A 72,089-nucleotide genomic window follows, 5' to 3' on the forward strand; every position below is an offset into this window, starting at 1 on the left:
AATGTGTATTAGTTAACTAATCCCTTCGTTCAACTTCCATTGATTAAAGCATTCATACATATTAAACAATCTATCTTTTAGCATTAATTAATAATAAAATTGATTGTATTAACTTTAATTTGTTCATTGGGTAGCAACTTGTATGCAAATTATGGAGGGGTTAGGATTTCCTCACAGATTCACACAATGGGTAGCAGCCTGTATGCAAAGTGTGATTAATGGTGAATTGGCTTAACCTTTTCCTACTGTAAAGGGGCTCAGACAGAGTGACCCAATGTCACCATTCTTGTTCGCTCTAGCTATGGAATATCTAAGTAGGCTGCTTGCAGATTTGAAGAATAATAATTAATTCAACTTTCATCCCAAGTGCAAGAAGCTAGGCATCACTCATTTGAGTTTTGCTGACGACCTACTTGTTATAATCCATGTTTTTGTACCTGAAAGTACGTCGTGAGTCACTTGATGTAAGCTCTAAAAGGATGAAATCCTTCTACAAGAATAAGAAAGGTTTGTCGAAGTGTTAAGCAAGTTAAGATGAATATAAGACTTGTTAATCATGATTTAAATGAGTTTAAAGCCATTATATGACTATATATGATGTTTGTATATGAAGTATAAAGTTTGAGAAAAATCAGATTTAAGTTGCGGAAAAACCGACTAAGGATTTGCCTTGTAATAGAGCTTATTAAGTAATAAATTTCGTGTACTATATGAGGTCTTTTTAGGACATATTATATACCAAATTGAAGATCTTAGAATGTAGTTTCCAACGCTCTTAACCATTTGCTCATACGATATCCGGATAAAAAGATATAAGTATTTGAAAAAGGGCCAATGAGATGGTGCCAAGTAGCACCTTTTGACTTTTCAACAAAATGGAGACTATCTCCTTTTTCTCATCTCTTTCTGCATGTTTCCAGAGAGCTCGACCAAATAAGACCCCTAACCTCACCCTTAAGCTATCCCCAAGGTTATCCAATAAGATTATCGTCCGAGGCACGAAATTACGAAGCAATAACACTAGAACGATCCCCTCGACGTAAGTATTGCTATATAGCCTGTCTTTTTCTTTGTAGTTTGAGTTTTGGAAGGTATTTTGAAGTTAATAAAAATTCCTAATTTCTGGTTTCAAGCTCTTAAACATCAAGGAAGATTGATTAATTTATTTCATAATAGTTAGAACTCACAGGACGGTGATCGGAAGTTGTGAGTTCGAGTTATTTGATTTGTAATGGACTATTTTGTGGGATGTTTCATGTAACTTTTGGGATGTATATTTTGCTGCTATTTAATGGAGTTTTTGGAAGATAAATTGTGTGGAGAAACACCACTTAATGGCGAAATGATGGATTAGTCAATCTTTGTAATATTTTTGGGGTGTTGGACACTACTATAGTCGTCGTTTTTGGTATGAATTGATTGGGGTATGTTGGGCTATTGTAAGCTAAATATAATATGGATTTCGACTTGAATCTACTGTAGGAGGTAATTATATTGTGTTCCTACAGGAGCTTAAGGTTATCTTGGCATTGTTTAAGTTAAATGGATGAACTAGACATGAACTAGTGAATAACGTTGCTCATTAAGAATAATTGGAGTTGTGGATCATTTTCTTTGTTATGGATATATGGTATAAGGCTGGAATTATTGATGAATGAATTCATTATTATGTTAATGATACTATTAAGTTAAAGTAAAAAGTCTATAAGGGATGATATGGGGTATACGAATTCCAATTGGAGCTTGTCGCTCGTCGTAAAATAGTTATGACTTGTTGTTGTTTTATGGTGTCTTGTTATTGATAATTATGTATTGCTGGATTTCTCTGGAAATTGTTGTTTGTATATGGTATTGGAGGAGGCTCTTGTTTTAGGGGAGATGCTACCCGAATTTATATAAACGAACTACAAGTTTAAGTTGTAGACTTAGCCTTTATTCAATATTGATTTTGAATCTCGTTATGCAATGGTAGATTGAGTTGAGTTGTTTGAAGAGTAGCTTGGAAGGTATTAAGGACTCACCATGGTTAAGGTATGTTAAGGCACTTCCCTCTTTCTTTTGGCATGATCTAAAGTGAAATGAATACGGTATTTCATAACTGATCTACTCCTAGCAACTAAGGTTGCCCATGTTGTTCTTTCCTTATAAAGTTATTCTAAGCAAGTATGTATGATCCTTGAATCCTATAGAATCTCATATTGATGGTATGATGTCCATAATGTTAATCGAACATGAAAGGACCTTAAGTCACTCCAAAAGGTTTAAAACGTGATTTCATGAGTCTAGTATGCATTATATATAGTATATATTTTACTCTACCAAGTTGTGCTATAGTAGGCCGGGTACGACACCTATTGTGCAACCACTGATCAGTTGGATTTATCGAGCTCCACGTGGCCAGGTATGATTCTACTGAGCCTTATGATGGTTGGGTACGTTTTTACCGAGTTCTCTTTGAGGTCGGGTACGATATGATGATGATGATGATGCCTATAGAGGCGTAAGTTTTTAAAAGTTTATATATATATATGTATTATGCATTTCATGTCAGTAGCCCCCAAAGGCACGAAGATGTTACAGGTTGTATCTCTTCTATCTCTCTTTATATTACTGTTCTTGTTTATGCTTTCCTGCCTTACATACTCGATACTTTATTAGTACTGATGTCCCTTTTGCCTGGGGATGCTACGTTTCATGCTCGCAGGTCCCAATTAATGGGTTGACATTCCTCTGAGTAGGCTATCAGCTCAGCGAAGGTGTTGGTGCACTCCACTTGCTCCGGAGTTGCCTATTTGGTCAGTATGCTTTGGATATGTATTGATTGGTATGGCGGGGCTGTATCCCGACCTTTATGATTTTATGTACTCTTAGAGGTTTGTAGACATATGTTAGGTTTATGGATACTTGTATGGCCTTGTTGGCCTATGTATTGAGTTTACAAATGGTTATGTCAGCCTTATAGGCCCTTATGTCACATGTATAAGTTTGTATATCATGTTGGGTCGTCATATGTTGAGTATTCCCTTATGTTTTATTCTTGTTATCTTATGGATGGTTTCTGGCTCATTTATTCAAGATAGTATAATAAGAAAGATATGTTATGTTGGTACTCGGTTAAGTAAGGCACCGGGTACCCGTCGCGGCCCTTCGGTTTGGGTTGTGACAGAAGTGGTATCAGAGCAGTTCTGTCCTAGGGAGTCTACAAGCCGTGTCTAGTAAAGTCTTGTTTATGGGTGTGTTGTGCACCACACTTATAAGTAGGAGGCTACAGGGCATTTAGGACCGTCACTTTTTCTTCTTGCTCTAGATCGTGTTGTAGAGCTCAATTGTAAGAATTCAAACTTCTAAATTCTATTAAATTCGTAATACAACGATACCTCATCCAAATAAACAGTTGGTATGAGATTGAATGTGGTTGTGGAAGAGTTGAGTCAGAGGAACTCGATTTTGCATCATGCTTATGATGAGCAAATGTGGGGTCTTCAGCAGATCATGTGTGTTCTAAGAAGTGTAAGCTTCTTGATAAGGAGCCCTACGACAAGAATATCTATCCACACGTATGGTAAAAAGGAATAAGTGAATCGGAAAGTAGACACAAGTTTCATCAAGTAAAACAAGCAAGATGACGAAGGGTAAGAGGTACCTAGTTAATGAAGAATATCAGTATTTACAATTCAAGCAGAGAAATGTAAGTATTGGTGTTACCTTCAATATTAATGGTGATATATACAATTGACCACACCCATCTCAGTTATACCTTATGGGAGATTACAAATATAGTTTAAGAGAAGAATGTGATATCAAGATTCAGTTCGGGTTTGAGTAACCCAAAAATTGTGGATGGATTGTTATCATTAACTAATGTATCCGAAGGATGGTGCAAATGTGGTAATAGATCTTTTTGTGAGACACCTAGATGGTGAACTTTAGAATAGTACAATCAGATATGAATACTAAAATATTCAGAAATTTTAGAAGATAGGTAGTGGAATCCTAGAAGGGAAAAATATTTCCCTTAGTATGACTCCAGCCCCGAGTAAAAAAAAAGGGAAGAATGTTAGGCATTTTGAAGATCCAGCGAGATAAAATAAGGGGAGCTAAAAGTGAAAGAATATTTTGTTCAAGTTTCAGAATAAAGTGATAGATAAAGATATTATCCAGAGAATAAGAAGAGAGTAAATGAAGCATCCTGAATATGATGTAATATATGGGTGATAACATTAAATCAAAATATGACACGATGACAGAGTCTATAGTCAAGTGAAGGAAAAATACAATAGGTGACATATCTTGAGGCAATAAAAGAGTATAAGCCATAAAGTCATATCCTTATTTCGAGAAATGAGTTGGTGACTTCAACGTGATTACTAGAAGGAAAGGTTAGACCCCAGAATAATAAAAATCAGTATGGGCTGGTGAACAAGATAAACTAAACATGAATTAGGGACTGAAGAATTTTATAATGGTTGATATCATGAGAATTTCAGAGATAACGTTCCGACAATAATAGAATGAACAAAAGAATAACCTTTAAGGTTCATTTAGGAAGATGCTTCCCTAAAGAAATCACATCGAGCAGAGTTAAGCTTAAGAGACTAAGTGTGCCAGTTATACTAAGTGTTACCCTTGTGCGTAATAAATTCGATTATCCCTGGTATAGAGAGGGTATCGCAAGGCGTAAGATGTTAGTGAAAATGTGGAAAAAAATGGCAAGAGGAAGAGGTAACTATGGAATAATAAAGTAGGAATGCGGTAAAACGGTGAAAGAAATGAGATAGCATCTTGTAATACCCCCAATATTTTAAATGAGGTCATATGGGGTATTTAGTAAATAATTTAAGTTTTCTTTTAAAAAAAGAAAGAAAAAAATCAACTAACTAAAAAAGGTTAAGAATTTAAACCAAAGGGCCGAAGCCCATTGGCACATCTTCCAATAAAAGGTGAAAAGGGTTTAGAAGCAAATTGCTTCTGAAGGAAACAAAGCAGAACAAAAAAAATACAAAATGCGCACACAAAAAAAACGAACAGAGAAAGGAAAAAGGGGGAAAAGAGAAGAAGAAGAAAGATTTGGGCAAATGCCTTAAGAAGAATTGGGAGTTGAAATTGAAAGTATTAAAGCTCTCCTTCGACTCAAGAGGTTAACCTTCTTTCCCTCACTTGTTAAACTATTTCACCGCATCTATGCAATTTCATGTAGTACAAAAGAATTCAATATCAACTTTCTCTTATATATATAAAGAAATATACAATTACTATAGAGATAATGAGGTTATAAAGGTTTGGTTTAAGCACTGATAGGTCTAGGTTTAGAGGAATAAATTATACTAAATAGTTTGAAATTGATAGAATTATGGACTAGTTCTATGATTAAATACAAATCCACAAACTAAGACTCAAACATGAACCTCGATGATTGGTTATTCTAAATTAGTGAAAGATTTAGCCTAAATGAGGCGATTAACACGATATCAATGTTATGAAATTATAGATTAATTGGAGGAATTTGTACGAGTTGCTTGAGGTGAAGCAGTTGGTATTTCAGCACGAGTACTGTGAGTAGTAAGCTTATCGCACTTTGTGTTTTCATAACTTGCATGATTTACATATGATTTTTAATGTGAATATGTCCCGATTATTTTGAGTTGCATGTGGGACAAGTCTTTTACTCGATATGATACCGAAATAGTTATTTGAGATGAATACCGTGGTTTTAAATATTTTCGTGTCACTAGATCTGTTTGACCGTTACTTGAATTTACTGTTATCGAAAGGAAATTATATGATTTGATAAGAACCGAAATGCCTTATATTGTTTTAAAATAGTTTCTATGAGTATATACGGATTACAGAGACAAGTATAAATGGGATTAGACATTGAAGGATCTCGTAGCTAACGGCGGGTTTGTTAGACCCGGTGCACCTTGTAATTACAGATTACCGATATAGCCCTCCCTAGTGGGAAGGTAGAACTAGCATATCGTTACTGATTTTCCTCGAGTAGGGACTACCGTTAGATTTGACTTCTTGCGAAAAAGTCCACAGTTATACCGATTACATGATCCGTTCATTGAAACCTCCCAAATGTGAATACTAAAATTGTACAGTGGTTACCGAGCTCATTACTAAATTATTATTTGTATTATATTACAAGAAGAACATGATGAGACTGAAAATTATTTATTGTTTTTGAAAGGGCATTTATATGTTATCTTCTGTTTTAGATACTAGCATGTTTTCTGACTTGTCCCCAATAAAAAACGATTGTGATTAAGTGTTATTACTCACTGAGCTAGCGACTCATTCCCCGCCAATCTTTTTCAGAGACAGCAGTTGACGCAAGCGAGGATTTCGTTAATTAGAGCACACATATTGATATTTCTCGGTGAGCCTCGCACTTGTTCGCGTGGGCAAAGATTTTATTTATTGTTATGGTCTTTTCTTTGAACTCTTAGAGTCGCTCCATAGTCATTATTTTAGTGTCCCGAGTATTCTTTTGTTATTATAGTCTTATGTTGAGTATCGTTCTCATTTATCAAAGTTGGAGATAAATTAGTATTTCTAGTGGTTAGTTGGTGGTTTAGTCATGGTGGAGACTTGTATTAGTTAATTGACATGTTATCAATTGTTTGGTATTATATTAGGATGTTTGGTTGTTGATTTGAGACAGAATTTTTTTTGGGATGGTCCAAAAACGGGGGAAACTCTGCTCGATTTTCTGTAAAATTTCCGATAAGGCTTACTTGCTCCTAAGTGCCGGTCACAATCGTAAATTGGGTCGTGACAAAGTTGGTATCAGAGCTTAGGATTTAAGTCTCGAGTCATGGAGCAATGTTTAGTAGAGTCTTGTTCATGGGTATGTAGGCGCCCATATCTCGAGGCTACTGAACATTTAGGAATGTTTTCCCTTCTTTCATTCTTTGATCGTGTGTTGAGATAACTTGAGATTAACTTTGGAATATTTATTTCGCAGATGGCTAGGACACGTACACCCTCATCTGCTGGACGTGGTGCTACCTGGGGTGGCGGTCAAGTTGGGGTTCATCAAACTAGAAGACAGACTGCCCCTCAACCTCAAGTTGGGAACATGGGTCAAACCCAAGATGTTATGCCATATCAAGTGCAAGAGCAGGGAGTTCAGAATGCTCCACCACCAGTGCCAACTGTTGTACCTACTGTTGCCTTACCTGCAGATGTAGTGGCAAGGTTATTGAATATGTTAGAGGCATTAATGCCTACTCAGGGCGGAAGTTCAGCCCCTCAGGCTACTTTACAGACACAAACACCTACACACACTCAGCCTTTTGGGAATAAGGAAGTGTCCCTACACGAGTTCCTAAAATTGAAATCACCAAAATTCACAGGTTTCGATAATTCAGTAGATCCTCAAAGTTTCTTGGATGGGACACTCAAGGCATTACGTGCTCTTGGATGTTCTAGTGAGAGAGCCGTGGAGCTTCCAGCATACAAACTAGAGGATATGGCCAACACATGGTATGAAATGGTATTTCTAGGAAGGCCAGCAGGAGCACCACCACTGACATGGGACAAGTTCACTAAGTTGTTCAAGAATCATTTTCTTCCAGACAGTCTGATGCAACAATATGCTAGAGACTTTGAGAGATTGATTCAGACTCTAGATATGGATGTGTCAACATATAACACTAAGTTCTATAAGCTGGCTATATATGCTCCTCACTTAGTGCCTACTGAAGAAGCTCGAGTTCAGAGGTTTGTTGATGGATTGGTTGGTCGTCTATACACTGCAGTAGCCCCACAGATGAATACTTTATACTACCATGATGTAGTCGACCTTGCTAGAAAGATTGAAAACAAAGGACGTGAGGAGCGTGCAGCTAGTGATTTACGTAATAAGGCCAAGACAAGATGGGCTTTCAGTGGTGGTTTTAGTGAAAATAGAAGAGCAGGAAATCAGGGACAACAACAACAACAACAGGGTTCTCAGACAAGGACACACATGTCTTCACAGTCCACATACAGACCACATTACAGACAAGGTAATAGGGGACCATCATCTTCTAGACATCGTAATTTTGGGCAGATATATGACATTACTCCAGTCTGCCAGACTTGTGGTAGATCACATTTGGGACAATGTCGTGTTCTAACTGAAGAGTGCTTTTGTTGTGGCCAGTTGGGACATCTCTTGAGGGATTGCCCTTAGCCTCCGAGAAATTTCAACCAGGCTTCTATTCAGTCAGCTACACCGACTCAGACTACTTGTAATACTTCAGGTGCTACAGGTACAAGACATATAGATTGCGGTGTTGGAGACCGTGCTACTGTGAATTAAGGACAAGGCAATACTGGTAGAGGTCAGGCGAGAGTTTTTGCATTTACTAGACAGGATGCTCAGGCCTCTAATGCATTGGTTACATGTATTCTTTCTGTCTGTTCATTTGATGCACTTGCATTGATTGATCCGGGATCTACCCACTCCTATGTGTCTTCGTACTTTGCTTTGAGATTTAGTAGACAGCCTGAGCTATTGAATGATCCTTTTCTAGTTGCTACTCCTATTGGAGTCTCTATTATCTGAATACATGTATCGTGCTTGTTAGATTCGGGTTGAGGGAAGAGATACTCTAGCTGACCTTATTGTACTTGATATGATTGACTTTGACATGCTGATGGGAATGGATTGGTTATCTTCTTGCTATGCTATAGTCAATTGTCATGCAAAGATAGTTAAGTTTGAGATACCAAATGAACCCAGTTTTTTTTAAAAGGGAGTCAGGTTCTAGAGACTTGCAAAATTGTATCTTTTATGAAGGCTCAACGACTTCTGAAGAAAGGTTGCTTGGGTCTCTTAGCTATTGTAAATGACAAAATAAAGGAAACAATCAGTATAGAAAATGTACCCGTAGTGAGAGAATTTTCTAATGTATTTCCTGAGGATTTACCAGGATTGCCTCAAGTACGAGAAATAGACTTTGGTATTGATTTGCTACCTGACACATAGCCCATATCGATACCTCCATATCGAATGGAACCAGCAGAGTTGAGGGAGCTAAAGCAACAGTTACAAGATTTGTTAGATAAGGGTTTTATTAGACCTAGTGTATCACCATAGGGTGCACCAATACTGTTCGTAAAGAAGAAAGACGGATCCCTGAGAATGTGCATTGACTACAGGCAGTTGAACAAGATAACAATACACAATAAATATCCTTTGCCTCGTATAGATGACATGTTTGATCAGTTACAAGGAGCTTCCCACTTTTCAAAGATTGACCTCCGTTCTGGTTATCATCAACATAGAATCAAAGATGAAGATATTTCTAAGAGTGCTTTCAGGAGTCGACACATGCACTATGAAACTTGTGATGCCTTTTGGTCTGACAAATGCTCCAGCTGCATTCATGGATTTAATGAATAGGGTGTTCAAGCCGTTTCTGGATAGATTTGTAATAGTATTTATTGATGATATCCTGATAGATTTGTAAGACTGCTTTCAGGAGTCGATACATGCACTATGAAACTTGTGATGCCTTTTGGTCTGACAAATGCTCCAGCTGCATTCATGGATTTAATGAATAGGGTGTTCAAACTATTTCTGGATAGATTTGTAATAGTATTTATTGATGATATCCTGATATATTCTTGTAGCCAAGGAGAACATGAGAATCATCTCAGGACTATGTTGCAGACATTGCGAGAACATCGACTTTATGCTAAGTTCTCGAAGTGTGAATTCTGGCTAGACTCGGTAGCATTTTTGGGGCATGATATATCCAAAGATGGAATTATGGTAGATCCTAAGAAGATTGAAGCTGTGCAGAAATGGCCCAGACCTACTTCTCCTACAGAGATTCGCAGCTTTTTAGGCTATTATAGGGTTTTTGTGCAGGATTTCTTTAGAATAGCAGCGCCGCTGACCAATCTAACACAGAAAAATGCAAAGTTTCAATGGACGGAGGAATGTGAGCAGAGCTTTCAAAAACTCAAAACATGTTTGATAACTGCACCAATATTAGCCTTACCATCAGATTCTGGAGGATTTACTGTATTCTGTGACGCCTCAAGGGTGGGATTAGGATGTGTTCTCATGCAAAATGGTCGTGTTATTGCTTATGCTTCGAGACAATTGAAAAAAGCACGAGCAAAACTATCGTACACATGATTTGGAGATGGTTGCACTGGTAATTTGGAGACATTATCTATACGGCAAAACTTGTGAGATTTATACTGACCATAAAAGTCTGAAGTATATCTTTCAGCAGAGAGATCTAAATCTTCGACAGCGTCGTTGGATGGAACTACTCAAAGACTAAGATTATTCTATTTTGTATCATTCTGAAAAAGCTAATATGGTGGCTGATGCATTGAGTAGAAAATCTATGGGGAGTTTGGAACATATAGCCCCTGCAAAGAGACTTTTGGCCAGAGATATTCAGAGACTAGAAGATACATGTATCAGATTTAGTGTCAGAAATTCAGAGGCATTGTTGGCTTGTGCTCAGGCTAAGTCTTCATTAGTTGAGCGTATTAAGGCCACCCAATATAAGGATGAACGATTATGCAAATACAGAGATGAGGCCTTAGCTGGTAAAAGCAAGGATATGATTGTTGAAAGTGATGGTGTTCTTCGAATGGGTGACAAACTATGTGTAGCAGACGTAGATGGGTTGAGACATGCTATTCTTAAAGAAGCTCACAACACTATATACTATACATCCTGGATCCACAAAAATGTACCATGACCTGAAGCAATTTTATTGGTGGGAAGGTATGAAGAAAGATGTTGCTAACTTTATTTCTAGTTGTTTAACTTGTTAGCAGGTCAAGGCTGAGCATAAGCGACCCGCAGGACTACTACAACAAATTGAGATTCTAGAGTGGAAATGGGAAAGAATTACTATGGATTTTGTCACCGGGATACCACGAACCCTTAGAGGTTATAACTCGGTATGGGTGATTGTAGATCGACTGACGAAACCAACACACTTTTTGCCGGTGAAGACTACATATGGTGGAGTAATGTATGCACAGATATTTATGAACAAAATTTTCCGACTTCATGGAGTTCCAGTATCCATCATCTCTGATAGAGGATCAGAGTTCACTTCACATTTTTGGAAATCTTTTCAAGAAGCATTGGGTACATGAGTAGATCTTAGTACTGCGTTCCATCCACAGACCGACGGGCAGTCTGAACGTACTATTCAGATCTTGGAGGATATGTTGAGAGCTTGCATTCTTGAGTTTGGAGGTAGTTGGGACACTTATCTTCCGTTAGCTGAATTTTCTTACAACAATAGCTTCCAGTCTAGTATTCAAATGGCACCGTATGAAGCATTTTATGGTAGAAGGTGTCGTTATCCTATCGGATGGTTTGAAGCTGGTGAGACTAACTTATTGGGACCCGACCTAGTACAAGAAGCTATGGACAAGGCCCAGTTGATCAGACAAATATTGATTGCAGCTCAAAGCAGACAAAAGTCTTATGTTGATAAGAGAAGAAGAGATTTAGTGTTCACAATTGGAGACAAAGTGTTCCTACGAGTCTCCCCTATGAAAGGTGTAATGCGGTTTGGGAAAAGAGGCAAGTTGAGCCCCAGGTTTATAGGACCGTATGAGATACTAGACCGAGTGGGAACAGTGGCTTATCGTTTGGTAATTCCTCTTGAGTTATCCTTTATTCATCCAGTGTTTCATGTATCAATGCTAAGAAAATGTATATCAGACTCATCTCAGGTGATTGAAGCACTGACTATACCGCTCGATGAAAAGATGTCTTATAAGGAGGAGCCGATGGCAATTGTTGATAGGCAAGTAAGAAAGCTACGGTCAAAAAAAATTGTTTTCGTTAAAGTTTTATGGAGAAATCATACCGTTGAAGAAGCTACTTGGGAAGTAGGAAAAGATATGCAAGTGAAGTATCCCTATTTGTTTCAGTCTAGAGGTACGTACTTGAGTTAAATTCGGGGACCGAATTTCATAAGGTAGGGAGGGTGTAATACCCCCAATATTTTAAATGAGGCCATATGGGGTATTTAGTAAATAATTTAAGTTTTCTTTACAAAAAAGAAAGAAAAATCAACTAACTAAAAAAAAGTTAAGAATTTAAACCAAAGGGCCGAAGCCCATTGGCACATCTGCCAATAAAAGGTGAAAAGGGTTTAGAAGCAAATTGCTTCTGAAGGAAACGAAGCAGAACAAAAAAAATACAAAACAAGCACAAAAAGAAAGAACAGAGAAAGGAAGAAAGGGAAGAAGAAGAAGAAGAAGAAGAAGAAGAAGAAGAAGAAGAAGAAGAAGAAGAAGAAGAAGAAGAAGAAGAAGAAGAAGAAGAAGAAGAAAGCATTGGGCAAAGGCCTTAAGAAGAATTGGGAGTTGAAATTGAAAGTATTAAAGCTCTCATTCGACTCAAGAGGTTAACCTTCTTTCCCTCACCTGTTAAACTATTTCACCGCATCTATGCAATTTCATGTAGTACAAAAGAATTTAATATCAACTTTCTCTTATATATAAAGAAATATACAATTACTATGGAAATAATGAGGTTATAAAGGTTTGGCTTAACCACTGATAGGTCTAATTTTAGAGGAATAAATTATATTAAATAGTTTAAAATTGATAGAATTATGGACTAGTTCTATGATTAAATATAAATCCACAAACTAAGACTCAAACATGAACCTCGATGATTGGGTATTCTAAATTAGTGAAAGATTTAGCCTAAATGAGGCAATAAACACGAGATCAATGTTATGAAATTATAGATTGATTAGAGGAATTTGTACGAGTTGCTTGATGTGAAGCAGTTGGTATTTCAGCATGAGTATTGTGAATAGTAATCTTACCGCAATTTGTGTTTTCATAACTTGCATGATTTACACATGATTTTTAATATGAATATTTTACCGATTATTTTGAGTTGCATGTGGGATAAGTCTTTTACTCGATATGATCCCGAAATAGTTATTTGAGATAAATACTGTGGTTTTAAATATTTTCGTGTCACTAGATCTGTTTAACCGTTACTTGAATTTACTGTTATCGAAAGGAAATTATATGATTTGATAAGAACCAAAATGCCCTATATTGTTTTAAAATAGTTTCTACGAGTATATACGGATTACAGAGACAAGTATAAATGTGAGTAGATATTGAAGGATCCCGTAGCTAACGGCGGGTTTATTAGACCTGGTGCACCTTGTAATTACAGATTACCATTATAGCCTTCGCTTGTGGGAAGATAGAACTAGCATATCGTTACCGATTTCCCTCGAGTAGGGACTACCGTTATATTTGACTTCTTGCGAAGAAGTTCATAGTTATACCGATTACATGATCCGTTCATTGAAACCTTCCAAATGTGAATATTAAAATTGTATAGTGGTTACCGAGCTTATTACTAAATTATTATTTGTATTATATTACAAGAAGAACATGATGAGACTGAAAATTATTTATTGTTTCTGAAAGGGAATTTTTATGTTATCTTCTATTTGATATGCTAGCATGTTTTCTGACTTGTTCCCAATAAAAAATGGTTGTGGATAAGTGTTATTATTCACTGAGCTTGCGACTCATTTCCCGCTAATTTTTTCCAGAGACAGCAGTTGACGTAGGCGAGGATTTCGTTAATTAGAGCGCACATATTGATATTTCTCGGTGAGCCTCGCACTTGTTCGCGTGGGCAGAGATTTTATTTATTGTTATGGTCTTTTCTTTGAACTCTTAGAGTCGCTCCATAGTCATTATTTTAGTGTCATGAGTATTCTTTTGTTATTATAGTCTTATGTTGAGTATCGTTCTCATTTATCAAAGTTGGAGATAAATTAGTATTTCTAGTGGTTAGTTGGTGGTTTAGTTATGGTGGAGACTTGTATTGGTTAATTGACATGTTGCCAATTGTTTGGTATGCTATTAGGATGTTTGATTGTTGATTTGAGACAAGAAAAATTTGGGATGGTCCAAAAACAGGGGAAACTCTGCCCGATTTTTTGTAAAATTTCCGATGAGGCTTAGTTGGGAGCACTTGCTCCTAAGCGCCGGTCATAATCCTAAATTGGGTTGTGACACATCTATTCAGATCCTATAGATATGATATGACTCCAGAAAATTATGGAAGCATGACGCCGGAGAGAAGCGGTAAGGGTTGTGCACCCGATGATATTGATAGATAAGTGCAAATGAACACTTGATACATAAGGAGCCAGCGCGAGAGGTAAAATGAGACAAAGCAAATAACTAAAGAGAGATTACAAGGATTATAGATATGAGAATGGACCAATGAGTAGTTTGTAGTTGATTCAAGAAGAGCCAAGTTATGGCTATACAAGAGGTTATAAGCAAATCGGCAGATCATGCAAGATAAACGTAGTGAATCCTAATCTAGTAAATTCGGTCTCGTAGATATGATGTCGTAACCTTGAGAAATATTCCGATAGGATTTGGGTTACTAAAGGTACTGTATAAGTGTTACAAAAATAATGGAGAGTGACACTAAGGAGACAATCAAAATCTGAGTTTAGAAGTAACCCTACGAGCACAAGGGCACGAAGGCATGTAACTAAGGATGTTTGTAGGCGAGTAAGAACATCGAAAATACTTCGGGTATATAGTATAACAAGATCGTAACTTTACAAGATCCAGAAGGTCTCTTTAAGTACTACAAAGAAAGACTAGCTGGGGAAATAAGGAAGAAGGCTTCAACTTAAGCATAATGATATAAAGAAGAAATGGTCTTGTAACAACAGTCTCACTAAAATATGGTATACACTCCATAAGAAAGTGGCACCTATGGTGACTAATGAACGGGAAGTCAAAAGTGATATTTGAGATCATATGAGTTATAGGAAATTCAAGTATCGGTGGGCAATAAGATAAGCCAAGTATTCATGCAACAAGTGGCATAACGACCAAGAAAAGTGATTGCTTACATTTAAAGAATGCTGAGAAGGCACAAAAGGAATTATTCAATCAATGATCCAGAGTTAATTACATTGTGAATGCACTTAAGACTTCAGAGTTATATCCATGCAGCATATATGTTGACATTCATACAGCTATAAGAGACTCTGGTATAAGTTCAAAGAAAGAATTAAGTCCACGTCACCTATAAAGGCTTGAATTGTTAGAAGATTATATCATGGATGCTACATAGAGTCCATGAAAGGCTAATGTAATATCTAATACCCTAAGTTGAAGATTGGAAGATAGCCTAAGCTTAGTTAAAGGCTGAGAAGTAAGAGGAAGCTTGAAAGTTACATCATGAGTCCGATTGTTAGACCCAGATGATTATAGAAATCGTGACTCAAACCATATCAGGAGCACTTTTAATAGCAGAGGTATAAGAGATAGTACAACAATCATATTCTATAAAAGCTCTACGATAAAACAATTAGAAGAGTACCAACCTCATAAGACGTTAATATGTAGCTCCCACTAGATTGTGTATGCACCAGGGTTGTAAGTATTATAGTAGAGCTTTAAGGTATGTATGTGAATTCCACCAATGTAGAAGGGAGGTTATGAAATTGATAGAAGATACGGTGAGAGATTTAAAGGTAAGTATGGTAAATGTGAGTGAGAAGGTGACAATAATAGTCAAGGTCTCATGATTAAACCCGTCAAAACAAGAGAGTTGATGCTTTCCATGAGCTATAGAAAGCTCGGTACACTCTGAATGAACTCAGAGGAGTCTAAGAATATGAGCAATTAGAAAAGATGGAATACTGCCCTGATAGTAGAATAAATGTGTAATTGTGATAGTTAAGAGAATGACATTTGGGCCTTCGATTGAGTAATGATTTAAAGAAAAGGGATTTCATGGATGGTACGGTATTAGAATGCCCCTGTAAGATGAATACGTTGGGATGTTATGAAAATGAAGTTATTGAAGTATAGTATCATCCCTAGGCGCATCAAGAAATCACTTCAGATGTTCCCCGATGAGACGTGAGCCTTAGTGACAATGTATTACATCCGAGGCGATGGTTGGAGTTAGTGAAAGACTATGATGTTTATATTTTATATCTTCCAGGGAAGGCGAATGTAGTAGTCAACACCCTCAATCGTAGATCTATGTGTAGCCTATCATATTTACAGGCATAGAAGAGTGAGATAGCTTGTGAGATTCATCTGCTACCTCATCTTGGAATTCGATTACTAGATGCAAGTGGTACCAGAGTTACTACTTAGGGCATGGAAAACTCCTCTTTAGTAACTGAAGTGAAGGAATGCCAGTATGAAGATCAAGTGCTAGATTATTATAGAGATGCAACCCCTCAAAAGGAGAAGACACTATTTGACATTACAGGAGATAGAGTCCTCAGATATCGAGGTCGATTATATGTTCCTAATGTGGCAGGGTGAGATGGAGTCCTCAGATATTAAGGTCAATTATATGTTCCTAATGTGGCAGGGTTGTGCCGGTAGGTTATGGGACAAGCAATGAGAAAGTAACCTAGAGTTGTGTAGCACACCTCGGTAATAATACCAAGGCTATAAAATGAAATATAGCGATAGTCGTACATTCAGCAAAGTACCAAGCGAAGAGCTTAAGTATACCTATATATGCCCAGAGGGACATCATGTCATAGTTCTATATATGTATTCACAAAGTGAAGCCAAGAGATTTGCAAAAAGCTGGAGGAAAAAGGAGAGAAGAGTCGTGCATAAAAGGACATAGTCATATAGGATACATCATAGAAGGTAGTCGAAGTTACAAGATTGGAAGAAATCCGGCCATAATTCACGAGGTGAGAATAGGCCTAAAGGGGGGAATTCCCTAGTTTTTAAGTTTATTCACAGAACAATTACCTAGATGACAAATGACAATATTAAAGTATTCATAAGATCCATATGGGATGAGAATGAGAAGTACATCAATCAACATTCGAGGACGAATGTTCCAAAGGGGGGAATAATGTTACAATCCATGTTTTTGTACCTGAAAGTACGTCGTGAGTCAATTGATGTAAGCTCAAAAGGATGAAATCCTTCTACAATGATAAGAAAGGTTTGCGGAAGTGTTAAGCAAGTTATGATGAATATGAGACTTGTTAATCATGATTTAAATAAGTTTAAATCCATGATATGACTATATATGATGTTTGTATATGAAGTATAAAGTTTGAGAAAAATCAGATTTAAGTTGCGGAAAAACCGACTAAGGATTTGCCTTGTAATAGAGCTTATTAAGTAATACATTTCGTGTACTATATGAGGTCTTTTTAGGACATATTATATACCAAATTGAAGATCTTAGAATGTAGTTTTCAAATCTCTTAACCGTTTGCTCATACGACATCCGGATAAAAAGATATAAGTATTTGAAAAAGGGCCAATGAGATGGTGCCAAGTAGTACCTTTTGACTTTTCAACAAAATGGAGACTATCTCCTTTTTCTCTTCTCTTTCTGCATATTTCCGGAGAGCTCGACCAAATAAGACCCCTAACCTCACCCTTAAGCTTTCCACAAGGTTATCCAACAAGATTATCGTCCGAGTCACAAAATCACGAAGCAATAACACTAGAACGATCCCCACGACATAAGTATTGCTATATAGCCTCTCTTTTTCTTTGTAGTTTGAGTTTTGGAAGGTATTTTGAAGTTAATAAAAATTCCTAATTTCTGGTTTCAAGATCTTAAATATCAAGGAAGATTGATTAATTTATTTCATAATAGTTAGAACTCACGGGACGGTGATCGAAAGTCGTGAGTTCGAGTTATTTGATTTGTAATGGACTGTTTTGTGGGATGTTTCGTGTAACTTTTGGGATGTATATTTTGCTGCTATTTAATGGAGTTTTTGGAAGATAAATTATGTGGAAAACACCACTTAATGGCGAAATGATGGATTAGTCAATCTTTGTAATATTTTCAGGGTGTTCGACACTACTATAGTCGTCGTTTTTGGTATGAATCGATTGGGGTGTGTTGGGCTATTGTAAGCTAAATATAACATGGATTTCGACTTGCATCCATTGTAGGAAGTAATTATATTGTTTTCCTACAGGATCTTAAGGTTATCTTGGCATTGGTTAAGTTAAATGGATGAACTAGACATGAACTAGTGAATAAAGTTGCTAATTAAGAATAATTGGAGTTGTGAATCATTTTCTTTGTTATGGATATATAGTATAAGGCTGGAATTATTGATGAATGAATTCATTATCATGCTAATAATACTATTAAGTTAAAGTAAAAAGTCTATAAGGCATGATATGGGGTATACGAATTCCAATTGGAGCTTGTCACTCGTCGTAAAATAGTTATGACTTGTTGTTGTTTTATGGTGTCTTGTTATTGATAATTACGTATTGCTGGATTTCTCTGGTAATTGTTGTTGGTATATGGTATTGGAATAGGCTCTTGTTTTAGGGGAGATGCTGCCCCAATTTATATAAACGAACTGCAAGTTTATGTTGCAGACTTAGCCTTTATTCATTACTGATTTTGAATCTCCTTATGCAATGGTAGATTGAGTTGAGTTGTTTGAAGAGTAGCTTGGGAGGTATTAAGGACTCACCATGGTTAAGGTATGTTAAGGCACTTCCCTCTTTCTTTTGGCATGATCTAAAGTGAAATGAATACGCTATTTCATAACGGATCTACTCCTAGAAACTAAGGTTGCCCATGGTGTTCTTTTCTTATAAAGTTATTCTAAGCAAGTATGTATGATCCTTGAATCCTATAGAAGCTCATATTGATGGTATGATGTCCATAATGTTAATCGAAGGTGCAACGACCTTAAGTCACTTCAAAAGGTTTAGAACGTGATTCCATGAGTCTAGTATGCATTATATATAGTATCTATTTTACTCTACCGAGTCGCGCTATAGTAGGCCGGGTACGACACCTATTGTGCAACCACTGATTAGTTGGATTTACCGAGCTCCACGTGGCCGAGTATGATTCTACCGAGCCTTATGATGGCCGGGTATGTTTTTACCGAGTCCTCTTTGAGGCCGGGTACGATATGATGATGATGATGATGCCTACTGGGGCGTATGTTGTTAAAGTTTATGTATATATATGTATTATGCATTTCATATCAGTAGCCCCTAGAGGCACGCAGATGTTACAGGTTGTATCTCTTCTATCTCTCTTTATATTACTATTCTTGTTTATGCTTTCCTGCCTTACATACTCGGTACTTTGTTGGTACTGACGTCCCTTTTGCTTGGGGACGCAGCGTTTCATGCCCGTAGGTCTCATAGGTTGACATTCCTCCGAGTAGGCTATCAGCTCAGTGGAGGTGTTGGTGCACTCCACTTGCTCCGGAGTTGCTTATTTGGGTCAATATGCTTTGGATATGTATTGATTGGTATGGCGGGGCCCTGTCCCGGCCTTTATGATTTTATGTACTCTTAGAGGCTTGTAGGCAGATGTTAGGTTTATGGATACTTGTATGGCCTTGTTGGCCTATGTGTTGAGTTTACAAATGGTCATGTCGGCCTTATAGGCATGTATGTCACATATATAAATTTGTATATCATGTTGGGTCGTCATATGTTGAGTATTCCCTTATGTTTTATTCTTATTATCTCGTGACGGGTTTCTGGCTCATTTAATCAAGATAGTATAATAAGAAAGATATGTTATGTTGGTACTCGGTTGAGTAAGGTACCGGGTGCCCGTCGCGGCCCTTCGGTTTGGGTCGTGACACTACTGTTATTTGCTAGGGGTGATAAACAATCTGTGGTAATGATAAAATAGTGTTTTGATCAATTCTCTACAGCTTCTGGGCTTAAAGCTTACTTAAACAAGAGCTCAGTGTACTTTGGTGGTGTGGATAATGCTGAATAGGAAGCTATACTCCAACAATTGGGATATATCAAAGGTGAATTACCATTCAAATACTTGGGAGTTCCCCCTAACGGCTAGAAAGATGAAGGTGACTCAATGACAGCCTTTGATCGATAAAATAATAGCAAGAATATCATCTTGGTCTGTAAGAAAATTATCATATGCTGGAAGAATTCAACTTATAAGAGTTGTTCTATTTGGAGTTCAATCGTACTGGTATCAGATCAGTGAGGGAGTACGTGCGCGAATTCTCCGCACTCATGCTAAACATACGCGACATGGGGGACAAAGACAAACTCTTCGCATTCATAGAAGGTTTGAAACCTCATGCCCGTATGGAACTACAGCGACAACGGGTAGACACCCTGCCCAAGGCCATTCAAGCTGCAGAATGCCTTGGCGATTATCATTTGGGAACTCAGAACGACAGGCCCCAGCCGTCTGTCCGAGGAGGATCCAACGGGCACCATCCCAGCAATGGTGGCCCAAGCAAAAGTGGGGGAGATCGGAGTGCATCCAAAACTAAGACTCCTCCCTCCAACAGCAACAGTGCTGCATCCATCAACAACAATCAGGGGAGAAAGCCTCCCTCAGAATGCCGTCATTGCGGCGGGGCACATTGGAACAATGAATGCCCAAACATCAAGGTCAATGCTCATCAGACTGTCGAGGATGAGTTAGACACATCAGACTCATCAGACGACGACCAGGTAGGCGCCTTCAATGCAATTGTTGGCTCTATCCCTCATGCCTTAGCGGGGACCAGTGCATGTCCTCCTAAGAAAACATCAGTCCCGATCACCAGGAAAGGGAAAGAAAAGATGGACGAAGGACCTCCTAAGCAAGCGAGGACCCTAATGTTCGTCGAATTGAAAGTGAACGGCAAGCCCCTTCACGCATTGATAGACACGGGTGCCACCCATAACTACTTGTCATCAACGCAAGTAGAGCGCCTAGGTCTTGTGGTACAAAAGAGCAAAGGCCGCGTCAAGGCTATCAACTCACCACCTCAGACATTGGGTGGAACAGCTACAAATGTCCCAGTGAAACTTGGCCCATACAAAGGAAGCATCGACCTGCGCATCGCAATCATAGATGACTTCGACATCATAGTGGGTTTAGAGTTCATGAGGCAAACCAACACCATTCCGGTACCATTTGCCAACATGCTCCTGATGATGGGAGAAAAAGGGGCCAAGCCCTGCACCATACCATGCTTCCCCATAAAGATGGCCGCTGAAAACATCTCGGCCATGCAGTTGGAGAAAGTAGTCAACAGACATGAACCTCAGGTTCAGGCTACCCTTCGCAGCAACAATCAGTCATCATGTCATCGGCCTCAAAAGACTGGTGACGCTCATCATCGTGTGAAGACTTGTCAGCCATGCCACAAGGACAAGTCGGATCACTCATCACAGCCGGGACCCTCGCAGCCATTACATGTCCCTCAGAGACCATGGGAAAGTGTTTCCCTCAGATTCATCATGGGATTGCCCCAAGTCGGCAATCTTGCATCCATCATGGTTGTCATAGATCAGTTCTCAGACTATGCAACTTTCATAGCAGCCCCGCAAAACATCTCAGCAGAAGATACAGCTCGACTCTTCTTCTCGCACATTGTCAAACATTGGGGCCTGCCCAAGAACATTGTTAGTAGGCGCGACTCACGCTTCACTAGCAACTTTTGGACCCACCTCTTCAGGTGCTTTGGGTCAACATTGAGTCACAACACATCCATCCATCCACCATCGGATGGCCAGACAGACCGGTTCGATGACATGCTGGAGGAATATCTCCGCAACTTCGCAACCGGATCACAAAAGCATTGGGTGAAGCTCCTGGGTGCTGCTCAACTGTGTTTCAATTCTCAAAAGAGCCATCATACAAACAAAAGCCCTTTTGAAATTGTTACCGGACAGCAACCGCTTCTCCCGCAGACGGTGAATGCATCAACCATGCCGAAATCTCCTCGAGCTGCCAACTTCTCGAGCGAATGGGAGCGCAACATGGAGATAGTGCGGAGCTATCTCACAAGGGCCCAAGAGCGGGCAAAAAGGTTCACCGAACAACAGCGTTGCTTTTCCCAACATCAACCAGGGGACAAAGTAATGCTACGCATCCCAAAGCAGTACTTGTTTGCAGAAAGGACCCATGACCCTCGGCTGCAACAAAAATACATCGGGCCCCTGCCCATTGAAAAACGCATTGGGAAGTCCACATACCAGGTCAAAACTCCATCCTGGTGGAAGATCCATCCAGTCTTCCATGTCAGCCGCATGAAATCATTGCTTCGCTACAACAGCAAGCTCACAGAACAGAGGGGCGCAGACCTCCCATCCAACAACCATCAGAATCATCATCATCATCATCATCATCATAAGGCTCCGAGGACGGCGCCAACTCAGGTGGGGGAGAATGTCATGGGCTGCTTTCCAGACATGCCCCATGACCCCTTGGCCGCGCCCCATGGCGGCCTAGCAAGCCTCACAATGCCTAGCGCCATGGTCGGCCCCGTGGTCTTGGCTGCGCCAAGTGACAAGCGCGCATGTGCCTCTGTCGCCCCACCGATGCCTCTCGCCAGCGCCCAAGGGCTGGCCATTGACAACAGCGCCGCGCGCCCTGACAATGCCGCGCGCGCAGATCCTGATGCCTCGCCAGCGCCCAGCTGCAGGCCCATTCCAACAGCGCCTCGCGCACAGACCCTGATGCCAAGCACCAGTGCCCAGCCTCAGGCCAGCACATCAAGTGTCGCGCGCGCCCACAGCAACGCGCGCGCAGACCTGCAAGACAAAGATGCTGCCATCGGACTTAGTTTTTCCTTGTAATAATCTAAGTCCTTTTCATTGTAATCATAGACTAGTTTTCATCATTTTCATTTCAGTGTGCTTCTACAGCTTTATTAGGACTAGTCTTGTAATGTTGGTTTATTTTTTTTAAGCATTATTAAGGGGGACCAAACAATCAAACATTTCAATCAGCATTTTCTGGTGTCTCTCCCCCTCGACACCACATCATTGTAATCATCATTTTCAGTCATCAATAAAATCATCATCAGCATTCAAAACCCAATTCTCTCTCAAGCTTCCGCAATTGCCCACGACATTGGTTTTCCCGCACGGCACTGACAATCTAGTCTAGCGTGCGGCGAGGACCTCATTGGCGGACAGCAACCGCACTGACATCGGTTGCTTAGCCTTACGTTGCCCTTCCAAAGATCATCAGGAAGGCGCTGCGTAACAGTTGGTATCAGAGCCTAGGCTCGACATCGGACGAGGGAACATTTGCCATCATCACCATTTCTGACCATGGTGAATCATGGGGAGCGTCTAGCATCCCTAGAGGAGACGGTTGACCGATTACGACCCATCGTAGAAACGGTGCCTGATCAAAGCAACAACCTAGTGCAAAGGTTGGACGACCTGGACCGCCGAATGCGGCAGGCCGAAAATGACATTGCAAACATCAGTCGTGACTCCGACGAGGACCGACAAACGGCAGCCATTGAAACTGCCAACATCCATGGCAAATTTGAGGACCTCCAACAGGAGCGTGCCGACGATTTAGCCCATCAGCAACATGAGGCAGACAGACTAACTGCCATGCAGCAAACCATAAACGACTTGACTGACAAGCTCAACGTTGTCAATGCTGCCTTACAGAGCCTACTTCGGGAAGGCGATCATCACATCAGGGGTGCAGCAAACCTCACCCCCATTCCACAAAAGCTTAAGATACCGGAGCCAAAGCCATACGACGGATCTCGGGATGCTAAAGAAGTGGAAAACTTCATCTTCGACATCGAACAATACTTCGATGCCGTGGGCCATTTGGAGGAATCCAAAAAGGTAGCGACTGCTGCCATGTATCTTCAGGGCGATGCCAAACTTTGGTGGCGGGTCAAACACGAAGCCATCAAGGCCGGTGAAGATACTCTTCAGACATGGGACGAATTGAAGGTAGCCATACGCCTGCAGTTCTTTCCCGAAAATGTGGAATACAATGCAAGGAGAAAGCTACGGGACCTCCGCCACACCAGATCAGTGAGGGAGTACGTGCGCGAATTCTCCGCACTCATGCTAAACATACGCGACATGGGGGACAAAGACAAACTCTTCGCATTCATAGAAGGTTTGAAACCTCATGCCCGTATGGAACTACAGCGACAACGGGTAGACACCCTGCCCAAGGCCATTCAAGCTGCAGAATGCCTTGGCGATTATCATTTGGGAACTCAGAACGACAGGCCCCAGCCGTCTGTCCGAGGAGGATCCAACGGGCACCATCCCAGCAATGGTGGCCCAAGCAAAAGTGGGGGAGATCGGAGTGCATCCAAAACTAAGACTCCTCCCTCCAACAGCAACAGTGCTGCATCCATCAACAACAATCAGGGGAGAAAGCCTCCCTCAGAATGCCGTCATTGCGGCGGGGCACATTGGAACAATGAATGCCCAAACATCAAGGTCAATGCTCATCAGACGGTCGAGGATGAGTTAGACACATCAGACTCATCAGACGACGACCAGGTAGGCGCCTTCAATGCAATTGTTGGCTCTATCCCTCATGCCTTAGCGGGGACCAGTGCATGTCCTCCTAAGAAAACATCAGTCCCGATCACCAGGAAAGGGAAAGAAAAGATGGACGAAGGACCTCCTAAGCAAGCGAGGACCCTAATGTTCGTCGAATTGAAAGTGAACGGCAAGCCCCTTCACGCATTGATAGACACGGGTGCCACCCATAACTACTTGTCATCAACGCAAGTAGAGCGCCTAGGTCTTGTGGTACAAAAGAGCAAAGGCCGCGTCAAGGCTATCAACTCACCACCTCAGACATTGGGTGGAACAGCTACAAATGTCCCAGTGAAACTTGGCCCATACAAAGGAAGCATCGACCTGCGCATCGCAATCATAGATGACTTCGACATCATAGTGGGTTTAGAGTTCATGAGGCAAACCAACACCATTCCGGTACCATTTGCCAACATGCTCCTGATGATGGGAGAAAAAGGGGCCAAGCCCTGCACCATACCATGCTTCCCCATAAAGATGGCCGCTGAAAACATCTCGGCCATGCAGTTGGAGAAAGTAGTCAACAGACATGAACCTCAGGTTCAGGCTACCCTTCGCAGCAACAATCAGTCATCATGTCATCGGCCTCAAAAGACTGGTGACGCTCATCATCGTGTGAAGACTTGTCAGCCATGCCACAAGGACAAGTCGGATCACTCATCACAGCCGGGACCCTCGCAGCCATTACATGTCCCTCAGAGACCATGGGAAAGTGTTTCCCTCAGATTCATCATGGGATTGCCCCAAGTCGGCAATCTTGCATCCATCATGGTTGTCATAGATCAGTTCTCAGACTATGCAACTTTCATAGCAGCCCCGCAAAACATCTCAGCAGAAGATACAGCTCGACTCTTCTTCTCGCACATTGTCAAACATTGGGGCCTGCCCAAGAACATTGTTAGTAGGCGCGACTCACGCTTCACTAGCAACTTTTGGACCCACCTCTTCAGGTGCTTTGGGTCAACATTGAGTCACAACACATCCATCCATCCACCATCGGATGGCCAGACAGACCGGTTCGATGACATGCTGGAGGAATATCTCCGCAACTTCGCAACCGGATCACAAAAGCATTGGGTGAAGCTCCTGGGTGCTGCTCAACTGTGTTTCAATTCTCAAAAGAGCCATCATACAAACAAAAGCCCTTTTGAAATTGTTACCGGACAGCAACCGCTTCTCCCGCAGACGGTGAATGCATCAACCATGCCGAAATCTCCTCGAGCTGCCAACTTCTCGAGCGAATGGGAGCGCAACATGGAGATAGTGCGGAGCTATCTCACAAGGGCCCAAGAGCGGGCAAAAAGGTTCACCGAACAACAGCGTTGCTTTTCCCAACATCAACCAGGGGACAAAGTAATGCTACGCATCCCAAAGCAGTACTTGTTTGCAGAAAGGACCCATGACCCTCGGCTGCAACAAAAATACATCGGGCCCCTGCCCATTGAAAAACGCATTGGGAAGTCCACATACCAGGTCAAAACTCCATCCTGGTGGAAGATCCATCCAGTCTTCCATGTCAGCCGCATGAAATCATTGCTTCGCTACAACAGCAAGCTCACAGAACAGAGGGGCGCAGACCTCCCATCCAACAACCATCAGAATCATCATCATCATCATCATCATCATAAGGCTCCGAGGACGGCGCCAACTCAGGTGGGGGAGAATGTCATGGGCTGCTTTCCAGACATGCCCCATGACCCCTTGGCCGCGCCCCATGGCGGCCTAGCAAGCCTCACAATGCCTAGCGCCATGGTCGGCCCCGTGGTCTTGGCTGCGCCAAGTGACAAGCGCGCATGTGCCTCTGTCGCCCCACCGATGCCTCTCGCCAGCGCCCAAGGGCTGGCCATTGACAACAGCGCCGCGCGCCCTGACAATGCCGCGCGCGCAGATCCTGATGCCTCGCCAGCGCCCAGCTGCAGGCCCATTCCAACAGCGCCTCGCGCACAGACCCTGATGCCAAGCACCAGTGCCCAGCCTCAGGCCAGCACATCAAGTGTCGCGCGCGCCCACAGCAACGCGCGCGCAGACCTGCAAGACAAAGATGCTGCCATCGGACTTAGTTTTTCCTTGTAATAATCTAAGTCCTTTTCATTGTAATCATAGACTAGTTTTCATCATTTTCATTTCAGTGTGCTTCTACAGCTTTATTAGGACTAGTCTTGTAATGTTGGTTTATTTTTTTTAAGCATTATTAAGGGGGACCAAACAATCAAACATTTCAATCAGCATTTTCTGGTGTCTCTCCCCCTCGACACCACATCATTGTAATCATCATTTTCAGTCATCAATAAAATCATCATCAGCATTCAAAACCCAATTCTCTCTCAAGCTTCCGCAATTGCCCACGACATTGGTTTTCCCGCACGGCACTGACAATCTAGTCTAGCGTGCGGCGAGGACCTCATTGGCGGACAGCAACCGCACTGACATCGGTTGCTTAGCCTTACGTTGCCCTTCCAAAGATCATCAGGAAGGCGCTGCGTAACAGTTGGTATCAGAGCCTAGGCTCGACATCGGACGAGGGAACATTTGCCATCATCACCATTTCTGACCATGGTGAATCATGGGGAGCGTCTAGCATCCCTAGAGGAGACGGTTGACCGATTACGACCCATCGTAGAAACGGTGCCTGATCAAAGCAACAACCTAGTGCAAAGGTTGGACGACCTGGACCGCCGAATGCGGCAGGCCGAAAATGACATTGCAAACATCAGTCGTGACTCCGACGAGGACCGACAAACGGCAGCCATTGAAACTGCCAACATCCATGGCAAATTTGAGGACCTCCAACAGGAGCGTGCCGACGATTTAGCCCATCAGCAACATGAGGCAGACAGACTAACTGCCATGCAGCAAACCATAAACGACTTGACTGACAAGCTCAACGTTGTCAATGCTGCCTTACAGAGCCTACTTCGGGAAGGCGATCATCACATCAGGGGTGCAGCAAACCTCACCCCCATTCCACAAAAGCTTAAGATACCGGAGCCAAAGCCATACGACGGATCTCGGGATGCTAAAGAAGTGGAAAACTTCATCTTCGACATCGAACAATACTTCGATGCCGTGGGCCATTTGGAGGAATCCAAAAAGGTAGCGACTGCTGCCATGTATCTTCAGGGCGATGCCAAACTTTGGTGGCGGGTCAAACACGAAGCCATCAAGGCCGGTGAAGATACTCTTCAGACATGGGACGAATTGAAGGTAGCCATACGCCTGCAGTTCTTTCCCGAAAATGTGGAATACAATGCAAGGAGAAAGCTACGGGACCTCCGCCACACCAGATCAGTGAGGGAGTACGTGCGCGAATTCTCCGCACTCATGCTAAACATACGCGACATGGGGGACAAAGACAAACTCTTCGCATTCATAGAAGGTTTGAAACCTCATGCCCGTATGGAACTACAGCGACAACGGGTAGACACCCTGCCCAAGGCCATTCAAGCTGCAGAATGCCTTGGCGATTATCATTTGGGAACTCAGAACGACAGGCCCCAGCCGTCTGTCCGAGGAGGATCCAACGGGCACCATCCCAGCAATGGTGGCCCAAGCAAAAGTGGGGGAGATCGGAGTGCATCCAAAACTAAGACTCCTCCCTCCAACAGCAACAGTGCTGCATCCATCAACAACAATCAGGGGAGAAAGCCTCCCTCAGAATGCCGTCATTGCGGCGGGGCACATTGGAACAATGAATGCCCAAACATCAAGGTCAATGCTCATCAGACGGTCGAGGATGAGTTAGACACATCAGACTCATCAGACGACGACCAGGTAGGCGCCTTCAATGCAATTGTTGGCTCTATCCCTCATGCCTTAGCGGGGACCAGTGCATGTCCTCCTAAGAAAACATCAGTCCCGATCACCAGGAAAGGGAAAGAAAAGATGGACGAAGGACCTCCTAAGCAAGCGAGGACCCTAATGTTCGTCGAATTGAAAGTGAACGGCAAGCCCCTTCACGCATTGATAGACACGGGTGCCACCCATAACTACTTGTCATCAACGCAAGTAGAGCGCCTAGGTCTTGTGGTACAAAAGAGCAAAGGCCGCGTCAAGGCTATCAACTCACCACCTCAGACATTGGGTGGAACAGCTACAAATGTCCCAGTGAAACTTGGCCCATACAAAGGAAGCATCGACCTGCGCATCGCAATCATAGATGACTTCGACATCATAGTGGGTTTAGAGTTCATGAGGCAAACCAACACCATTCCGGTACCATTTGCCAACATGCTCCTGATGATGGGAGAAAAAGGGGCCAAGCCCTGCACCATACCATGCTTCCCCATAAAGATGGCCGCTGAAAACATCTCGGCCATGCAGTTGGAGAAAGTAGTCAACAGACATGAACCTCAGGTTCAGGCTACCCTTCGCAGCAACAATCAGTCATCATGTCATCGGCCTCAAAAGACTGGTGACGCTCATCATCGTGTGAAGACTTGTCAGCCATGCCACAAGGACAAGTCGGATCACTCATCACAGCCGGGACCCTCGCAGCCATTACATGTCCCTCAGAGACCATGGGAAAGTGTTTCCCTCAGATTCATCATGGGATTGCCCCAAGTCGGCAATCTTGCATCCATCATGGTTGTCATAGATCAGTTCTCAGACTATGCAACTTTCATAGCAGCCCCGCAAAACATCTCAGCAGAAGATACAGCTCGACTCTTCTTCTCGCACATTGTCAAACATTGGGGCCTGCCCAAGAACATTGTTAGTAGGCGCGACTCACGCTTCACTAGCAACTTTTGGACCCACCTCTTCAGGTGCTTTGGGTCAACATTGAGTCACAACACATCCATCCATCCACCATCGGATGGCCAGACAGACCGGTTCGATGACATGCTGGAGGAATATCTCCGCAACTTCGCAACCGGATCACAAAAGCATTGGGTGAAGCTCCTGGGTGCTGCTCAACTGTGTTTCAATTCTCAAAAGAGCCATCATACAAACAAAAGCCCTTTTGAAATTGTTACCGGACAGCAACCGCTTCTCCCGCAGACGGTGAATGCATCAACCATGCCGAAATCTCCTCGAGCTGCCAACTTCTCGAGCGAATGGGAGCGCAACATGGAGATAGTGCGGAGCTATCTCACCAAGGGCCCAAGAGCGGGCAAAAAGGTTCACCGAACAACAGCGTTGCTTTTCCCAACATCAACCAGGGGACAAAGTAATGCTACGCATCCCAAAGCAGTACTTGTTTGCAGAAAGGACCCATGACCCTCGGCTGCAACAAAAATACATCGGGCCCCTGCCCATTGAAAAACGCATTGGGAAGTCCACATACCAGGTCAAAACTCCATCCTGGTGGAAGATCCATCCAGTCTTCCATGTCAGCCGCATGAAATCATTGCTTCGCTACAACAGCAAGCTCACAGAACAGAGGGGCGCAGACCTCCCATCCAACAACCATCAGAATCATCATCATCATCATCATCATCATAAGGCTCCGAGGACGGCGCCAACTCAGGTGGGGGAGAATGTCATGGGCTGCTTTCCAGACATGCCCCATGACCCCTTGGCCGCGCCCCATGGCGGCCTAGCAAGCCTCACAATGCCTAGCGCCATGGTCGGCCCCGTGGTCTTGGCTGCGCCAAGTGACAAGCGCGCATGTGCCTCTGTCGCCCCACCGATGCCTCTCGCCAGCGCCCAAGGGCTGGCCATTGACAACAGCGCCGCGCGCCCTGACAATGCCGCGCGCGCAGATCCTGATGCCTCGCCAGCGCCCAGCTGCAGGCCCATTCCAACAGCGCCTCGCGCACAGACCCTGATGCCAAGCACCAGTGCCCAGCCTCAGGCCAGCACATCAAGTGTCGCGCGCGCCCACAGCAACGCGCGCGCAGACCTGCAAGACAAAGATGCTGCCATCGGACTTAGTTTTTCCTTGTAATAATCTAAGTCCTTTTCATTGTAATCATAGACTAGTTTTCATCATTTTCATTTCAGTGTGCTTCTACAGCTTTATTAGGACTAGTCTTGTAATGTTGGTTTATTTTTTTTAAGCATTATTAAGGGGGACCAAACAATCAAACATTTCAATCAGCATTTTCTGGTGTCTCTCCCCCTCGACACCACATCATTGTAATCATCATTTTCAGTCATCAATAAAATCATCATCAGCATTCAAAACCCAATTCTCTCTCAAGCTTCCGCAATTGCCCACGACATTGGTTTTCCCGCACGGCACTGACAATCTAGTCTAGCGTGCGGCGAGGACCTCATTGGCGGACAGCAACCGCACTGACATCGGTTGCTTAGCCTTACGTTGCCCTTCCAAAGATCATCAGGAAGGCGCTGCGTAACAGTAATAACCAAACGAGCCTTGATATCTTGGGAGAAGGTATGTAAATCCAAGAGTGCAGGAGGACTAAACATTCTGAATCTCAAACAATGGAATAGAGCAGCCATAATCAAACTGCAATGGGACTTAACAACAAAAGCTGACAGATTATAGATCAAATGGGTACATATGTATCATATAAAGGGGCAGCCTATAGCTAACATCAAAGTGGTTACACAAGCAAGCTGGATGGTCCAAAAGATCTTGACTATTGAAGGACCAAGTCCACAGATATACTTGCAGCAATTGGGATCACTAGCAAAGGTTGAATGGAAAGCAATCATGTTCAGAAATTTAGCTAGACCCAAAGCAGTATTTTCTATGTGGCTGATCATACAGGAAAGAATGCTGACTGCTGACAGACTGAGCAAATGGAGCATGAATGTGGATACTGCATGTGTTTTCTGTAAGTGCCATTCAGAGAACCACCCCCATCTGTTCTATGAATGTACTGTCATCAAGGAACTATGGAATGATATATTCAGATGGATGCAAATACAAGTGCAAACAAGGACATGGAGTCAATTAGTATGCTGGTTTGTGGAAAAAGCAAAGAAAAAATATGTTGAAGGGCACCTTTTGAGGATGATTCTAGCTGAAACATTGTACAGTATATGGGTTGAGGGAAATCATAGAATTTTTGAGAAGACTCATAGAGATAGACAAAGCATCGTTAGAGAAATAATATACATTTGTAACATCCGAGCTGTTGGTATACTCAAAGATGTTTTACAACACAAGTTCATATAGAGGAGGAAAGAAATAGTATTGTCATGTTATATAGGTCATTGAGGATAGGAGTGTAGCAGTGATACATGTACAGGCTGAGTTGGACTTTATACAATGTAATTTGTTGCTTTGATGATTAATAATATTTGTGAATTACCAAAAAAAAAAAAATTGTTCATTGAAAATATAACAAATATTTATAGTTTTTTTTTACTTCAAGGGCAACTTTAAAGAAAAAGAGGTTAATTCCTTTTTAATATCCGAAAAAATTAAATATTGTGGACCATAAAAAAGACATAAAATTCAATTAAAGTAGTGACATGCCTATGTATTTACTAGGTTGATATAAACCTAGGGGCTAGGATGCAGAAAAGGTAAAAGTTGCCCCTCATATTGAAAATAGAGAGATTGTATATTTGTATCCTCTGTTTTGATTTTGGTATCAAAAATCAAAACAAATGGAAGGTTAAGTTTGAATTTTTCTGAAATCTTGTGATTTTTTTCCACGTGGCCTTTTTAAAAATAAAAAAATACCCTCCCGTTGATTTTGGGCAGTGACATAAGAAATTTTTCACTTTTTTCCTGAAAAATTCATTTTTTTTCGAAATCAACGTTTGGTCATAAAATTTCCAATTTTCACTTGAAGATGCATTTTAGAATTTTTCAAATCCAAAAAGCTAATTTTCAAATTTTTCACTCAAATCACTTACAAAACTTCAAAAACAGCCCAAAATTATATTCATGTCCAAACACAACTCTAAATTTCAAATACCATTTTCACTTCTTTTTTTTGAAATTTTACAATTCTTATGTCCAAACGCCCACTAAGTCAAAATATTAGCGGCGAGAACTTTTTGATACCAAAATTAAATGGAGGGTATAATTGCTCTATATTCACTTGTTGAGCGGCAATTTTTACCCTTTTCCCAAAAAAAGGGTGTTTGTACTCTTGTTTTGGTTGCTACTCCCTTCATTTCAAATTAGATGAGATACTTTCCTTTTTAATTTATTCTAAAACACATTTTTAAATTTGAAAATAATTCAACTTTAAACTCTTCATTTTACCTATGTTACCCTTAATGAAAAGCTTTTATAACCACACAAATATCCCACAAAGCTTTTTCCCCTTAAGCTTTTATGACCACAAGTTTCAAAAGCCTTTTTTTTCTTAAACACCGAGCCGAGCCAAGCTATATCATCTAAATTGAAACGGAGAGAGTATAAATGTTTGCCTGGAGGGGACAAAGGGTCTTATTCCTCATAAGTTGCTGGCATGTGACCATGAATCACGGATTTAAGCCGTGGAAACAGCTTCTTGCAGAAATGTAGGGTAAGACTGCATACAATAAACCTTTGTAGTGCGGCCCTTTTCCGGACCCCACATAGAGCTTAGTGCACCGGGCTACCCTTTTTATATCCTGAAACAAAAGTCAAGAACCATGACTCTTCAAATAGAAGACTTTAGCATGTATTTTCCATGTAACAAAACTAAAGGTGAGAAGTACTAGTTCAGCACTATGCTTCTATTCATATTGGATCAGGTTCTTCTAAACCCTGCATTCCAATAGCTAGTAGTGAGTGATCAAATATGTTGTACTGGTTTTAATCACATTTAATGCAATGGCTTTTATATAAAGAAAAACCAGCCAAGATGACAATTTAAAGATCCCTTAGCACATGGTTTGTTCTTCTACCAGCAATTCTTCATTCATTAATGGTATTAAAATTATTGGCATTTTGCCAGAAGTCCCATGTTTAAGCTGATAGCCTAACTAATAGGTCCAAGTTGTTGTCTACCAAAATGAAGAGAGGAATTTTTCACCAATTTAAGGCCCCATATATACATGACCAACAGGCATCAACACATGGCTTTGCCTTCACAAAACTTCAGCTCCAACTCAAAGCCTGTCTACCGTCTCTCTTGTGTGTGTGTGTATATATATATATATATATCCCTTTTTCCATGAGCCTTTTCATCATAAAAACAAGCAATATCAATTAAGTCATCAAAGGTGTCTATAGAGTTTGCTTTCTCGTTTCCTACCTTCCAGAGAAATGACGATGATAAGTGTTAAGAAACTCATCAAGATGGCCAGGAGATGGCAAAAGTTCGCGGCCAAGCAAAGGAAGAGAATTTCATTTCCAAGAAATGCCAGTGATGCAGACACTTGTAGTACATCCTCATCTTCTATAGTTGAGAAAGGCCAATTTGTAGTATATATAGCTGATCAAGCTCGCTTCGTCATTCCATTAGCTTATCTTGAAAATGAGGTCATTAGGCAACTTTTAAACATGTCTTAAGGAAGTGGAAGAGCAAAGGTTATTTCGGTAAACCGATGCATGAGCTGAGGCTCCCATGTCCCGTCGACCCTCCGAAAAAGTAAGGGCTCATAGCGAATCAGAAGCAAGCAGAGTAAAAGGCGGGTAAAACTCACATAAGCAGAGGGGGAGACACATTCATGAAGAAGAGTTCGGGCTACCAAGTGACGGTCCTATTACATTACCCTGTGATTCAGACTTCATGGACTACGTCATTTCACTAGTCAAGAAAGGCGTAACTGCTGGAGATCTTCACAAAGCATTGCTCCTATCGATTTCTTCATGTTGCTATACTTCAACTTCTAATTTGCACCAACAAAGTGGAAACCAACAACTTCTTGTTTATTGAGTTATGACTATCATGTTTTGTAAATGTAGCTCAAAATAGATTGTATAGCAATTGAAAAATAGGCAAGTGAAAGATGGAATAGAGCTTCATCCTGAACTTAACCAGATCTACACCATTCATTATCTTGAACTAGTCCCAAATTATGAGTTTAAGTTCTATGCACTAAGAACGTTAAACTTAAAAGGTAGCTGCAGGTAACTCTATTTAATAACATTGATTGGTGATCTAGAATAAATCATAAGTAATTTGCTTCAACATGTTAAACTATACAGATCGTGTAAAAAATTCATTACACTGCCAGTATACATAACTTAAATCTTAAAATCATATTAGTAAGTAATTTCCTATTGCATTGGAATAGTGGCTAAATTTTAAAGTTGATGAAATCCAATTAGTAGACAAGAATTTTTTTCTTCTTCATTCATTCTTCTTTTTTAAGGACATAACTCCAGAAAAAGTAGGGAAAACTTTACACATTGCACTGTATAATAACACTAACAGAAAAAAGTCAAAGCAAAATATTTCACTTTCTTAACATTTAGATAGGAGACATAACACTTGAAAATAACCACACAAAAAAAAGAGTTCATAAATCAACGAAAATTACCTAAAACTGAGCTTAACGGTAGGAAGTTTCTAATCGTGCAACCAAACAGAGCATAATAAAACAGTTACTACTTATATCTTCGCAAAATAATGAAAATGATTGAACAATCCTACTTTTTCGTCACTGTACACAGTTCCAGGTGGGTAAAAATCTTATGCATAATCGCAATAGACAAAAACGATTTATAAGTCGCATTTTAAAAATGTGACTTACAGGACTCATTTTTATATTCGCATCCTACAAATTTGATTTTTCTGTCGCACATTAATTTTAAACTATTAGTGTTAACTTTATTTTGTATTTATGTAAATTTATCATAAATCTATGTTAATTTACATGCCTAAATGACATGAAAATTAATTGTAAAGAGTTTAATTGAGGTGAAATTATAAAGTGTTCCTCTTCCAAACTTTTTTGCATTTAAAATTTCATACTTTATAAATCTAGATTGAAAAGAAGCTGCAAATCTCACTTGTTTTTTTTTTTTTTTTTGGACTAATTTTTTTGAATGTATAGAATTTAATACTATGGAACACCAAAATTGGGTATTTGGTATGATCAAATATATGCACTAGAAAGCTTTAGATATTCCTTTCAGAATTCAAAGTCCATTTACTTGTTTGATGGAAAGAATGAAAAAAAACAAGAAGAAGAAAGGCTATACATTGCCCAGTGTTGAAAGAAATGTACACTGGGAATGTTCTATACAATGAAAATGACCTCTCTCTACAATCTACTCTCTCATTTCTAATCCTGCTTTACAAAATCTCATGGGCAGAAGAATCTGCACCATTGTCTTACTCATAATATCCTCAAGCGGGAAGTGAGATCAACGAACACATCCTCATTGCAAGGTATTGTGAGACCGCCCATCGGATGATCAAAGTCAAACTCTTCTTCAGCTTGAGCCAACAAGTCTTGAAATAAAGGCGGCCTCAAGTATGATATTGGCACAATGAATAGTTTCTTTTGGCTCTCTACTACATATACTGCACAATGTCCTTTTGGAACACCTTCGGAGATTGATGACCTCCTTAGGATTCGATTAGCCTGAATAAATGGAGTCACTTTGATACCCATTGTCTCAAAAAATATGATGTTAACTCTAAATGATGAAGAAAAAAAAAAGAACAAGAGTTTTGAGAATTGCACCAAAAATGGAAGTTCTTTGAGTGTTTGGATATTTGTGTTCTGCTCAAATGCTTTGTGTATTAATATAATATATATATATATATAAGCTAATGGTAAGTCACATATACTTAATGTTTAGAAATTTGAGAGACAACAGTACTTGAAGTTTCACATGGTTTTGCTTACTCTGTTAATGTCAAAGTATTCAGACCACAAATTTTGTGGAACAACAACATTAGGCCCTACTGTTTCTTATGATTTGGAAAGGTACCCTTAAAATAAAATCCACAAGAGTATATAGATGAAGTTGATGACTTAGTCTTGGACCACTTGGTTTAAAGATATAGTGACAAATAATTCAATATATGCATCAACCTCTTTACTTAAAACAAGACAACCAGCCATTTCCACAATTTCTAAGGTCCCATATTATACATCAGCACATGTTTTTGCCTTCAATACCTAACTCAGATTGACAACTAGAGCTACAATTTTCAAAGTCATAACTCTAGCCTCAGCTATAAATAAACTGCTTCCATAAGACATTTTGATCATCGAGCAGATAGAACTTAATCAAACCTTCTAAAAACTCGAACAATATTTTCTTTACTATAAACCAAAGAAATCAACATGATCAGTGTTAAGAAACTCATCAAGATCGCAAGGAAATGGCAGAAGCTTGCGGTCAAGCAAAGGAAGAGAATTTCTTTTCCAAGATCCAATAACCATGACGCAGAGTGTTGTAGTACATCTTATTCTATAGTTGGCAAAGGGCATTGTGTGGTGTATACAACTGATCAAAAGCGATTTGTAGTTCCTTTGGCTTATCTACAACACGAGGTAATCAGACAACTGTTTCACATGTCTGAAGAAGAGTTTGGACTTCCGAGTGATGGCCCTATTACATTACCGTGTGATTCCATATTCATGAACTACGTCATATCACTCATGGAAAGAGGTGTAGCTGTAGATCTTCAGAATGCGTTGCTTGTATCAATAGCTTCCAGTCGATGCTCATCAGCTTCATACGTTCAAGAACTAAGAAACCCGGAATTGCTAGTTTGTTGACCTTAATGTTTTGTAATGGATACATGATATTCAACAAGTTTACAGAACATTCAACATCTGATTATTCATCAAAACTCCATATTCTTGTCAACACTCTTTAACTTTGTGATTATATCTGATTTCTTTCAGTTGCTTTCTAGTAGTCCTATGAATTAAAATTGAACTCCATTAACTATGAGAATATATAGCAACCAATGAATAACAGAGAAGTATGATCATATTTTATGTTGTCAATTTTGAGATTGGCCTCAAAAGTATCCACAGAACAATCAGTAAGCAAAAATAGACTCGCGCGGGCTCCAGTATTTTGATTTTGACTGATAGATAAACTACCATAATATAATAGGGTTCTGAATTAAGTAGATTGGACCCCCAGAATATCCAAATTTCTGTAGTTCTAATTCATAAGAAAGTTATGTCAAAGCTGCATTAAACCATTTTTTCAAATAAGATAAAAATCAAAGTTGGTACAAAGGTGGACTTTTGTACTATTATTATTTAGCTATCAAAAGTCAAGAAGCATAATAGAAGTTGCTGCTATTTATTATCTCCTGCATAATAGAAACAAAAGTCAAGAAGCATAATACTTCAAATAGAAGACTTTAAGCTGTATTTTGCACTGGTTAATATCACAGTTTTTGTTTCTCGACGAATCTGTGATATTTTTTTATTTATCAATATCCTTCATTCTCTTACACATTCAAAGAGCAGCCCGATGCACTAAGCTACCGCCATGCGCGGGGTCCGGGAAAGGGCCGAACCATAAACTACACTATTTTGTGACAAATGATTTTTTTATCCTTCTTCCCTTGTCCACCAAAAAGAAGAAAAAAAGCAAAGAAAAAAGACTTCTGAATTAACTGCAAACGACTAATTTCTTTGGTTGTTGAATCGCTTAGTTTGTTTTGATACAATTAACCAAAAAACGGTTCAGTTTTCTTACTGCTAACGTATCTTTTGAGTAAAATCTGTCAACAGTGTTACTCAAGCGCAAAAACTTTGTTATAACAAAAGCAGAATAGGACTAGACAAGATGACAATTTAAAGATCATATCCCTAATCTACACGACAAAGAAAGGAGTAGCACATGGTTTTTGCCTGTTACCACAAATTTTTTATTTAATTTTTTCAAAGTACTGGCATTGGTGAGAAGTCTAAGTATTAGCTGATATCATAACTAATAGGTCCAATCTATTGTCAACCGAAGTGAAGAAATGAAGAAACTTATTATTTTCCATCCTTTCGAACTAGCTTCAACCACAAATTTAAGGCCCCATATTAACATGATCAACAGGCATCAGCACATGGCTTTGCCTTTTGTTAGTAACAAAAACTTCAGCTCCAACTAAAGAAAGATTAGTCGTCTCCTGTTTCTTGTATAAATAATCCCCCTTTCATGAACCTTTTCATTACCAATTCAGGACAAGCATTAACAATTCAAACCTCAAAAAGTCTCTAAATTTCTTATTTACTTTCTTGTTTCAATCTTCCAACAAAAAAAAGAAGACAATGATCAGTGCCAAGAAACTCATCAAAATGGCTAGGAGGTGGCAGAAGTTTGTGGCCATGCAGCGAAAAAGGATTTCATTTCCAAGAAATGTTAGTGATGAAGATAGTTGTAGTACATCTTCATCCTCTATAGTTGAAAAAGGGCATTTTGTAGTTTATACAATCGATCAAAGGCGATTTGTCATTCCCTTGGCATACCTTGAAAATGAGGTCGTTAGGCAGCTCTTAAACATGTCTGAAGAAGAGTTTGGGCTACCGAGTGGCGGCCCTATTAAATTACCCTGTGATTCAGCGTTCATGGATTACATCATTTCACTAATCAAGAAAGGTGTGGCCGCTGGAGATCTTCACAAAGCATTGCTTCTCTCAATTACTTCATGTTTCTGTTCAGCTTATTCTTTGCACCAAGAAAGTGGATATCAGCAACTTCTTGTTTGTTGAGTTATTGTTGAATTTGGGCAAAACTATTTGTCCCACATCGGTGGGAAGAGAAGGGTTGGGGGGATTTCCCCCTATAAAAGAAGGCTTAATGTTTAGGTTTTAAACACACCTCTCATTTGCCTTCTCATCTGTTTAAGGCATTTGTATCTTCTCTTTTTAGTATTATTTCACTTGTATTTTTGGAGTGGAATAAAATATTGGTTGTGTCCGAGGAGTAGGCAAAATTAGCCGAACCTCGTAAATTCTGGTGTTCCCTTTATTGTTGCTTTGTTGTCTTATTTATTATTTGGTGGCTGTCATAAATTTTGGTATAGTAGTTGTGACTTATTCACACTCTATACATTTGGCTTCCGCAACAATTGGTATCAGAGCCAAGGTACTGTCTAAGTATGCTCTGTGGTTGCAGCATAGTCTGATCTTCCACATCAGAAAAGATTTATCTTGGTAACTGAGTCAAGGTTCTGTCTGAGTATGCTCTGTGGTTGCAGCTTAGTCTGATCTTCTACATCAGAAAGGAAATAATCTTGATTTGTGTCGTCAGCTATTAAATAATATTTGTGTCAAATATGGGAGATAATAAACAAGAAGAATCTACATCAAGTGTCAACAATACGTCATCATTGGCATCTTCGCTTATGACAAGAATTGTGTCAAATGCGAAATTTGCGGTAGAAATTTTTGACGGGTCCGGGCATTTTAGGATGTGGCAAGGCGAGGTTCTAGATGTCCTTTTTCAACAAGGGCTAGATCTGGCCATTGAAGAAAAGAAACCAGATGTTATTGGAGAAGAAGATTGGAAGATTCTCAATCGTGTTGCTTGCGGTACCATTCGATCCTTCCTTGCTAGAGAGCAGAAATATCCATACACAAAGGAAACTTCTGCAAGTAGATTATGGAAAGCACTGGAGGATAAATTTTTGAAGAAAAACAGTCAAAATAAATTGTACATGAAGAAGAGATTGTTTCACTTCACCTATGTTCCTGGTACCACGATGAATGAACATATCACCAGTTTCAATAAGTTGGTTACAGATTTGCAAAATATGGATACAACTTATGATGATGGTGACTTGGCCTTGATGTTGTTGGCGTCACTTCCTGATGAGTACGAGCACCTTGAAACTACTCTACTCCATGGAAATGACGAAGTTTCTCTCAGAGAAGTTTGTTCGGCTTTGTACAGCTATGAACAAAGAAAGCGAGAAAAACAGAAGGGCGGAGAAGGAGAAGCACTATTTGTGAGGGGTCGTCCTCAAAATCAAACGAGGACAAAGAAGGGAAGATCCAAGTCAAGATCCAGACCCAGCAAAGATGAATGTGCCTTTTGTCGAGAAAAAGGGCACTGGAAGAAAGACTGTCCGAAGTTGAAGAATAAGGCCAAATATAATAATGGAAAGGCCATTATGGATTCAAATGTAGCTGATTGTGATGATTCAGACTTCTCATTAGTTACAACAGAGTCATTAACATCATCAGACATATGGTTGATGGACTCGGCTTGTAGCCATCATATGTGTCCCAACAGGGACTGGTTTGTGGAATTTCAAGAAGGAGAATATGGAGTCATCCACACAGCGGATAACAGCCCTCTTACCTCATATGGCATTGGTTCAATACGATTAAGGAACCATGATGGAATGATCAGAACATTGACAGATGTTCGATATGTACCGGATTTGAAGAAGAATCTCATCTCTGTGGGAGCCCTAGAATCAAAAGGGTTCAAAATCATTGCAGAAAATGGAGTGATGAGAGTATGCTCCGGTGCACTAGTGGTAATGAAGGCTAATCGGAAGAATAATAATATGTACCGCTATCGTGGCAGTACAGTTATTGGGACAGCGACAGTGACATCCAGTGACGACAAAGAGGCAGAAGCAACCAAGCTATGGCACATGCGCTTGGGACATGCTGGAGGAAAATCCTTGAAAACTCTATCAGATCAAGGATTGTTAAAAGGAGTCAAGGCTTGCAACTTGGAGTTTTGTGAGCATTGTGTTAAAGGGAAACAGACAAGGGTTAAATTTGGTACAGCGATCCATAATACTAAAGGCATTTTGGATTATGTACACTCTGATGTTTGGGGTCCTTCCAAAACACCTTCATTGGGTGGGAAGCACTATTTTGTAACCTTTGTTGATGATTTTTCCCGAAGAGTATGGGTGTATACAATGAAGAGCAAAGATGAAGTGTTGGGAATTTTTCTCAAATGGAAGACGATGGTGGAGAATCAGACAGGCAGGAGGATCAAGTGTATTCGCACAGACAATGGAGGTGAATACAAAAATGATCATTTCAATAAGGTCTGTGAAAATGATGGCATCGTCCGACACTTCACTGTTAGACATACACCACAACAGAATGGAGTGGCAGAACGTATGAACCGGACCTTGCTGGAGAAGGTACGGTGTATGTTGTCCAATGCTGGCTTGGGCAAAGAATTTTGGGCTGAGGCAATTACATATGCATGCCACCTCATTAATCGTCTACCATCTGCTGCTATTGATGGCAAGACACCATTTGAAAAATGGTACGGAAAACCTGCTGTAGATTATAACTCTTTGCACGTGTTTGGCTCAACTGCATATTATCATGTGACGGAGTCAAAATTGGATCCAAGGGCAAAGAAGGCTATTTTTATGGGAATTACTTCTGGAGTCAAAGGATATCGCTTATGGTGTCCTATGACAAAGAAAGTAATATTCAGCAGAGATGTTACCTTTGATGAATCTGCTATGGTAAATAAGGTAACAGAAGACACCAAACAAAATAAAGGTGCTTCTAAGCAGGTGGAGTTTGAGGGAAAATTTATTTTTCCTACACAAGAAGCAGAGGAGGAAACAAATGAAGATTACCCTCTGGAAGGAGAGCCAGTAGAGGAGATTCCAACTCAGGAACCTCAACAACAACTTGAATCAATAGCAACCAGCAGGCCAAAAAGAACAATAACAAAACCTGTTCGTCTCATAGAGACGGTTGCTTGTGCAACCTCAATTGTAGCTGATGATGTTCCTACTACTTATAAAGACGCTGTCCAAAGTTCAGAAGAAGATAAGTGGAGGATTGCCATGAATGATGAAATACAGTCCCTTCATCAGAATCATACATGGAGATTGGCCAATCTCCCGAAGGGAAAGAAAGCAATTGGGTGCAAATGGGTATTTGCAAAGAAAGAAGGATTTCCTAACCAATTAGATGTTCGCTACAAAGCAAGATTGGTGGCCAAAGGATATGCTCAAAAGGAGGGAATTGATTACAATGAAGTATTTTCTCCAGTTGTAAAACATTCCTCCATTAGAATTATGTTGGCTTTAGTAGCACAATTGGATTTGGAACTAGTTCAGATGGATGTAAAAACTGCGTTTTTACATGGAAACTTGGAGGAGGAAATCTACATGACTCAGCCAGAAGGATTCAAAGTTGCTGGAAAAGAAAATATGGTGTGCAAACTTGAAAAATCGTTGTACGGATTGAAACAATCTTCTAGACAATGGTACAAGCGATTTGACGAGTTTATGTTGCGGCAAGGGTACAAGAGAAGCAAATACGATCATTGTGTGTATTTGCACAAGCTTAAAGATGGTTCCTTTGTATATCTTCTCCTATATGTTGATGATATGTTGATAGCTTCCAAGAATTCGGAAGAAATTGATAAGTTGAAGATTCAACTGAAGAAGGAGTTCGAGATGAAGGATTTGGGTGAGGCAAAGAAAATTCTTGGCATGGAGATAATTAGAGATAGACATTCAAAGAAACTCTGTTTATCTCAAAAGGAATATTTGAAGAGAGTACTTCAACGTTTTGGCATAGATGACAAGACTAAGCCAGTTAGTACTCCACTTGCTTCCCATTTTAAGCTAAGTACTATTATGTCGCCAATGGATGAAGCTGAACGAGAGTATATGTCAAAGGTACCATACGCAAATGTTGTTGGTAGCTTGATGTATGCAATGGTTTGCACAAGGCCTGACATTTCACAAGCTGTTGGAGTTATTAGCAGATATATGCACAATCCAGGGAAGGAGCATTGGCAAGCTGTGAAGTGGATTCTACGGTATATTCATAATACTGTAGATGTCGGGTTAGTTTTTGAGCAGGAAGACAATCAGTCTGTAGTTGGATATTGTGACTCAGATTTTGCGGGTGATCTGGACAAACGAAGATCAACTACTGGTTATGTGTTTACTTTTGCAAAGGCACCAGTTAGTTGGAAGTCTACTTTGCAGTCAACAGTTGCTTTGTCTACAACAGAGGCAGAGTACATGGCTATTACAGAGGCTGTGAAAGAGGCAATTTGGCTTCAAGGATTGCTAAAGGAGCTTGGTGTTGAACAAAAAGGTATCACAATTTTTTGTGATAGTCAAAGTGCTATTCAATTAGCGAAGAACCAAGTTTATCATGCAAGGACGAAGCACATTGATGTTCGGTATCATTTCGTACGAGAAATCATAGAAGAAGGTGGAGTCACAGTGAAGAAAATTCATACTACGGAGAATCCTGCTGATATGCTGACAAAGGTGGTGACTGCGGTCAAGTTTCAACATTGTTTGGATTTGATCAACATTGTTGAAAACTGAAGATTGAAGATGAAGACACAATCAAAATTTGTTATTGAGAGAAAATTGAAGATGTGGAATTTTGCCAAGGTGGAGATTTGTTGAATTTGGGCAAAACTATTTGTCCCACATCGGTGGGAAGAGAAGGGTTGGGGGGATTTCCCCCTATAAAAGAAGGCTTAATGTTTAGGTTTTAAACACACCTCTCATTTGCCTTCTCATCTGTTTAAGGCATTTGTATCTTCTCTTTTTAGTATTATTTCACTTGTATTTTTGGAGTGGAATAAAATATTGGTTGTGTCCGAGGAGTAGGCAAAATTAGCCGAACCTCGTAAATTCTGGTGTTCCCTTTATTGTTGCTTTGTTGTCTTATTTATTATTTGGTGGCTGTCATAAATTTTGGTATAGTAGTTGTGACTTATTCACACTCTATACATTTGGCTTCCGCAACAGTTATGACATAGTGTTTTGTAAATGATAGCTCAAAACAGATTGTAAAGTAGGAAACTAAAAGAATGTGTTACAACAAATGAAATGGAGCTTTCAATTTTCAATTTTGAAATAAGAAATTCTTAACATTATCATCATGGAATGGTACTACTATCTTATCCAGGGCGATAACTTGGTTGATCAAAACTTACAAATATATGAATCATTCTGACTAAAAAAGTGGAAGTTATATTACATTAGAGTTTTTGGCGAAGGGGATAGAGGGAATTGATCTTTAATTGGATATATCAGTGGATATTGGAAATCAAATGTGTAAAAAATGTTAAGTTAATACCTTTTGCAAATTATTATCTGAGACTAGGGGTGGCAAAATGGTTAAAAGAAAATAGTTAACCACTCATATTATCCACTAAAAAATGGGTTGAATAATGAGACATAACTCAATAAACAAGAAGTTACTGATTTCCACTTTCTTGGTGCAAATTGGAAGATGAAGTACAGCAACATGAACGAATCGATAGGAGCATTGCTTTGTGGGCCCTGTTCTCTCAAAACATCAAAACGCTCGAAGATCTCCGGCAGCTACGCCTTTCTTGATCAGTGAAATGATGTAGTCCATGAAGACCGAATCACAGGGTAATGTAATAGCGCCATTACTTGGTAGCCCGAACTCTTCTTCGACATGTTTAAAAGTTGCCTAATGACCTAATTTTAGAGGTAAGTCAAGGGAATCACAAAGCACCTTTGATCAATTGTGTAGACGATAAAATGGCCTTTTAGCTGATGAGTTGACAAATTCCTCTACCTCGTATTCTCTTTCTTTGTTGTGAATTCAAACCACACAATGATTTTCAGTCTAATTGAGCTACCTTAACCACTTTGAAAAAAGTCTCCTTTCTTTATGTATTTTGGCCGCGATCTGAGTTTTCTTTTACATGTACACATGCTTTTTAAAAAAGCTTTTCATCTGCACTTGTCAGTCAAAACTCGAAGCAGCCTGAGTTTTCTTGCAACTATTATGCGTCAAAGAGTCGCCCTACCGAACCCCACAAAAACTAACTGATGAAATGCAAACACCTGGAACTGTTTTCCCTATGCATATTTAGATAACATTGCAAATGGAAAAACAACTCTTATGTACTTCTGCGATTGAAGTTCCAAATGAAACAGATTTTTCCTTTTCAGGAACATTTAATGAAAAAAGAAAACACAATATTTATGATGTTGTTTTAGTCCCTCTATACTAAACTGAACCTCCACATTTAACTTGGTACAGATGAAAACGGCCCTGCAAAAGTGTATTGGTAAAGTTAAGGATGATCATTACGACAAACAATATTTAAAGATGAAAATTATTTCGCAAATGAAAAGGTGAACATCAGTTTCTGATGGAGAGAATACAAGACTAGTTGAGCCCTACATCCCAAAGGAAGAACAGTTACAAGGCTTCTTTCATCCATCCATTTTGGCACAGCTTAATTTCTTGCTTCGCGAACATTCATCTGCAATTGGTTTTACCTGTCAGCAAACGCGAAGATGTGATTTCATTTTACAAGACTACTATTCTGGTCCAAGAGAGGCGTCACATCACCTTTACTAATAATATCAGTACATGGTATAGATATATGTAGATTTAAAAAGAATGGATTATTGCATACCCAAGTAAGTTCTCTGGCGAATCTCTTTCTCAGGCCAAGAGTCCAGTTGTTCTGCTTCAAACAAAGGAAACATATGCTCTTCAGAGGCAATGTCACCGGCTTTAGAGCAAAGGGCTTCCAAACTTGCAACTTACTTTCATTAAAATGTGACATTTGTTTCGAATGTTATTACAGTACGTGACAGCAACATAAACTGGATTCATCGGTCACGGAGTCATGGTGTTCACTATTGTCAGATCTGCTCCTCCTTATCACATTGGAATGTTCTATTGGTTCATTGTTATTTTCCCTCATTTGTAACAAGGCCTCAACCTCAGCTTCTTCTTTATACAACAAACGAAGTCCATACTTCTTCATTTCTCCAGAAAAAGATAGCCTAATAATCCCATAGTCATTTGGTGTTTTTCCATTTGCCTTAGATGTATCCCATAAGACAGCAAGAGGTACAAAGAAAAAATGAATTGGTGTATACCGTTCTGAATCATCGGATGATTCTGTATCACATTCTGATAAGGCAAGTTTCTGGGTCATGCACGACATCCCATCATCACATACGGGAATCAATTGAGCTGTGGTGTCAATTAAAATGTCATCGTAACATACAGCAAAACCCAAGAATTTGTCAGGTATATACCAATTTTCAGGCAAATCGACTGATACACTACTATCAGTTCCCTTATGGTGGAACCAACTTGGGATCTTCTTCCAATAATGCCAAATGGTAAACACATTTTCGAACAAGGAATCTGAAACAGAGATGTCATGCCTCAAGGAAGAGATATTCTGAAACAGGGCATGTGCAAATAAATTATATATAGAATCATTGTGTGCATCATCATACAGTGGCGGGAATACCACCCTCTGTAGTTTCTTCCTCTTTGTTACTAAATCATTGATAAATTTCAGAGCCATATGACAATCTACATGCAATTCATTTAATTCATGGGAAAGTTCTGGCAGTTGTATAAGCGTCTGGCAAAATGATAAGCCTAAGGATCGAAGAGCACCAAGTTGGGCTATGCTTCGAGGCAAATGCTCAAAATTATTTCCTCTGAGATCCAATTCTTTCAAAGAGGATAAGGATCCAATGTCTTCCGGAAGTCCTCCATCTATTAGATTGCAATAACTGAGATCTAGATTTTTCAATGACCGTAATCCTTCAGCCACTGGAGGGAACTCAAAGTGCACTCCATTGTCTCCGGAGCACCTAAAGCTCAAGCTGTTAAGTTTGTTCAAGCGTACGATGGAAGATGGAGGTCGTGAAATTAGAGTATCACTGGCATAAAGAACCTCCAAGTTGTCTAAATCCCCTATCTCTTCTGGCAAGCTTTCCAGTTTTGAGCAACCAGACACATATAATTGAACCAAACTTTTCAACCGACAGATGCTGCTTGGAAAAACTACAAGGTTTTCCATATCGCTCAAATCTAGCCAGGTAATACGAGTCTGGTAGTGAAAACTAGATGATGGTAGTTCCCTTATCCCAGATCTCATGTGAATCTGTATCGCCAGCTTCATTCTCCCGCGGATTTCTGGAAATTTCTCTAAACTTGAGCAACCTGGTAAATCCAGATATTCAAGAGATTCCACGTTAACACATGGAAACCTCTTAAGGCTTTTACAATCGGTCAAATCTAACCCAATGAGTTTGCTGCAACATCCCAAGGAATGGTGAACCTCTTCAAGATTAAAACAGAAAGACATATCCAAATACTCCAAATTTGGCATCCCCGTGAAATCTGGTGTTCGCATCAGGCTTTCAGAGCCCGTGAGATTTATCGTCCGTAGAGACGGCAAATGCTGTTTAGAACATACAGATGATGGTATGAGAAATAATTGAATTAGTTAAAATGATGATGGGAAGACTTGGAGAAAAGAAAAAGACTTAAAGATCTTAGAATAACACTGGGAACAACCCCAAATAATATAAATTACAATAATTTCTTTGAGATGGAAACACATTAACTTGAGCTTATGGAATTAATAACTTTTGTTCATTTAAAGACATGCACTGTAATTCTAGCAAAAATAGAGAGTACCTCAAATAATACGTGACAAAAGCAATAATATTTGTTCCTCATCACTAAATTAAAAGACAAAGATAGTTAGAGAGAAAAATAAAACTTAACTATTGTACCTTTGTTTCCATCCATAAATAACGCAGTGAACTAAATGAGAGTTCAAGGTGAACAAGCATTTTGGGTTCAAATGTAGATGGCAATGACTCACAAGGATAGCCATCCACGTTAAACCAACGCAAGTTGTTGGATAGATACTCAATGGGTTCATCGCTAATATTGAAATCATAGACCTCTCTGTCTATGTATAATATCCTAAGCTTTTTCATATTTTTCATGGCCTCATTGTTAAAGCGTAGTGTATCCAAATCATGAACCCAAATTGCTTCCACTGCCACGGTCCCCTGTTAAGAAAATCATTAGGAAATACTAATGTTACTTTAGAGAAATACTTTTCCAATTAATTCTATAGTTCTATTTTCTAATATTACATTTTTTTAGAAGTTCATTAGAGACAAGTTTATAAGCTTTTCATGTTGCGATAAAAAGTAACTACAATTGAAACAATACCAATAAATTGTAATGACTTTTTAAATTAAAAAAATAAATAATGGTAAAGTGAATCTCTCATTGAGCTATTATGTAATAAAATGTCATAAAATTTTCAAGGTAGTCCAAAGAATGAAATTAGATCAAACAGATTCAGTGGCTACTAGCTAGACTAATCAATCACTAAAAAATATATGAAAAACAAATTAGGCAAGGTAAATTAAAGAGGCTACTTAACGAATTAGGTAATTAATGTCTTTTTTTACTAATTAAGCAATTAATATTACTTTTCCTTTTTCTACTAACTAAAGTAAACAAATAAAATGATGTACCTGCAAGATTATGAAGCAAGATGAACAAATAATTGGAATTGACTGCCCTATATGTCTTTGGAATATGAAAATTAGAAACCAAATACTCTTGCATTGTTTAGCCTACTTACTGCATTGTTGGTCATCACTTCTTCGAAATCCTCGTTGAGCCATAGTCTGCTGCGTTCTCCCGGATTCTTTTGCAAGTTCACGATATATTTACCCATATCTTGAATTAAGTCATGCATTTGAATAATCTGATAATCTTCAGTGATGAACACAAGAGATTTGTCAATTAAAATACGCAATCCATATTCAGCTCCAATATGACAGCTCTCAAGAATTTGTAGGATGTAAGCTTTTTGTTCCCCTCGTAAGAAGCATGCTATATCTAGAAACATCTCCTGTTGTATGGGCTCTAATCCATCATAACTGATTTTGAGCTTATCAACAATTTCCGAATTAGAATTAATTTTCATTTGCTCTATTGCACTTTTCCATTCAGTTAAGCCTAGGTTATGCAGCAGAGAACCCCACACTTTGAGGGCTAAAGGAAGGCCATTGGCATATTTTACTACCTCCAATGAAAGCTTCTTAAAATGCTCATCTGGATCTTCTTTTCTGAAAGCATGTTGACAGAACAATTGAATGGATTCATGATCAGATAGTGCAGTCATTTCATAAATGACATCATTCTTTTCTATCAAATGTTTGTTTCTAGTTGTTACAACAACTCTACTACCATTACCAAACCAACCAATATCACCTGCTAAATACTCTAAATGATCTTTATGATCTATATCATCAAGCACAATTAGTACCTTCTTAGAGAAAAGTCTGTCTGGAATCATCCGCTTCCCATCATGCTTATTATTGACGTAATCATCTTTTCTTCTTGACAATTCAGAGAGAAGGGTGTTTTGCAAAGAATGCAGTTGATGTCTTTTTTCATTTTCTTTTATATCCGCAAGGAAACAAGCAGCTTCAAATTGATGAGATAAAATGTCAAAAATGACTCTTGCTATCGTCGTCTTCCCTAGACCACCCATGCCCCAGATCCCCAATATGATCCGAACATCATTGATTCCTACCTTAAGTAGGGACTTTAATTTATCCAAATGAGTATCTATTCCTACAACATCTCGCAAAGAAGACAAAGTAGCACTATTGCACAATTTGGAAATTTGGTCGACAATCTGCTGAATATTCTCTGCTTCAATCCTACAAAAATAAGAAGATTAATTATGGATAAATATAAGAAAGTCAAGTATTAGTAAGCATTTCATAATTTTTTTTATTACATAGGGGTAAGGGAAAGGGAGAGAAGATTGCTAGGTGAGGAATCGAACTCTCATCAAACTAGGTGAATCGCCAACCAATTCAGCTACTAAATATTGTTAATTTGCAAAGAGATGATTAAAAGACACCGCATATAAAACAAACGCTCGAAGTACCAATCAAAATATTGTACGTGCAAGAATGTTAGGAACTATAGTGTCTTCTGGGGTAATAGCAAAACGTGAATAGCTTAAAGGGTAGCAAAATGGTTAAAAAAAAAAAAAATAGTTAACCACCCATATTATTCACTAAAAAATGGGTTGGATAATGAACTTTTTAAAAGTGGGTCAAATATGAATAAGAACAATATTATCCATTTAGAAAATGGATAACCAATAGGTAACCAATGAAATAACTATACCAACAGGATATACAATTGTACGCAAAAAGTTAAAAAAAATTAATTCAATTATTAAACTGAAATAATATCAGTCGTCAATAAAAAAAATTCTAAAAGGATCTAATTGTAAGAGTATACCATTCCATTATATAGCATACTATAATAATTTATTTATTTTTTTGCATTTTTAATTTGCCCCCCACGCTGGGTAAAAGCTTAAAGCAAATTAAAAGGGAGAAGGCAAGTGAATCTGCGGGTAATAAGTATACTATTATAGTCTATTGTATACTACTACAGCATATTGTTACAATATATTACATATTATTACAATATACTATAACAATATATTGTATACTATAATAGTATACTGTTGCAGTATAACTATATACTCCGATAGTATGTTGTATACTGTAGCGGTATACTATTAGGTAACTGTGTTATTCTTCGATTATTACAACATACCGTTGCAGTATATTGTAAACTCTAATAATATACTATTGCAGTATAGCTATATACTCCTACAGCATATTGTATGTCGTAACGGTATACTGTAGCTTTGTTCTTCTTCGATTTTCAACTGAAAATTTCGATCTCAATCACCTCAAATCAGCTCCAAATGCTATCAAATTTCAGTATGAACTTCCAGAATATACTATAAGCAATATTTAACAGTACCCACTTTGAATCAAATAAGAAATCTTCAAAAATAAAATTGAGTTTCAAGCCCAACAATGGTGGATATTCAAATGTACATAAAAATTTAGATCTAGGAAGCTTACTCGAAGATACTATAAGTAATATTTTATATCACCACATCGAATCAAACAATAAATCTTTAAAATAATAGCACCACTTCAATAAAGCAATCATGAAAGAAGAGGCGAATGGTGGCAGGGCCAGAGGCAGGGGCATCTTTGAACATATGGGAGGTTACTGAGCCAACGAGAATTTCAACTTTAGGACAAGTCTTGGATAAATAGGATGGGGTGAGCCAACGAGAATTTCAACTTTACTGAGCCAACGAGAATTGATGGATGGGGAGTTGAGCAAAGAATTGGAGGAAGGTAAAATGAGGAAGAAGAAGAGGAACATAACAAAGGCGGGTAAATAGTTTGGGGTGCATAGGTAGGAGTAGTAAATAGTTTGGGCCTGGACATTAAAGGGTAAATAGTTTGAAATTAGTGGGTATAAAGTGAGATTTTCTCTTTTTAAAAATGGGTCAAATATGGATAAGAACCATATTATCCATTTAGAAAATGAATAACCAATGGGTAGAACTTTTACATTGGTAAAGTCTCAAATTGGGGGTTCCTCAAGTTAGGAAGACTACGTGCCCGTTTGGACATACAATTTGGTTGAAGATTTTTCAAAAAAAAAATTCATTTTTTTCGAAATCAGCGTTTGTTCATAAAATTTTCAATTTTCACTTGAAAATGGATTTTAAAAATTTTCAAAAATTTGAAAAACTGTTTTTTGCAGTTTTTCAAAATTTTCACTCAAATCACTCACAAATCTTCAAAAACAACCCAAACTGAAATTTATGTCCAAACACAACTCTAAATTTCAAATACCATTTTCACTATTTTTTCGAATTTTACAATTTTTATGTTCAAACACCTACTAAGAATTTTCCCAAAATTGGTCATATGCAAGAAGTCATAGATAATATGGCCGGTTAACCCGTTTTTTATCCATATTAAATATGGGTCAGGTCGGATAATTTATCTATTTTTTCATTACTCGTTTTCGATCCAAACCATATCCGACCTGACCGGCCTGTTTGACATTCCTAATAGGAACAATACCTTCCTGCTGATAGAAACATATATAACAACCATCATTCCTTTTTTTTTTTCAGGAAAATAAAAATAAATATATTTTTAACGTCTAAATGATAATCAATGAAATTAGATTGTATAAGCAGTATTCTTAACAAAATAAATTGATTAAGCTTCCACCTTTTAATTTTTATTTTGTAAATATGATAAATTTATTTATTGTCTTTTCTGTTCAACTCACTTTTTAAGGTACAGGTTCTTTTTCTACAGTAAAATATGTACTCTTCACATAAGCAACCACAGTTGAAAGAAAATTATTCCTTTTGAGCTCCTCACTTTGCTCCTATAGTAACTTGAACCCCGCAACCTAAATTATTCATTAGCACTTGAGCAAACCTCTCTTTGTTTTTTTTCATTGTAAGAAATTACTATGTGTTCTTAACTCACCCGTCACGGACATCATATCCTTTTAGATTTGCGGCAGCAGTTAGAGCATTCCTCCATCTTTGGAGCTTCTGCCTTCCTTCATCATCATCCCTATATCTTGGTTCGTGTTTGTCAAAGGCTTCGGCAAAGCTCTCTCTCTGGTTTCGAACATGTGATGGATCCACATCATAGAAGACTGGTATGACAGTCTGTCCACATTGATCCTTGCATTCCATGATCTTTACTAACTCATCTAAGCACCACCTCGATGTTGCATAATTCTTTGAGAAAACGACGAGGGCAACTTGAGACTGTTCGATAGCTTTCAAGAGTTCATCTGATATTGATGCGCCATGCTCTAGCCTTTTATCATCTTGAAACGTAAATATTCCATTGTTTTCCAACCCTTTGAAGAGGTGACCTGTAAATGTTTTTCGAGTATCTTCACCTCTAAAACTTAGAAAGACTTTGTAGTTCCATCGAGGAAACTGTGAAGTACTCGCAGAAGCAAAAGATGATGCCATTGATTCAGCTAATTATTTGAAAAGAAAAAAAACTTGTATGTGGATAAATTGTAGTTGTGGTAAGAGATAAAAGTGATGATAATAGAAGAGAAAGAAATAAACAACTACTAGCGCTTCAAATAAGAAAAGTTTGTATGAGATGGGTTTTCTTTGAATTTTAACAGAAGGAGAGGTAGGAAATTCCTTCAAAGACCACTGTATATACACATTGGACAGCTAAAAAGTATCCCAATTGAATCCAATTATTGCTCAAAGGTAAACGTCCCTCCTCTCTCTTCTTTGCCATAGAAAAAGGACCCATTGATTGCAATTCTTTTTCTGTTTTAATTTTATACGGAGGTCGACAAGGTGTTCGTCCAACAAAATATTTCTCTCTCAGTTTTTTATATGATTATATTTTCCGAGTTGGCTCGTTCTATCTCAACTATTTTATTGAAAACTTAATCAGATAAAAATTAATCACCTAATGATTTTTTGCCAAAAAAAATTCTTGACCCTTGGATGGCTATAAGTGGTAGGCCATTTATGGATAATAGCTTAGCTAGGATTCTTTACTAATGGATAATGGTCATTCGATTCGCGGTGTTAGGCTCATAGAGGGACACTGATCGATCACTTTTATAATTATCGCTATAAGTGGTAGGCCGCCCCTGCTTTATTCAACAAAGTTAGAAAAGATAAGAATTATTGCTAGTGGAAAAGTTTCAAAGTAATTTTCTTTACACAGTTGCACTAATTAAAACGAGTACTATGGTCCTATTTTTCTTTGCGCACAACAAACCAGTATAATCACATTAGTGGGATCTGGGGAGGGTAGCGTATATCCAGATCTTACCCCTACCCGAGATAGAGAGGTTGTTTCCGATAGACTCTCGAAATCCTTCTCTCCAAAAACTCTACACTTTGCTCTTGTGGTGACTCAAACTCATAACCTCTTGATTGGAAGTGAAGGTTGCTTACATCAATCCCTCCATAATAATGTGAAGGAATATTACTTTTCTCAAAAACTTCATATAGAAAAATCAACTACTTTAATTAATTAAAGGCCAAATACATATTCAGCCTCTTAAAGAAGATGGCATGGACTCAGTGTTAATCATCATATTATACTAAAAATAGAAAACTCTTAACTTTAAAGTTGAATTACAATAATTTATATTATACTAAAAGGAGAGTAGAATGCATTGTGGTTAAGCTAAGTGACAAACTAAAATGAAGCCACTTGGCAATTTTAGGACAATATTAATAATTAGAAATTATATGTAGAAACATAATTAATGGAGGAAGTTTAATGAATCTTATACATAATCTAAATATATCTAGACAAATCTAATCTATATATCTATATTTAAATTTATATGTATATTTGTATCAATATCTATATCTATATCTATATTTATATCTATATATTGATTCACTCATAGATTTTTTTTCTATGTTAGCTAGAAATATGGAGGTGAAAAATTAATTAAAAACTATAATAGAAGAAAAATATATAAAGACGTAAATTGAGATAACCTATGACTATTTATACTTTGGAGTAAGTTAAAATATAAAATAAAACTAAAAATTACTCAAGATATTAAAGATTTATTGAGTTTAAAAACTAAATAAATTCAAGCAGCAAAATACGATCTTACATAAAGTATACAAATTAATTATAAGGTAAGAAAAAAATTAAATAATCAGCAAAAGATATTTTAATAACAAGAAAAATAAAGTCATATTGATATTGATAAATCATGCAAACGAATATTTTATACGTAAATATTACAACAACATTTAGATATAATGTGTTCAAACAATTAAGAAAATATTTTTCTATGATTAATATTTGAATTGAGTTTAGTTAGTTTAAGTTTGAAAGCATACCATAACTTTTTGAAAATATGGTCCAATTAAGAAAATAGAATGATAAAAATTATTTGAATTTGAGATGAGAAATTATTTTAATTTTTATCTATATTATATTAGAATGAGTGTGGTAAAAATAGATATTAAATTCAAACAGGCTAATAATAATTCACATGACAATGTAATAATATTAGGTATTGAATAATATAAAATCAATAATAAAGAATAAATAGAAAAAAACTAAGATTTTTTATCATAGAAAAAAGTGTAAAACTTATTTAAATTTGAGAAAAACTAAAAATATTGAACAATAAAAATAAATTAGAGATAATGTAAGGACATTTATAAATCATAAGTTTAGAAAATAAAATAAAGTAATTATACAATACTTAAAATATTATTAAATCCTAAATAATTTGAAATTTTCGAGCAGTATTTTTGAAACAAAATAAATATTTATTTTATAATTAAAAAATTATATATTTATCTTATATTATTAAAGAAAAGTAGTTGAGAATGATATTAAATAAAGTTACGAGTTAATGAAAAGCCACATAAAACGTAATAAGACTATATATTATATTTAAAAAATAGGAAAATTATGTTAACTTATTAGAAATTTACTATTAGAAATGAAAAGAAAAGACTATTTGAATTTAAGATTAGAAAGTTCTTAAAACTACGATGCGAATGCTCAAATTATGAATAATACCACCGAAATTGAAGTCTTATTTATGAAAAATAAAAAAATAATAAAAAATAAAATTTTAAATTATAAATAAATTTCTAATATAGGCAATTTTACAAAAATTAAATTTGTATCTTAAAACTAAAAAAAATTATGTAAAGAAGTAAAATGACAGTGAAAATGTTACTACAACATTTAGATATAATATGTTCAAACAATTAAGAAAATATTTTTCTGTGATTAATATCTGAATCGAGTGCAGTTAGTTTGAGTTTGAATTTATAACAGAATTATTTGAAAATGCGGTACAGTTTAAAAAATAAAATGATAAGAATTATTTGAGTTTGAGATGAGATTTTATTTTGAAAATATTATGTAAAGAATTAAAATGACATTAAAAATATTATTACAATATTTAGAAATAATGTGATCAAAAAATTAAGAATTTTTTTCTATGATTAAATAAATTTTTAAAAATACAAAATAAATTTTATTAATAAAAAATAAATTTTTAAAAATAAAAAATAATGAAAATTAAAATTAAAATTAAATTTTATCTTATAGCTAAAAAAGAGAGAAAATTTAACTGCATCTAATACAAAATTAATTATAAGAGAACTCAATACTTTTGGAAAATGATGATCAAATAACTTATGTATTAATATTTTAGACTAATTAAAATTTATAATTTAAAACAAAATATGACATTATTTTGGTTATAAGTACAATATTAATATAAAACTAATTAACATTTATAGTAGGAAAGAGAATGTATATTAAAAAGAAAATAGAGGTAGTCTGAGGATACTTATACTTTAAATTAATTTTAATATAGATAAAATAATATAATTAAATATTACTGACAAATTTAAATGATTAAAATGTTATGAATAAGAGGATAAAAGCATAAAAATATATCAAATTTCGAGAATAAACTATTTATTTTTTTCACATACTATTAAAAGGATAATAAGCAAGACATTAATTTAATTATAAGCTAAAAAAATTATATGATGGTATAATAATATGAAATATTAAATAATACAATAACTATAAGAAAAGAACAAAAAAAGAATTTACGTAAAAATGATGTGATGAATAAGACATATTTGACTTCTTGATAAAAATAAAGTGATTGTAAGAATTTTGTTAAAATAATATGATCTAATATGCTCGAACAAGACCGATCACAATATGACATGTTTAGTATTCTTTAATATCGACAACGGAACGAAATGCAAGTACTAAAATTAAGGGGTTAGGTTGCTACAAATATATGTTATAAAGATTGGTTGTCTACTACGAGATTTGATCAATAATTTCATATCCAGCTTCATAATTAAATTCTCATGTTATATAATTTTTATCTGAGAGATATATATTTTAAGTTTATTTGTACATGATTCAAACAATATACTCGCAATTTGAAATGATTTGTCTGCGTATCGTACGGATACTAATACTAGCATCCTTTAAAATTTGAGTTACAATTTTCTCCTTAGAAAAAAACCTTTAATTAAATAATATTCAAATTAGATTAGAAGTTAGCCGATGATGTTGTAATACTTTAATGCTTCATCAAATCAATTCAATGAGGTTTAGGCCATTCATATTTTCCTTCCACAAACGTTCTCATTTAATTATTTCCTCATAATTACCAATGGAAACGTTTCTCCCTCTTCTCCATTTCTCTTGAATTCTTAATTTCTAAGAGCTTTAATAATACAAATTTGGATCATTAGGTAATTAAAATCAGAAGGTAAAATAAAAAAGGATATTTGATAAGCATGTAAGTAACGGATGGAGAATTTGTTGAGTTTCACTCTTTATATTTTGTTTGTTTCATCTTCCATAGTAACCTCCTTTTTACATTCTTTATTTATGTCAATGTAAATTACCTTAGTTAATTGTTGTTTCTATCTTTCATATTCAACATTAGTAACTTCTTTTCACAATCTTTTTCCATTCTTCACCATACACTATATAAGTGCACAATAAGGTATTTTTATCCCATTATCCTTTTTTGTATTCTTTCTGCAAGATTTATTTTTTTGGCAAAAGAGTGTCTTCACTCACCAGTATCTACAACGGGTATATATGTTTCAATTTATTTTATGGTGTAAATATTGACTTTTTTCAATTCTTTTCGAATCATAGTTAGTAATCTATTATTCTTGATTATGTAATTTTCTTGAAAAGTTCTAAAGTTTAACAGAGTACTAATGTGAAAATCCTCTAGAAAGTCTGGAGCATGATAAGTTAATATTGAGAATCTTTAGGACTGTAGAAAACCTTTTTATTGTCATGTTATGTTCAAATAGCTTATGATGCAATTGTAGACTTCGCTTAGGTCCTTTTTGGATCAGAGCTAATTGACTACTGGTAATGTTTGTTGTGGATTATTTAGTATTATTATTGCTATGTTATATTTAATTAACCTCTTCTGCAGCTATAGACTTCGCTTAAATACTTTTGGATCATAGCTAATTAACCACTATAGTACTTAATGCAGAATATGTTTGTTGCAAATTATTTGGTATTGTCACGACAAAGTTCTTATTACGTTCCATATAGCCTAAATTAGTTACCCCATTTAGAAAACACATCAAATGATTTGTTTGTCCTAATTCTAATGTCTTATTATTTAGATGACTGTTAAATTCACCATTTGCATTAAAACTTAATTTTGATGTTAATGATGATTGTGTATATACTGTTTAAGTATTCTTCATAGCTACATCATTCTTGTGAGACAAATAATAGATAATACAATCCTTTTTTTCTTTAATTTTTTTTTGTTGTAGTGCTATTATTATTTGCTTGTTTGATTTTGTTTTTGGTGATTTTGTAGCATGTCAATTTTGTAAGTTTAATTTTCTATGTTATTCAACTTTGATTGTTTGTTTCTTTCATCTTCAACGGTTATATTATTTTTGCACTATAACTTTTTTAACATTCTTAGTTATATTCTATAAAGGTGCACAACAAGTTTCTATGGTGGCAAACTTGAGCACACACAAAATATTTGTGGTTCCCACTTTCGTGTTGTTGTTACATATTTTATTCATAAATTTTATCATCTTTTATCTTTTCTTTCATATGAAAATTTTTACTTCAAAATTTATGAGACAATATATAAATTCTCATCGAAAATTAATTTGTGTGAATCATTCTTTAATCTACATAATAAAAACATCAAACTATCAACATTTGACATGCGATTGGTGTGTTAAAATTACATACTATTATATTTGTGCAATTCAACTAATATTCTTCATTCAAATTCACAGATGAAAGGCTCATAATTTTGAATCGGACAAAGGGTACATGTACGTGCAATTATGATTTATAAATATAAATTAAATTTATTGATTTCAATAATTATTATGTATCTCTATCACAATTAACTACTATTTCTATGCAGTTGTACACCATAACATTGATGTTGATTATTTAGCGATCCTAAGGAAGATATATGTTGATCGAATTTCTCTACAGCTTCGACAAAATTCTACTTTTATTCGATAACAACTTCTTGACATGTACGCGACTGTGAAAAAGAGGAGGCTACAATTTCTTAAACATAAGGCACAAAGTTTAACACATGTAGCACTTGCAACCATAACCGATGTTGCTCATATTGATATATAAAATATGTGGTGTTGAAGCATAGTAGGCTCACTATTAATTAGTTTTGAGCTTACATTTTTCTTCTTTTAAATATGTTTAACTCATTGCACGCCAATTCTAAGAATATTCACATTGCTTTAAAATAGTATTGGGGTCTGAGAAGGGTAGTGTGTACGCAGACCTTACCTATACCCTGGGGTAGAGAGGCTGTTTTCAAATAGACCCTCGGCATTCTTCCCTCCAAGAACTCCCCACCTTGCTCTTGGGGTGACTCGAACTTAAAATCTCTTGGTTGAAAGTGGGGGTTGCTTACCATCAGAGTAACCCCTCTTATGGTAAGATAACAATAGATATATTTTCAATAAAGTTTATATGTGTAAGAAAATGAATGAGAAAATCATATTTGAAAACTTTCGTGTGTTTTCATTTTTTTCTTTGTACATGTATATATATATATATATATATATATATATATATATATATATATATATATATATATTATACATTCCACACATATATTTATTCCTCCCACACTAACCCACTAGATTATGTCCCCTTATATTATAATACACTTACTAACCCCATTAATTATGTCCCCCTAATGGTAAAGACATAATATGCTATGCACGTTGGTCTTCTTCTTCACCTTCTTCTCTACCAAGTTAAGTAAATCTCCATGAATGTTAGAATTAGGATATGGCCTCTTCTTCCCAACATCCCCCTCAAGTTGGAGGGTAACTTTGTGACCACTAACTTGCTCAAAATTTCGGAGTGAGAAACCCAGAAAATGGCTTTGTGAAGAAATCCGCCAATTGGTCTTTAGATGGAACAAAAGAAAGGGTAATGAAGCTGGAAAGGAACTGTTGACGCACAAAATAATGTCAATTTCTACATATTTTGTGCGTTCATGGAAGACGGGGTTACGGGCGATGTGAATGACTGCCTTGCTATCAGAGTGAAGTGGTATGGGAAGACTTACTGGTGTAGAGAGATCTTCAAGGAGTCGAACTAACCATGTAAGTTATGTAGTTACTTTTCTCATAGATCAGTATTCTGCCTCTACAGAAGATAGAGAGATTGACACTTATTTCTTTGATTTCCTGGAAATAGGTGCTCCTCCTAGTGTGATGAAGAATCCACTTACGAACCTCCTAGAATCCTTGCAAGAGGCCCAATCAGTATCGCAAAATGCAAGCAAGGAGAATGGGTGTTCTGCTGAGAGAAGATTTCCTTGTCCTGGATCATAACCCAAATATTTGAGCACTCGTAAGGCAGCAGAGAAATGAGACTTATAGGGTCTTTGAATGTATTGACTGAGTGTAAGGACTGCAAAAGAAAGGTCCGGGCAAGTATTAGTGAGATAGTTCAACTTGCCAACCAGATGACGAAATATTGTTGGATTTTGCAAAGGGTGTCCATCATGACCTTTAAGCTTGGAGGAAGGATCAAGTGGAGAATTGACTCGAGACAGATGCGATACATCAAATTCATGTAGCATATCTAAGGTAAATCTTCTTTGGCTTACAATAAAATATTCCCTTTCTCGCAAAATTTCCGTCCTTACAAAATAATGTATGTCTCCTAGATTTTTGACTTTGAGTTCACTGTTTAGAAAACCCTTGATATGCTGAATTTCCTCCAAGTCATCTCCAGTAAGCAGTATGTCATCTACATAAACAGGAAATCAGGTTTCCTGTCCGTTTAAAGAATAGCGAGTAATCGTTTAATGATGAAGAATACTCCTTAAAACTCAAAGCTCCTATAAGTCTAGCATACCATTGCCTAGAAGCTTGTTTTAAACCATACAATGACTTCCTTAGTAAACAAATATGCTTTGGACTAGGAGGTGTTAAGCATGCTGGAAACCTCATGTACACCTCCTCTTGTATATCACCATACAAAAATACATTATTGACATATAATTGACACACATTCCAATCTCTTTTGGCTGCAATAGTGAGTAAACACCTTATGGTTGTTATTTTCACCACTGGTGAAAAAGTCTCACTATAATCTATTCCTTCTCTTTGGATATCCCCTTGATCACCAGCCTTGCCTTCAACCTTTCAATTCTTCCATCCGACAAAATCCTTTACCTTATATACCCATTTGCAAGGTAGAGCCTTTTTTCCTTTAGGTAATTAAACCACATCCCATGTGTGGTTATCTTCTAAAGCTTTAATCTCTGATTCCATAGCTTCTATCCAACATGGATGTTGACAAGCCTATCCAAAGTTGTTAGATTCTATGAGAGTATAGAGGGATTGCAACACATGTTGATTGTTGGGTGATAGAGAAAAGAAACAAAATTCCCTAGGCTTACTTGGTTGAGTGAAACAAGATGCTGCTACATCTGTGAACATGATATTACTACATACACAATCTTTCAAGTAGGCTGGTTTATTGGAAACTCTTCCTGACTTTCTCAATGGTGTAGGCTGCTTGGGTATAGAAACATGTGAGGTAGTGTGTAGTGTATCTATGATAGACTGAAAAGAATTGGGCTAGTAGACAATTGGTGATGAGAGGGAGTGTATGAACAGATTGGTGATGGTGAGGAGAAAATATCACAAACTTCAAGTTCTAAAGAAATGGGTGAGGATTGATCATGTGATGAAGGTGAATAGGTATATTCTGTAGTAAATGTTGAGCTTGGAAATATAGGATGTTGTGATGTATTGGTTTCAACAACAGAGAAGTGTGATTCATGAAATTTCACATCCCTTGACACAAATACTCTTCATGTGGACAATTATAATAACTTATATCCTTTCTGATGGAGCGGATAACCAAGCAAAACACAAGCTGTTGCCCTATCATCGGACTTGCCTCTTCCATGGGCTATTGTACAAGCATAACAGAGGCATCCAAAATTCCTTAAATGATCATACTTGGGATTTTCTTGAAATAAAACCTCATATTGTCACGACCCGGAATTCTCACCCTCGGGAGTCGTGATGACGCCTACTCGTGGAAGCTAGGCAAGCCAAGAACCTTTTCAAACGTTATCCTATCTCGTTTTATACATGATTAAACAATTTAAATTATAATTGAATAAGCAATTAAAAGATGACGATTAATAAAAGATAGCGGAAGTCTGAACTAAATATAGAAACAGCGTCGAGAACATCGATACAAGTCTCTACCCAGCACCTGGTGTCACAACAATGCACGGACTGTCTAGGATTACTACAAATAAGAGTTTGAAATAAAAGACATAATCTGTCTCGAATACAAATAACAACAGGACATGAAAAGCTAATAGAAGAGACGCCGGGCCTGCGAACGCCGGCAAGGCTACCTCGGAGTCTCGTGGACTGAAGGTCGGCTCCCTGACTACTATTGCATACCATAAGCTGCTCCGACACCTGGATCTGAGCAAAGAAGCACAGAGTGTATCATCATCACAACCGACTCCATGTGCTGGTAAGTGTCTAGCCTAACCCCGACGAAGTAGTAACGAAGCTAGGACCAGACACTAGATAAACCTGTTCAGTTATATAATATATGGCGGAAAAGTAAACAAGTAATAAGCAGTTAAAGCTGGGGAAGGGGAAACATGCTTCGGGGATAGCAGTTAAAAGAAAATAACAGGGAATAATAAGGAAGCTAGCAATATAACTTCTATCACAAATGAAGAAAATAAAGGCAACTTTCACTTTCAGTTTCATCTTGTTGCAGGCGTGCAACCCGATCCCATTTCTCATGTCTCGTGGTAGGCGTACCACCCGCTCCCATTTCATTATATCTCGTGGTAGGCGTACCACCCGCTCCCATTTCATTATATCTTGTGGTAGGCGTACCACCCTCTCTTATTTCATTATATCTTGTGATAGGCATACCACCCACTCCCATTTCATAATACCTTGTGGTAGGCGTACCACCCCCTCCAATTTCATAATATCTTGTGGTAGGCATACCACCCGCTCCCATTTCATCACACAATTACAAGAAATCCCGGCAAGGGAACATAAGTGATATATAATAACCTCCCGGCGAATAGTTTTCCGGCAAGGGAATAAAGATATCGAAATAGTCATCCCGGCAAGGGAGAATCAGCTATAACCAATCTTAACTTAGCTTGTACTCAGCCCAAATAATGACAATGCTCAAACATAGATGAGATCTACGAGGATAGAACAGTTCTTTGCTCAATATAGAAGATCATTAATTAAAGCATCTGAAATGTCATTTAAGGATACAACAACTTTCAATTTTAAGACTCACGGTCATGCTCGACACCAACGTATAGATACTCGTCACCATGCCTATACGTCGTACTCAACAAGAAGCAAGTAGCAAATATGACTAAACTCCTAATCCCATAAGCTAAGGTTAGACCGAACACTTACCTCGATTCCTTGAACACCACTCAAGTCTCAATCATAGCTTTACCTCTTGATTCCACCACCAATCCGCTCGAATCTAGTCATAAGTTACTTAATCACATTAATAAATACTAAATGAATCAACCCCAATGCATGAAAATAAATTTTACAAGGTCTTACCCAAAAAGGTCAAAAATTCCCCCGGGCCCACATGGTCGAAACTCGAGGTTCGAACCAAAATCCGGTTACCCTTTCCCTCACAAATCCAAATATATGATTTGTTTTGAAATCGGACCTCAAATTGAGGTCTAACTCCTCAATTTGTAGAAAACCTAGGTTCTACCCAAAACACCCAATTTCCCCATGAAACTTTTTGATTTGAAGTTGAAATCATGTTAAAAGATATTAAGGAGTGAAAAAAATGAATTAGAAATCACTTACCAATCGTTTTCGAGAAGAAAAGTTGTTTAAAAAATCGCCTCTTATGTTTTGGGTTTTGAAAAGTGTAAAAATAACTGAAATTCACGTGTATTTATACCCCTCTAAAGCACCCTCCGCGGACCGCGCAAAAAGGACCGCGGCTTCCTGAAGACATGCGGATCTTTGCCCCGCGCAAAGCAGACCGCGACCGCACATCACCCACCGCGGACCGCGCTAAGGCGACCGTGGCCGCACGCGATTCCTCGCGGGCCGCGCAAAAGGGTTTAGAGGCCTGCAATATTTTCCTGAACCTGCAACATCTGATCTTTTAAGCCTACGGCATCCCGGGACCTACTCGGAACTCACCCGAGCCCTCAAAGCTCTAACCCAAGTATGCACACTACCTCAAAAACACCCTACGAACATATTCGTGTGACCAAATCACCAATATAACATCATGAACATCGAATTAAGCCTCAAGATCAATGAAATTTCTCAGATTTCCTTTTAAACATCAATTTGCCAATTAGGGTCCAAATCACGTCAAACGACGTCTATTTTTAACCAAACTTTATAGGAGTGATTCAAAACATATATAAGACTTGTACCGGGTACCGAAACCAAAATATAGGCCCGATACCATTACTTTCACATCATATTTCATTTTAATTTTCTTTAAACATTTTCAGAAAACAATTTCACTTAAAAATTCATAACTCGGGCTTGGGACCTCGGAATTCGATTCCGGGCATACGCCCACGTCCTATATTTTCCTACGGACCCTCCGAGACCATCAAATCACGGGTCCGGGTTCGTTTACCCTAAATATTGACCGGAGTCAAACTTATTCATTTCGAGGTCAAAACTTAGCTATTTTCACAAGATTTCACATTTAAGCTTTTCGGCTACGCGCTCGGACTACGCACACAAATCGAGGCAACTCTAAATGAGGTTTTTAGGGCCTTGGAGACACAGATTTCAATTAGAAACAGGTGATGACCCTTTGGGTCGTCACATTCTCCACCTCTAAAACAACCGTTTGTCCTCGAACAGACAGAAGAAGGGAGTACCTGTGTTGGGGAAAAGATGAGGATAACGGTCCCGCATATCGGACTCGGACTCCCAGGTCGATGCCTCAGGAGGCTGACCTCTCCACTGAACACGAACCGAAGGAAAACTCTTCGACCTCAACTGGCGAACCTGTCAGTCTAGAATAGCCACCGGCTCCTCCTCATATGACAAATCCTTGTCCAACTGGACAGTGCTGAAATCTAACAGGTGGGATAGATCGCCGTGATATTTCCGAAGCATGGACACATGAAACACTGGATGCACGGACGATAAGCTAGGCGGAAATGCAAGTCTATAAGCCACATCTCCCACTCGATCAAGGATCTTAAATGGACCAATGAACCTAGGGCTAAGCTTGCCCTTCTTCCCGAATCTCATCACGCCCTTCATAGGCGATACTCGGAGCAACACCCGCTCACCAACCATAAAAGCTATATCTCGAACCTTGCGGTCTGCATAACTCTTCTGTCTGGACTGAGCTGTACGAAGTCTATCTTGAATAATCCTGACCTTGTCCAAGTCCTGCTAAACCAGATCCGTACCCAATAATCGAGCCTCTCCCGGCTCAAACCATCCAACCGGAGATCGACATCGCATACCATACAAAGCCTCGTAAGGAGCAATCTGGATATTCGACTGGTAGTTGTTGTTGTAGGCGAACTCTGCTAAAGGCAAAAACTAATCCCACGAACCTCCAAAGTCAATGACACAAGTTCGGAGCATATCCTCCAATATCTGAATAGTCCGCTCGGACTGCCCGTCTGTCTAAGGATGAAATGTTGTACTCAACTCAACCTAGGTTCCTTACTCCCGCTGAACTGCTCCCCAAAAATGCGAGGTAAACTGCGTACCTCGGTCCGAAATGATAGATACAGGCACACCATGAAGGCGAACAATCTCCCGAATATAGATCTCAGCTAACCCCTCAGACGAATAGGAGACTACCACATGAATGAAATGCACTGACTTGGTCAGCCTATAGATAATGACCCAAACTGCGTCGAACTTCCTTCGAGTCTGCTGGAGCCCAACAAAAAAATCCATAGTGATCTGCTCCCACTTCCACTCGGGAAGCTCAATCCTCTGAAATAAACCACCAGGCCTCTAATGCTCATACTTAACCTGCTGACAATTCAAACACCGAGCCACATAGGCAATGATATCCTTCTTCATTCTACGCCACCAATAATGCTGCCGCAAATCCTGATACATCTTCGCGGCGCCCGGATGGATAGAGTACCGGGAGCTATGGGCCTCCTCTAGAATCAACTCTCAAAGCCCATCCACATTAGGCACACAAACTCGACCCTGCAATCTCAAAACTCCATTATTACCTAAGGTAACCTGCTTGGCACCTCCACGTTGCACCATGTCTCTAAGGGCACACAAATGGAGATCATCAAACTGCCGATCACATATACGCTCCAATAACGAAGAACAAGCGACCGTGCAAGCTAATACTCGACTAGGCTCAGAAATATCCAACCTCATAAACTGATTGGCCAAAGCCTGAACGTCCAAAGCAAGCGGTCTCTCACCGACCGGAATATAAGCAAGATTGCCCATACTGGCTGACTTCCTACTCAAGGCATCGGCCACCACATTGGCCTTTCCCAGGTAATATAGGATAGTGATGTCATAATCTTTCAACAACTCCAACTACCTTCTCTGCCTCAAATTCAACTCCTTTTGTTTGAACAAATATTGAAGACTCTTATGATCCGTGAACACCTCACACGCCACACCATACAGATAGTGCCTCCAAATCTTCAATGCGTGAACAATGGCTGCCAACTTCAAATCATGCACTGGATAGTTCTTCTCATGAACCTTCAACTGCCTCGAAGCATAGGCAATGACCTTGCTATCCTGTATCAACATTGCATCGAGTCCAATACGAGATGCATCACAATAGACTGTACAAGGCCCTGACCCTGTGGGCAAAACCAACACCGGTGCCATAGTCAGGGCTGTCTTGAGCCTCTAAAAGCTCACCTCACACTCGTCCAACCATCTGAGCTGGGCACCCTTTTGGGCTACCCTGGTCATCGGGGCAGCAACAGATGAGAATCCCTCCACGAACCGACGATAGTAGCCTACCAATCCCATGAAACTCCGAATCTCTGTAGTTGATACTGGTCTAGGCCAGTTCTTGACTGCCTAAATCTTTTTCGGATCAACTTGAATACCCTCAGCTGATACAACATGACCCAGGAATGCAACTAAACTCAACCAGAACTCATACTTCGAGAACTTAGCATATAGCTGACTATCCCTCAGAGTCTGAAGAACTACTCTGAGATGCTGCTCGTGCTCCTCCCGGCTACGGGAGTATATCAAAATATCATCAATGAAGACTATCACAAACAAATCCAAATAAGGCCTGAACACTCTGTTCATCAACTACATAAAAGCTGCTGGGGCATTTGTCAACCCGAATGACATCACCAAGAACTTATAGTGCCCGTACCGACTGCGAAAAGTTGTCTTAGGGACATCAGATGCCCTAATCCTCAACTGATGGTAGCTAGATCTCAAGTCAATCTTCGAAAATACCTTGGCACCATGAAGTTGATCAAACAAATCATCAATCCTCGGCAGTGGATACTTATTCTTAATTGTAACCTTGTTCAATTGCCGGTAATCAATGCACATTCTCATCGAACCATCCTTTTTCTTTACAAACAAAACCGGCACACCCCAAGGCGAAACGTTGGATCTAGTGAAACCCTTCTCAAGCAAATCCTATAACTGTTCCCTTAACTTTTTCAACTCTGGTGGGGCCATACTATATGGCGGGATAGAAATGGGTTGAGTGCCCGGAGCCAAATCAATGCAAAAGTCGATATCCCTGTCGGGTGGCATACCCAGCAGGTCTGAAGGAAAAACCTCAGGAAACTTCCAAACAATGGGTACAGAATCAATAGAAGGGACCTCCGCACTAGAATCACAAACATAAGCCACATAGGCCAAGCACCCCTTCTCGACCATACGCCGAGCCTTCACATAAGAGATAACACTACGGGTAGCATGACTAGGAGTCCCTCTCCACTCTAAATGAGGTAAGCCCGGTAAGGCTAAAGTCACAGTCTTAGCATGACAGTCGAATATAGCATGGTAAGATGATAACCAGTCCATCCCTAATATAACATCGAAATCGACCATGTCTAGAAGCAACAAATCAACACGGGTCTCAAGACCCTAAATCACCATAATACAAGAACGATGGACTTGATCTACCACAATATAATCACCCACCAGTGTAGACACATATATGGGAACACTCAATGAGTCAGTAGGCTTGACCAGATACGGTGCAAAATAAGATGACACATATGAGTACGTAGACCCTGGATCAAATAACACTGAAGCATATCTATCACAAACCAGAAATATACCTGTAATAACTGCATCTGAAGCCTCAGCCTCAGGCCTGGCAAGGAGAGCATAACATTGGGGTTGGCCCTCACCACCCTGAACTACATCTCTAGGATGGCCTGCTGCTGGCTGGCCTCCACCTCTAGAGGCCTGGGCTCCATCTCTAGGACCTCTACCTCCACCTTTAGCACCTCTACCCCTACCTCTAGCTGGCTGGGCGGGTTGTGGAACACCTGGTGCCTGAACCATAGCACGAGAACTCTGATGCGGAGAACTGCTCGAAGCTCGAGGGCAATACCTAGCAATGTGCCTCGTGTCACCACAAGTAAAACAAGCCCTCGGCTGTTGGGGCTGACAATCCTGGAAACTCTGAAGTCGCAGTACACTGATAGGTGCTGATGGTGCACTGTAAGGCTGCTGATCAGAATAGTGTGTCTAAGAACCACGACCACCTGAAGTACTATGGGAGACTTGAAGAGTTGACTAAAAGGGCCTAGGAGGATGGCCTCTACCATATAAATCTCTACCTCCAGACGAGGTACCACTGAATCTACCTGATTGACGGGGCCACTTATTCGACCCATGACCATCCCCTGTGACAGAACCATCTCAACTCTGCGAGCCACATTGGCCGCCTCCTGAAATGTAATCTCACTCCCGACCTTCTTGGCCATCTGAAGACGAATCGACTGAATGAAACCATTAATAAACCTCCCCACCCTCTCTCTCTCGGTGGAAAGTATGACATGAGCATGGCGAGCTAGATCGATGAACCTGGTCTCATACTGATTGACCATCATGAAACCCTGTTGAAGGCGCTCAAACTGCCTCCGATAGGCCTCTCTCTGCGTCACGGGGAGAAACTTCTCCATAAACAACACTGAAAACTGCTCCCATGTCAAATATGGTGACCCGGCTGGCCTGGCTAAGCAATAATTCCTTCACCAAGTCTTGGCAGATCCAGATAGGCGAAAGGAAGCAAAATCGACCCCATTGGTCTCAACAATGCCCATGTTCTTGAGAACTTCGTGGCAGCTGCATAGGAAATCCTGGGGATCCTCAGAAGAAGCTCCGCTGAAAGTAGTAGTGAAGAGCTTGGTGAATATGTCCAGTCTCTACAAAAAATCGATGGACATTACCGCTCCCTCGTTGGTCTGAGCCACTACACCCGGCTGAACTGCCACCGCTGGATGAACCGCTGGAACCTGAATCTGGGGAGCTACCTACTCCGGAGTGCGTGTAGCAGGAGTGTTAGCCCCTCCTCTAGCCTGAGAAGTGGCTGGTTCTACAGGAAGCAAACCTGCTCGGGTGACACTCTCCATAAGGCCCACCAATCAAACCAGAGCATCCTGGAGAACTGGGGTGGCAATGAACCCCTATGGGACCTGAGCTGGGCCCACCAGAACTGTTGGGGCCAAAACCTCCTCCTCAAAATCAACTTGAGGCTCTGCCACTAGTGCTGCTGCTCGTGGCTGAGCTCTACCCCTACCTCGGCCTCTAGTACGACCTCTGCCTCGCCCTCTTCCCCTAGTGGGAGCTGCTGCTGGGGGCTCGGGCTGCTGAGCGGTAAATGAGGAAGCGCGTGTTCTCGCCATCTGCGAAAGAACGGAGTAGAAATTCAATCAGTATTGGGGAAACAGAACCGCACAACAAGAAAGAACAAATGTGAAGTTTTCCTAACTCGGTAGCCTCTGGGGGATAAATACAGACATTTCCGTACCGATTCCTCAGACTCTACTGAGCTTGTCCGTGAGTTGTGAGACCTATGTAACCTAGAGCTCCGATACCAACTTGTCACAACCCGAAATTCCCACCCTCGGGAGTCATGATGGCGCCTACTCGTGGAAGCTAGGCAAGCCAAGAACCTTTGCAAACATTATCCTATCTCTTTTTATACATGATTAAACAATTTAAATTATATATGAATAAGCAATTAAAAGACGACGATTAATAAAAGATAGCGGAAGTTTGAACTAAATATAGAAACAACGTCGAGAACATCGATACAAGTCTTTACCCAGCACCTGGTGTCACAACAATGCACAGACTGTCTAGGATTACTACAAATAAGAGTTTGAAATAAAAGACATAATCTGTCTCGAATACAAATGACAACAGAACATGAAAAGCTGATAGAAGAGACGCCAGGCCTACAAACGCCAGCAAGGCTACCTCGGAGTCTCCTGGACTGAAGGTCAGCTCCCTGACTACTGCTGCGCACCGTAAGCTACTCTGACACCTGGATCTGTGCAAAGAATCACAGAGTGTAGCATCAGCACAACCGACCCCATGTGCTGGTAAGTGTCTAGCCTAACCCCGGCGAAGTAGTGACGAATCTAGGACCAGACCCCAGATAAACCTGTGCAGTTATATAATATATGGCGGAAAAGTAAACAAGTAATAAGCAGTTAAAGCTAGGGAAGGGGAAACATGCTTCGAGGATAGCAGTTAAAAGAAAATAATAGGGAATAATAAGGAAGCTAGCAATATAACTTGTATCACAAATGAAGAAAATAAAGGCAACTTTCACTTTCAGTTTCATCTTGTTGCTGGCGTGCAACCCGATCCCATTTCTCATGTCTCGTGGTAGGCGTACCACCCGCTCCCATTTCATTATATCTCGTGGTAGGCGTACCACCCGCTCCCATTTCATTATATCTTGTGGTAGGCGTACCACCCGCTCCCATTTCATTATATCTTGTGGTAGGCGTACCATCCGCTCCCATTTCATTATATCTTGTGGTAGGCATACCACCCGCTCCCATTTCATAATATCTTGTGGTAGGCGTACCACCCGCTCCCATTTCATAATATCTTGTGGTAGGCCTACCACCCGCTCCAATTTTGTCACACAATTACAAGAAATCCCGGAAAGGGAACATAAGCGATATATAATAACCTCCCGGCGAGGGAACAAAAGCAATATAATCGTTTCCCGCCAAGGGAACAAAGATATCGAAATAGTTATCCCGACAAGGGAGAATCAGCTATAACCAATCTTAACTTAGCTTGTACTCAGCCCAAATAATGACAATGCTCAAACATAAATGAGATCTATGAGGATAGAACAGTTCTTTGCTCAATATAGAAGATCATTAATTAAAGCATCTGAAATGTCATTTAAGGACACAACAACTTTCAATTTAAGACTCACGGTCATGCTCGACACCAACGTATAGATACTCGTCACCATGCCTATACGTCGTACTCAACATGAAGCAAGTAGCAAATATGACTCAACTCTAATCCCTCAAGCTAAGGTTAGACCGAACACTTACCTCGATGCCTTGAACACCACTCAAGTCTCAATTATAGCTTTACCTCTTGATTCCACCACCAATCCGCTCGAATCTAGTCATAAGTTACTTAATCACATTAGTAAATACTAAATGAACCAACCCCAATGCATGAAAATAAATTTTACAAGGTTTTACCCAAAAAGGTCAAAAATGCCCCCGGGCCCACATGGTCGAAACTCGAGGTTCGGACCAAAACCCGATTACCCATTCCCCCATAAATCCAAATATATGGTTTGTTTTGAAATCGGACCTCAAATTGAGGTCTAACTCCTCAATTTGTAGAAAAATTAGGTTCTATCCAAAACACCCAATTTCCCCATGAAAATCTTTGATTTGAAGTTGAAATCATGTTAAAAGATGTTAAGGAGTGAAAAAAATGAATTAGAAATCACTTACCAATCGTTTTGGAGAAGAAATATTTTTTAGAAAATCGCCTCTTATGTTTTGGGTTTTGAAAAGTGTAAAAATAACTGAAATTCACGTGTATTTATACCCCTCTGAAGCACCCACCGCGGACTGAGCAAAAAGGACCGCGGTCGCGCAGGCTTCCTGAAGACCTACGGATCTTTTCCCCGCGCGGATCGCGCAAAGTCGACCGCGGCCGCACAGGACCCACTGCGGACCGTGCTAAGGCG

General features: G+C 38.9%; 6 protein-coding genes and 1 long non-coding RNA gene across 11 annotated transcripts in view; 5 read left to right on the plus strand and 2 right to left on the minus strand.

The window, feature by feature from the left end:
• LOC104242335 (peroxynitrite isomerase Rv2717c-like) overlaps nucleotides 1-427 on the minus strand; it is a 3,831-nt gene extending 3,404 nt beyond the window's left edge. Inside the window, exon 1 of the mRNA XM_070147380.1 lies at nucleotides 414-427. Within this exon, the coding sequence (XP_070003481.1) occupies nucleotides 414-427 (14 nt within the window). The remainder of the gene's footprint in view (nucleotides 1-413) is intronic.
• A 503-nt stretch (nucleotides 428-930) lies between these two features.
• Nucleotides 931-3,027, plus strand: LOC138891150 (uncharacterized). Its single transcript, XR_011407471.1, has 2 exons — nucleotides 931-1,039; nucleotides 1,973-3,027. It is a non-coding gene; the product is annotated as an uncharacterized lncRNA (long non-coding RNA).
• A 6,260-nt stretch (nucleotides 3,028-9,287) lies between these two features.
• Nucleotides 9,288-10,141, plus strand: LOC138869728 (uncharacterized mitochondrial protein AtMg00860-like). Its single transcript, XM_070147381.1, has 2 exons — nucleotides 9,288-9,460; nucleotides 9,628-10,141. The coding sequence occupies exons 1-2, from the start codon at nucleotides 9,288-9,290 to the stop codon at nucleotides 10,139-10,141; spliced, it is 687 nt and encodes a 228-aa protein (XP_070003482.1).
• A 20,673-nt stretch (nucleotides 10,142-30,814) lies between these two features.
• Nucleotides 30,815-31,435, plus strand: LOC104235592 (uncharacterized). The gene has a single exon (XM_009789393.1). The coding sequence runs from the start codon at nucleotides 30,815-30,817 to the stop codon at nucleotides 31,433-31,435; it is 621 nt and encodes a 206-aa protein (XP_009787695.1).
• Nucleotides 31,436-33,374: 1,939 nt separating this feature from the next.
• On the plus strand, nucleotides 33,375-34,183 carry LOC138891151 (auxin-responsive protein SAUR68-like). Its single transcript, XM_070174135.1, has 2 exons — nucleotides 33,375-33,706; nucleotides 33,870-34,183. The coding sequence occupies exons 1-2, from the start codon at nucleotides 33,470-33,472 to the stop codon at nucleotides 34,080-34,082; spliced, it is 450 nt and encodes a 149-aa protein (XP_070030236.1). The 5' UTR covers nucleotides 33,375-33,469; the 3' UTR covers nucleotides 34,083-34,183.
• A 4,241-nt stretch (nucleotides 34,184-38,424) lies between these two features.
• Nucleotides 38,425-38,838, plus strand: LOC104235590 (auxin-responsive protein SAUR68-like). Its single transcript, XM_070147382.1, has one exon. It carries the CDS (start codon nucleotides 38,425-38,427, stop codon nucleotides 38,836-38,838), a length of 414 nt encoding a protein of 137 aa, XP_070003483.1.
• Nucleotides 38,839-44,963: 6,125 nt separating this feature from the next.
• LOC104242872 (TMV resistance protein N-like) lies at nucleotides 44,964-53,125 on the minus strand. 5 transcript variants are annotated; one of them, XM_070145717.1, is made up of 6 exons: nucleotides 52,284-53,124; nucleotides 48,512-49,601; nucleotides 47,640-47,924; nucleotides 45,503-47,302; nucleotides 45,265-45,362; nucleotides 44,964-45,132 (listed from the first exon to the last, which is right to left on the minus strand). In XM_070145717.1, exons 1-4 carry the CDS (start codon nucleotides 52,784-52,786, stop codon nucleotides 45,671-45,673), a joined length of 3,510 nt encoding a protein of 1,169 aa, XP_070001818.1. In that variant the 5' UTR covers nucleotides 52,787-53,124; the 3' UTR covers nucleotides 44,964-45,132; nucleotides 45,265-45,362; nucleotides 45,503-45,670. The 5 variants fall into 5 exon arrangements, with proteins under 5 accessions (XP_070001818.1, XP_070001817.1, XP_009796289.2 ...); XM_070145716.1 differs by having other exon boundaries at nucleotides 45,246-45,362; XM_009797987.2 differs by having other exon boundaries at nucleotides 44,964-45,346.
• Nucleotides 53,126-72,089: the final 18,964 nt, after the last annotated feature.

The sequence above is a fragment of the Nicotiana sylvestris genome, chromosome 5, assembly GCF_000393655.2.
Source record: "Nicotiana sylvestris chromosome 5, ASM39365v2, whole genome shotgun sequence".
Taxonomy (NCBI): Eukaryota; Viridiplantae; Streptophyta; class Magnoliopsida; order Solanales; family Solanaceae; genus Nicotiana; species Nicotiana sylvestris.

Excerpts from the sequence above, each read along its gene's own strand:
- LOC138869728 (XM_070147381.1), top strand. The coding sequence starts at position 9,288 with ATGAAGATATTTCTAAGAGTGCTTTCAGGAGTCGACACATGCACTATG. Across the intron at positions 9,461-9,627 it reads GATGATATCCTGATAGATTT|CCAAGGAGAACATGAGAATC; the intron begins GTAAGACTGCTT and ends ATATTCTTGTAG.
- LOC104235592 (XM_009789393.1), top strand. The coding sequence starts at position 30,815 with ATGTATCATATAAAGGGGCAGCCTATAGCTAACATCAAAGTGGTTACA.
- LOC138891151 (XM_070174135.1), top strand. The coding sequence starts at position 33,470 with ATGACGATGATAAGTGTTAAGAAACTCATCAAGATGGCCAGGAGATGG. Across the intron at positions 33,707-33,869 it reads TCATTAGGCAACTTTTAAAC|ATTCATGAAGAAGAGTTCGG; the intron begins ATGTCTTAAGGA and ends AGGGGGAGACAC.
- LOC104235590 (XM_070147382.1), top strand. The coding sequence starts at position 38,425 with ATGGCTAGGAGGTGGCAGAAGTTTGTGGCCATGCAGCGAAAAAGGATT.
- LOC104242872 (XM_009797987.2), bottom strand. The coding sequence starts at position 52,786 with ATGGCATCATCTTTTGCTTCTGCGAGTACTTCACAGTTTCCTCGATGG. Across the intron at positions 47,925-48,511 it reads AAGTGATGACCAACAATGCA|GGGACCGTGGCAGTGGAAGC; the intron begins GTAAGTAGGCTA and ends TTTTCTTAACAG. Across the intron at positions 47,303-47,639 it reads ATTTATGGATGGAAACAAAG|CATTTGCCGTCTCTACGGAC; the intron begins GTACAATAGTTA and ends TGTTCTAAACAG.